The 72,089-nt window shown below is 44.5% G+C and overlaps 1 protein-coding gene across 1 annotated transcript; it reads left to right on the plus strand.

The window, feature by feature from the left end:
• Positions 1-6,543: 6,543 nt before the first annotated feature.
• On the plus strand, positions 6,544-31,199 carry FAM89A (family with sequence similarity 89 member A). The gene is made up of 3 exons (XM_056567363.1): positions 6,544-6,805; positions 15,955-16,247; positions 29,689-31,199. Exons 2-3 carry the CDS (start codon positions 15,999-16,001, stop codon positions 29,950-29,952), a joined length of 513 nt encoding a protein of 170 aa, XP_056423338.1. The 5' UTR covers positions 6,544-6,805; positions 15,955-15,998; the 3' UTR covers positions 29,953-31,199.
• The last annotated feature ends 40,890 nt before the right edge of the window (positions 31,200-72,089 follow it).

Here is a 72,089-nt window from a genome sequence, read left to right on the forward strand (position 1 = left end):
AGTTCCCCCACATTAGGTGTAGTATAGTTCCCCCACATTAGGTGCAGTATAGTTCCCCATATTAGGTGCAGTACAGTTCCCCCACATTAGGTGCAGTATAGTTCCCCACATTAGGTGCAGTATAGTTCCCCACATTAGGTGCAGTATAGTTCCCCCACATTAGGTGTAGTATAGTTCCCCCACATTAGGTGCAGTATAGTTCCTCACATTAGGTGCAGTATAGTTCCCCACATTAGGTGTAGTATAGTTCCCCCACATTAGGTGTAGTATAGTTCCCCACATTAGGTGCAGTATAGTTCCCCATATTAGGTGCAGTACAGTTCCCCCACATTAGGCGCAGTATAGTTCCCCACATTAGGTGCAGTATAGTTCCCCACATTAGGTGCAGTATAGTTCCCCCACATTAGGTGTAGTATAGTTCCCCCACATTAGGTGCAGTATAGTTCCTCACATTAGGTGTAGTATAGTTCCCCCACATTAGGTGCAGTATAGTTCCCCACATTAGGTGCAGTATAGTTCCCCACATTAGGTGCAGTATAGTTCCCCACATTAGATGCAGTACAGTTCCCCCACAGACATACAGCCTCCAGCCATATACAGTGTATGGCTGGAGGCTGTATGTCTGTGTACTGCCCCACTTCAGTGTTCCGACCACCTCCCCTCCGATCCGGGGACGGGGGTCACGATCTACTGCAATGGCCTATGGGCCATAGCAGTAGGTCCCGGGAGCGGAGGTCGGAACACTGAAGATAACATGCCGCTGGTAACTTACCATGCGCGCGCGTCCTCCTCGATGCTCCGCTCTGCTTTTCTCCTATGGGCGCACGCACCCAGTGACGTCCCTGCGTGCGCTACCTCCCGGAGGCCCCTGCGTTTTTAAAATTAACGCGGGGGCCGCCGGGACATCCTTGTGTCCTGAAAAGATTTTTTGAGACACAGGGATGTCCCGAGTGTGACGGGGGCCCTGTGCGGGCACGGAGCCCGGAGCAGGCGCTCCATAGCGCCAATGATGATCTGGCCCTGGCGGGGCCGCCTCTGCCCCCTTTATATTAATTTCCTATGTATGTGCTGGGAAAGAGATCTCTATATGAAGGGGGTGTTTACAAGGAACAAGCGGGCCATCAGTACCAGTGCACCTAAGGGCTATGGAACGTACCAAGTACCCTAAACCAACTAATTTACATTTATACATTTTTGTCCATATCTCAGGAAACAAGACAGAGGTGTGGAAAAAAAAGGTTAGACTATATTCACACAATAGAATGTCCACACAGAGAATCTCCGTGTGGACATTCCTCAAACCATGGGCGTCGGCATAACATGCTGGCGCTAACACCGTACAGGAATGCGTCATCTCATAGACGACTATGCAGTCCGTGCAGACTCCGCACAAACAATGAATGCGGACACAGAAAATGGAATGACCGTGCCGGAAACATCTTGCATGAGAATTCCGTCTTGTGCACAGTGCAGGGTCACATAGAATTCAACAGGGCTCCCACTATTAACCTGTACCGGCAGGTTAGTGCAGGTGATGCTGATGTTAGTTTCTCTTTAATTTCTCTTTAACTTACATAAACTACAGTATAACAATAATTTTATATAAACAATTAATTCTTACTTAATTAATTCTTATAAACCATCATAGAAATCCAAATAAGAATTGTTACAGCTAAACAAGTATTAATAAACAAACAACACTAAATACTGAGCCTGGATGTGTAATGTGATAAATACCAGGCATTTGTTTATTTGCTCTACAGAGGGATCTTCTGTTTTTCAGGCTGTTTCTAGCAGGCAGAAGCTGTAGGCAATCCCCTGTGGAGATTATTTAGCAAACTGGTCATTTAGCCTTCTTGTCACACAGGGCTAGAAGCTACAAACCAGCATGCCAAGTGATACCAGCGGAGGACCGCCTCCAGTAGAAGATTACATCTGATGTACGGTGTATCCCAGATTTTTCACCTTTGTCCCTTTTCTTTAAAGAAGAAGTCCAGTGAAAAAAAATGAACCCCTACCCTCAGGATAGGGGATAAGTGTCTGATCGCAGGGGGGTCCGACTGCTTGGACCCCCAGTGATCTCCCATACAGGGCCTTGTCTCTCCTAATGCACACTCCGTACCCAGCACGTCAGCTGTTCGAAACACGTCCCCTCCATTTATCTCTATGGGAGAGGTGGAGACAAATGACGTGCTGGGTGCGAAACGTCATTTGCTTTCTTCCAAAAACAGCACGACTCTTGTCCTCAGTTTGCTTGGTATTGTAGCTCAGTTCCATTTAAGTGAATTAAGTTGAGTTTTCTAACTCTGAATAACCCATTTAAGGTGGCCATACACATTAGATGAATGTCACAGTACACAGATAATGCACACAGTGATGTCACTGCTCAGGGATACACAATGATGTCATAGTGAAGTGATAATGAGCACACTGTTGTGACAATACAGTCATAATGTACACCTTGATTTCGCAGTACAGAGATAATACATGCAGTAATAGTACAGGGATAATGTATACAATGATGTCACAGTACAGGAATAATGCACATGGTGATGCCAAAGTACAGGGATAATGCACATGGTGATGCCACAGAACAGGGATAATGCACATGGTGATGCCACAGTACAGGGATAATGCACATGGTGATGTCACAGTACAGGGATAATGCACATGGTGATGTCACAGTACAGGGATAATGTACACAGTGATGTCACAGTACAGGAATAATGCACATTGGAATGCCACAGTACAGGAATAATGCACATGGTGATGTCACAGTACAGGGATAATGCACATGGTGATATCACAGCACAGGGATAATGCACATGGTGATGTCACAGTACAGGGATAATGTACACAGTGATATCACAGTACAGGAATAGTGCACATTGGGATGCCACAGTACAGGGTTAATGCAAATGGTGATGTCACAGTACAGGGATAATGCACATGGTGATGTCACAGTACAGGGATAATGTACACAGTGATGTCACAGTACAGGGATAATGCACATGGTGATGTCACAGTACAGGGATAATGTACACAGTGATGTCACAGTACAGGAATAATGCACATTGGGATGTCACAGTACAGCAATTATGCACATGGGGATGTCACAGTACAGGGATAATGTACATGGTGATGTCACAGCACAGGGATAATGCACATGGTGATGTCACAGTACAGGGATAATGTACACAGTGATGTCACAGTACAGGAATAATGCACATGGTGATGCCACAGTACAGGGTTTATGCAAATGGTGATGTCACAGTACAGGGATAATGAACATGGTGATGTCACAGTACAGGGATAATGCACATGGTGATGTCACAGTACAGGGATAATGTACACAGTGATGTCACAGTACAGGAATAATGCACATTGGGATGCCACCTTACAGGAATAATGCACATGGTGATGTCACAGTACAGGGATAATGCACATGGTGATGTCACAGCACAGGGATAATGTACATGGTGATGTCACAGTACAGGGATAATGTACACAGTGATATCACAGTACAGGAATAGTGCACATTGGGATGCCACAGTACAGGGTTAATGCAAATGGTGATGTCACAGTACAGGGATAATGCACATGGTGATGTCACAGTACAGGGATAATGTACACAGTGATGTCACAGTACAGGAATAATGCACATTGGAATGCCACAGTACAGGAATAATGCACATGGTGATGTCACAGTACAGGGATAATGCACATGGTGATATCACAGCACAGGGATAATGCACATGGTGATGTCACAGTACAGGGATAATGTACACAGTGATATCACAGTACAGGAATAGTGCACATTGGGATGCCACAGTACAGGGTTAATGCAAATGGTGATGTCACAGTACAGGGATAATGCACATGGTGATGTCACAGTACAGGGATAATGTACACAGTGATGTCACAGTACAGGGATAATGCACATGGTGATGTCACAGTACAGGGATAATGTACATGGTGATGTCACAGTACAGGGATAATGTACATGGTGATGTCACAGCACAGGGATAATGCACATGGTGATGTCACAGTACAGGGATAATGTACACAGTGATGTCACAGTACAGGAATAATGCCCATTGGGATGCCACAGTACAGGGATAATGCACATGGTGATGTCACAGTACAGGGATAATGCACATTGGGCTGCCACAGTACAGGGATAATGCACATGGTGATGTCACAGTACAGGGATAATGCACATTGGGTTGCCACAGTACAGGGATAATGTACATGGTGATGTCACAGTATAGGGATAATGCACATGGTGATGTCACAGTACAGGGATAATACACATGGTGATGTCACAGTACAGGGATAATGCACATTGGGTTGCCACAGTACAGGGATAATGTACATGGTGATGTCACAGTATAGGGATAATGCACATGGTGATGTCACAGTACAGGGATAATGCACATTGGATTGCCACAGTACAGAGATAATACATACAGTGATGTCACAGAACACTGATAACATGCAGAGTGATGACACAGTACAGTGGTCCCTCAAGTTACAATATTAATCGGTTCCAGGACGACCATTGTATGTTGAAACCATTGTATGTTGAGATCAAAACTCTATGGAAAACTGGTAATTGGTTCTGAAGCCACCAAAATGTCATCCAAAATAGGAAAAAGTGAGGATTAAACAAAAATAAGTAGATAACTAATATAGATAAAGCAAGTTCTTACATATAAAAGTAAGAAAGAGCTGCTGGGAGCTGTAAATCACTGTTTATGTTAGTGTTTCCCAACCAGGGTGCCTCCAGCTGTTGCAAAACTACAACTTACAGCATGCCTGGACAGCCATTGGCTGTCCGGGCATGCTAGGAGTTGTAGTTTTGCAACAGCTGGAGGCACCCTGGTTGGGAAACAATGGTTTATGTAGAGGACAGGAGCTTCTTCAGGGTTCTATACAGTACACACAGTGTCCCAAATGGAGCCGCCCTTACTTGTTGTCCAAAGGAGCAGCTAACCCTGGCACAGGTAAAGAGTAGTACAGAACTTGTAGTTCCTCCCTGTACTGTAGGGGGTGCTAACAGACACCAGTCAGTGCATGCACTTCAGTAATACAGGTAAGGAGTAGTGCAGAACTTGTAGCTCCTCCCTGTACTGTAGGGGGCGCTACCAGACACCAGTCAGTGCATGCACTTCAGTAATACAGGTAAGGAGTAGTACAGAACTTGTAGCTCCTCCCTGTACTGTAGGGGGCGCTACCAGACACCAGTCAGTACATGCACTTCAGTAATACAGGTAAGGAGTAGTACAGAACTTGTAGCTCCTCCCTGTACTGTAGGGGGGGCTACCAAACAGACGGTCAGTGCATGCACTTCAGTAATACAGGTGATTTACCAGTAAAATGCCCATTCTGATTGGTCAGTTCCTCCAGTTGTGACATGTCTCACAGATCTGGTCTGTCCATAACATTGTATGTTTAGTCTGGTTTCAAGTTACCGATGGTCCAGAAAAAAACATTGTATGTTGAGGCCATTGTAAGTTGAGGGATCACTGTATAGGCATATGGACCAAGTGAAGTTACAGCCCAGGAATATACAGCCCATATATGTCATAGAATAGGGATAATGGACATAGAAGTATCACTGTTGTGGACATAATCTAGAGTGAGGTCTCAGCAGTGGGATCATTATAATCAGCCAAAAATATCTAATATACGCTGGAACTGAAGATCTGGTCTGGATAAAGTGGTCGTCTTCTCAACGAGGTGGTCTTTTGGTAAGATAGATAGATAGGAGATAGATAATAGATAGATAGATAGATAGATAGATATGATATAGATAGATAGATAGATATGATATAGATAGATAGATAGGAGATAGATAATAGATAGATAGATAGATAGATAGATAGATAGATAGATAGATATGAGATAGATAGATGATAGAAAATAGATAGATAGAGGATAGATATGAGATAGATAATAGATAGATAGATAGATAGATATGAGATAGATAGATGATAGATATGAGATAGATAGAGGATAGATATGAGATAGATAGATATGAGATAGATAGATAGAATAGATATGAGATAGATAGAATAGATAGATAGATAGATAGATAGAGGATAGATAGATGTGAGATAGATAGATGATAGATAGATATGAGATAAATAGATGATAGAAAATAGATAGATAGAGGATAGATAGATATGAGATAGATAGATGATAGATAGATAGATAGATAGATGATAGATAGATAGATAATAGATTGATAGATAGATGATAGAAAATAGATAGATATGAGATAGATAGAGGATAGATAGATAGATATGAGATAGATAGAGGATAGATAGATAGATATGAGATAGATAGATAGATGTGAGAAGATAGATAGATTATAGATTGATAGGATAGAGAGATAGATTTCTACACATTAGGGGGTGTGGCCTATAGTGAAGAGGCGTGGTTGGTGCCCCGGTCCTGATCCATGTGACACTGTTATATTCCCTATGATGACTATGGCTTCTTGTCCTCCGTACAGCTCTATAGACCGCGCTGTGTACGTCCACTGTCCCCTGTGAGTCCTCAGGCGGCCGGGCGGGGGCTCCACAGTGTCCTCCCTCCTCCTCCGCCTCCTCCCTGCAGCATCACTACACCCTCCACCCACCCAGCCGGCCATAGGCGAGGAGCACGCCGCCCTCCCCCATCACACATCAGCGGCTCCCGCACACACAGCCCGGCCGGGAGGAGAGCGCAGGACGTGACTACGGGAACCGCACAGACACCCAGGAGCTGACCCAAAGCCGCACCGTGTGCAGGAGGAGCTGTGAGTGCCGCTATCATGTCAGGGCATGGTGCCCGCCTGCTGCCTATTGTGTGGGGATCCGGATAGTGGGCAGCCTGTCCTCCAGGTCACCCCCGGGACAGAGAGTGGGGCTTATACACATGGTGGCTGACACCTCCTGGGGGCACTATAGTGGTAGGACATTGGCCATAGCTGGAATACATTTTGTAGGACATGACCCATAGTAACATTTCCTAATAGTAACCATGAGATGTATTGGACCAGAACCATCTGTTTGGCAGATAGATTACACATATGGTTTGGGGTCTAGTTGGGAGTCGGTGCCATGAGCAGTATATAAATGGGGTCTTATAGACTGGTAAGAAAACAACTTCATACTGGGCATATCTTGTCTGCCCTGGAGCCATCCTAGTGACATCACATGACATCACTACCTACCAAACCTTTTCCATGGCTGCTTTAGATTGTCTATGGTGGTCACATGACATCACTTAGGAAGAAACTGCTGCACCCGTCCATGGGGGTCACAGGACATCACTACAGACGAAGCCAATACACATATCCATTGTTGTTACATGACATCACTACAGATAAAACCATTACACTCATCCATGGCGGTCACATGACATCACTACAGATGAAGCCAATACACACATCCATTGTGGTTACATGACATCACTACAGATAAAACCATTACACTCATCCATGGGGGTCACATGACATCACTACAGACGAAGCCAATACACACATCCATTGTGGTTACATGACATCACTACAGATAAAACCATTACACTCATCCATGGGGGTCACATGACATCACTACAGACGAAGCCAATACACACATCCATTGTGGTTACATGACATCACTACAGATAAAACCATTACACTCGTCCATGGCGGTCACATGACATCACTACAGACGAAGCCAATACACACATCCATTGTGGTTACATAACATCACTACGGATAAAACCATTACACTCGTCCATGGCGGTCACATGACATCACTACAGATAAAACCATTACACTTATTCATGGCGGTCACATAACATCACTACGGATAAAACCATTACACTCGTCCATGGCGGTCACATGACATCACTACAGATAAAACCATTACACTCGTCCATGGCGGTCACATGACATCACTATGGATAAAACCATTACACTCATCCATGGCGGTCACATGACATCTACAGATAAAACCATTACACTCGTCCATGGCGGTCACATGACATCACTATGGATAAAACCATTACACTCATCCATGGCGGTCACATGACATCTACAGATAAAACCATTACACTCGTCCATGGCGGTCACAGGACATTACTGTGGATAAAGATACATGATTGTGTCAGATGTAGTAGTTTTATCTGTAGTGATGCTACACAGCCACCATGAACAGTCTGATGTCATGTGACCGTCATGGGCAACCTGAATAAACTCTATGGGGGAGATTTATCAAAACCTGTGCAGAGGAAGGGTGGTGCAGTTGCCCATAGCAACCAATCAGATTGCTTCTTTCATTTTCCACAGGCCTCTTTAGACACCTCTGCTGACACCTCTGTCCGTGTCAGGAACTGTCAAGAGCAGGAGAGGTTTTCTATGGGGATTTGCTTCTAATCTGGACAGTTCCTGACACGGACAGAGGTGTCAGCAGAGAGCACTGTGCTCAGACTGGGAAGAACTTCACAATTTTCTCTGTAGTATACAGCTGATAAGTACTGGAAGGATTAAGATGTTTTAATAGAAGTAATTTACAAATCTGTTTAACTTTCTGGCACCAGCTGATTTGAAAACATTTGTTTTCCACCGGAGTACCCCTTTAACAATGTGATACCAATGTGGCTGATAAGTCTGTTGTCTCCTGCCCCGCTTGAGAATGGTTGTACGCTCCTCAGTAGTAGTGATATTCGACAGATGTTCCTCACCCTTGAGGTTAGTGCTCTTATATTAACCTTACGTGACTCAGATTCCTTAAAGGAAGCAGTCGCCTGGCTGCCTGTCTGGATTTCTGCGGTTAACCCCTGATTTGAGAAATGGCCGTTTTAGCGTCCGTACATTGAGAAATATCCTGTCCCAGACACCATTAATCAAAACCTGTCCTGAGGAAAAGTTGCTGAGTTGCCCATAGCAACCAATCAGATCGCTTCTTTCATTTTCCAGAGGCCTTTTCAAAAATGAAAGTGATCTCATTGGTTGCTATGGCAACTCGGCAACTTTTCCTCTGGACAGGTTTTGCTAAATCTCCCCCCCCCCCCCCCCCATGACTGCACTGGGATGTGCTGGGCACACGGAGCATTCATTATTAATGGGGCTATCGTTCTGTCGGCCATGCAGCAGAATATATACTTATATATTCTTACATAACCCTTATTGAGATGCATGTAAATCCCTGAAGAAAGGCAGTGCATACATATATATATATATATATATATATATATATATATATATATATTCTACATATATCATACACCATCAAGTCACCCTATATCGTGGTCCCTTGCAAACATCAGTGGTCTCCAAACTGTGTACCACCAGATGTTGCAAAACTCTGGGCATGTTGGGAGTTGTAGTTTTGCAACATCTGGAGGTCCACAATTTGGAGACCACTAGCATAAATCATCATAGGCAGAATAGTTCTATCACACCTGGCAGTGTTTGCTTAAAGGGGTACTCCGCCCCTAGACATCTTATCCCCTATCCAAAGGATAGGGGATAAGATGTTAGATCGCTGCGGTCCCGCTGCTCGGGACCTCGGGGATCGCCGCTGCGGCACCCCGCAATCATTACTGTGCATAGCGAGTTCGCTCTGTGCATAATGACGGGCGATACAGGGGCCGGAGCAGCGTGACGTCATGGCTCAGACCCTCATGACATCACGGCCCTTCCCCTTAATGCAAGTCTATGGCAGGGGGCGTGACGGCCGCCACGCCCCCTCCCATAGACTTGTATTGACGGGGGCGGGCCGTGACGTCGTGAGGGGCGGAGCCGTGACGTAACGATGCTCCATCCCCTGTATCCCCCGTCATTACGTGCAGAGCGATCTCGCTCTGCGCAGTAATGATAGAGGGGTGCTGCAGCAGCGATCCCCGGTGTCCCCAGCAGCGGGACCCCGGCGATCTGACTGATCCTTTGGATAGGGGATAAGATGTCTGGGGGCGGAGTACCCCTTTTAAAGGGGTACTTTTGGTGGAAAACATATTTTTTTTTTAAATCAACTGGTGCCAGAAAGTTAAACAGATTTGTAAATGACTACTATTAAAATAAATCTTTACCCTTCCAGTACTTTTTAGCAGCTGTATACTACAGAGGAAATTCTTTTCTATTTGAATTTCTTTTTCTGTCCACAGTGCTCTCTGCTGACACCTGATGCCCGTATCAGGAACTGTCCAGAGCAGGATAAAATCCCCATGGCAAACCTATGCGGCTCTGGACAGTTCCTGACACGGACCGAGGTGTCAGCAGAGAGCACTGTGGACAAGACAAAAAAATAAATTCAAAAAGAAAAGAATTTCCTCTGTAGCATACAGCTGCTAAAAGGTACTGGAAGGGTAAGGCTAAGTTTCCACTTGGTTTTTTTCTCTGGCAGTTTTTGGATATCTGCCACTGCAGTTTTTTGAGCCAAAGCCAGAAGTGGATCCATAAGGAATGGGAAATATAAAGGAAAGACTTACATTTCTCCTCCCTCATGGATCCACTTCTGACTTTGGCTCAAAAACTGCAGTGGCAGATATCCAAAAACTGCCAGAAAAAAAAAAAAAGTGGAAACTTAGCCTAAAGATTTTTTAATAGAAGTCCTGTACAAATCTGTTTAACTTTCTGGCACCAGTTGATAAAAAAAAAAAAAAAAAAAAAAATGTTTTCCAACGGAGTACCCCTTTGTTTGCACTACAAGTTAACAAGTGATGAGCACAATAGTAGTAGTTGTGCTAGGCTATATGCACACTGCCGTTGTTCTCGTAATCGTTCAGGGTCCTTTTGGTGTGTTTTTATTTATTTTTTATTTGCACTGAACGGGTCAGAGCACAATGGACACCACCAGGTACCATTGACTTTCAATGGGGTCCAACGGGTTTCTGCCTGGAGTCTGTTGTTTCACAGTAATTGAGCGGAGAAAAAAATTAGGACATGCAGGTTTTTTTTTTTTTTTTTTTTTTTTCATCACACCACAATTTGGCAATACAGTTCCCGTATACATTTCAATTTAAAAACCGTATGGAACTGTTTTGAAAACAATATGCATTGACTCTCCATTGAAAACCGTATGCCAAACGATGCATCCGGTTGCGTCCGTTTTGCATCTTGTATCCGGTTTTGCCATTTTTTTGCCTGTACCCAAAACTGTAGCCTACCACGGTTTTTGGTCCAGGTGAAAAACCGTATGGAAACCGTATGTTTTTTTTTTAATTTTTTTTACATGGGAGTCAATGAGAACCGTGCAGAACTGTATGTGCATACGGTTCCATCCGGTTTTCACCATACAGTTTTTTTTCTTGGAATTTCAGTCAAACAAGTTTTTTTTTCTTAAAAACGGATGCAACCGGACATCATTTTTCAAACCTTATATGGGTTAAAATTTGTCCATACATTTTGATACAGTTTAGTACAGTTTTAAGGAATCCGTTTTTCAGCAAAAACCTAATACGGGAACTGTATTGCAAAAACGTGGTGTGAATGCACTTTTACTCCCGGAATTTGAGAAGACTTCCTTAGAGCAGAACTTGACGCTAATGTGAACTCAGCCTTAGATGTGGCCATGACTTCACGCTACTGGAAGCCATAGGCTAATACCGAGCCAACATATAATCCTAAGCTGTTCCTCTAAGGAGCGGACGGGCAGAGATGGTAATGTCGCTCATCTGCCAATGTCTTCTACTGGAACAAGAATACTTTATGATTTGGGGTCTGGCAGCTGCTTATCGTCCTCTCCTTACTGTAATAACATGCATATTCGGCCAGTGTTTACGAAGGGGGGAGTGGGACGCAGCATATGGTACTCCTGTCTTACTGGAATGCATACATAAACATACTCCTACAGTTTATCTCTGTCTGCAAGTGTGACCACAGATGTTCTCAACTCTGCAAGATGCATAGTCAGACAGGATGGCTCTAGAGATAGCGTCCATGTGTCAAGACAACATTCGGATATAGATAGGAGATAACTGTCCCCTATCTCTTCCTTATCGTAGAGGTGTGTCCCCTGAAGAAGCATGTCATGTCCCTGGTGGGCCGTCAAATTCTGCCGCTAGATACCTCTGGTGAAATAATATCAGATGTGGTGAAACACAACCTTTCCGATCTTCTTTTCCTGTGATGAGTAGTCTTTTTGGTCAACAATGATCCTGCAAAGATCAGAGGTCCACCAACACAATGACTTTCCTAAAGTCTCGCAGTATAGGAAATATAGGGTGCTCAGCTAGGGTCCCAAACCATCTTAGTACCTATGCAAAACAATGGCCCTCATTTACTAAGAGTGTTGTGTAGGTTTCTTTGTGGGTTTTAATTCCCTACAATTAATTTTCCACGGTATTTACTAAGGTTTCCCTACATTTTCCACTTTCCCTACACTTTGCTTTTTTTTACACATGCTCTGATCTGTCTGGTTTTCCTCAGCTGAAATCCACCACATTTTATGTGGAAATCTTAGTAAATATGTTGGGTTTTTGTGAAAATGTCGGGAACATGGCCCTTTTCGGAGACCACGCCCCCTTTTCCCGGCAGCCACGCCCTTTTTCGGGTTTTCTTAGCAAAATGGAGAGTTAGTCGGGGTTTCTTCAAATCTGGCGCAAATTCTGGCGCAACTTCTGGAGCAGACAGAATTTGTGGCGCAGATTCTGGCGCAGACAGAATTTCTGGCGCAATGCGACAGAATCTGGCACACAACTCAACAAAACATGTCGGGTTTGCAATAGTAAATGAGGGCCAATGTGGCACTCCACTTGCAGTGAAATAATGGAAGAATTTTATTTATGCAATCCAACATACAAAGTGACGTTTCAGTCAATTAAAGGGGTAATCCAGGAAAAAACTTTATTTATATATAATATATACATATATAAATAAACTGGCTTCAGAAAGTTAAACAGATTTGTAAATTACTTCTATTAAAAAATATTAATCCTTCCAGTAGTTAGCAGCTCTCTGCTGACATCTCTGCTTGTCTCAGGAACTGTACGAAGCATTAGAGGTTTGCTATGGGGATTTGATCATATTCTAGACAGTTCCTGAGACAAGCAGAGGTGTCAGCAGAGAGCACTGTTGTCGGACAGAAAAGAACAACTCAACTTCAGCAGCTGATAACTACTGGAAGGATTAAGATTTTTAAATAGAAGTCATTTACAAATCTGTTTAACTTCCTGGAGCCAGTTGATAAAAAAAAATTAAAAAAATAAAAAGATAAAAAAATAAAATAAGAAATAAAATAAAAAGGCAGTCAAGGACAAGTAACGGTCAGGTACCGTGCTGTAAGATAAGTATAGTGACCACAGTCGCAAGGTGGAAATGCAACTGTGGTCGCTATACTTCTTACCTTACAGCACGGTACCCGACTGTTACTTGTCCTTGACTTCTCTCCTTCCTAGCAATCCGGTCTGATGAAGGTCTTAATTGACCTAAACATCACTTTGTATGTTGGATTGTATAAATAAAATTCCATTATTTTACTGCAAGTGGAGTGCCACATTATTCTGCATATTTCCTAAAGTCTCTCTACAGTACTGATCACAGCTGGTCTGGTGTAAGGAATCCCCAGAAGGCAGCTTACTGTCAGGGGAAGTTGTAGTGAGTCATACATGACATAATTACATGTGACCTAGGTGAGGAATCCCCTTTTAGGATTTTGATATATGTCCTTAAGGGCCCTATGTATGGGAAGAACTTCTGTTATAGGGGATAAGGGGATAAGATGTCTGATCGCAGAGGTCCCTCCGCTGGGGACCCTTGCGATCTCGGCTGCGGCATCCCAGACATCTGGTGCTTGGAGCGAAATTCGGAGGCTCGTGTCGTCACAGTTACACCCCACTCGTGACATCACGCCCCCTCAATGCAAGTCTATGGCACGTGACGTCACAAGCGGGCGTGGCCATGACATCAGGAGCCTCCGGCGCTGCACCCGATGCTCTAAACGAATTCCGGGTGCAGCAGGGATATTGCAGGGGTCCCTTGTGGCGGGACGCCTGCGATCAGACATCTTATCCCCTATCCTTTTGGATAGGGGATAAGATGTCTAGTGGCGAAGTACCCCTTTAAGCTGACCATACTACTGAAGAGCTAGTTGGTGTTGCCCTGTGAAGGGTAATTTTGATATTTTCCCTTGTCCTGATGGAATTCAGATCTGTCATTTAGTATGACCCACTCTGAGATCTACATCATACCACAGCCAAAATATACCTCAAAAAAATTAAGGGAACACTAAGATAACACATCCTAGTTCTGAATGAATGAACTAATCGTATGAAATACTTTCGTCTTTACATAGTTGAATGTGCTGACAACAAAGTCGCACACAAATTATCAATGGAAATCAAATTTATCAACCCATGGAGGTCTGGATATGGAGCCACACTCAAAATCAAAGTGGAAAACCACACTACATGCTGATCCAACTTTGATGTAATGTCCTTAAAACAAGTCAAAAGGAGGCTCAGTAGTGTGTGTGGCCTCCACGTGCCTGGATGACCTCCCTACAATGCCTGGGCATGCTCCTGATGAGGTGGTGTTGGTGGATGGAGTGAGTGGTGATGTGCTCAATCAGATTCGGACCTGGAGAACGGACGGGCCAGTCCATAGCATCAATGCCTTCCTCTTGCAGGAACTGCTGACACACTCCAGCCACATGAGGTCTAGCATTGTCTTGCATTAGGAGGAACCCAGGGCCAACCGCACCAGCATATGGTCTCACAAGGGGTCTGAGGATCTCATCTCGGTACCTAATGGCAGTCAGGCTACCTCTGGCAAGCACATGAAGGGCTGTGCGGCCCCACCAAAGAAATGCAACCCCACACCATTACTGACCCAAACCAAGCCAAACCGGTCATGCTGGAGGATGTTGCAGGCAACAGAACGTTTTCCATGGCGTCTCCAGACTCTGTCACGTCTGTCACCTGTGGGCATCAGGCCCTCATACCACCCTCATGGAGTCTGTTTCTGACCGTTTAGTGGACACATGCACATTTGTGGCCTGCTGGAGGTCATTTTGCAGGGCTCTGGCAGTGCTCCTCCTACTCCTCCTTGCACAAAGGCGGAGGTAGTGGTCCTGCTGCTGGGTTGTTGCCCTCCTACGGCCTCCTCCATGTCTCATGATGTACTGGCCTGTCTCCTGGTAGCGCCTCCATGCTCTGGACACTACGCTGACAGACACAGCCAACCTTCTTGCCACAGCTCGCATTGATGTACCACCCTGGATGAGCTCCACTACCTGAGCCACTTGTGTGGGTTGTAGACTCCGTCTCATGCTACCACTAGAGTGAAAGCACCGCCATCATTCAAAAGTGACCAAAACATCAGCCAGGAAGCATAGGAACTGAGAAGTGGTCTGTGGTAACCACCTCCAGAACCACTCCTTTATTGGAGGTGTCTTGCTAATTGCCTATAATTTCCAGCTGTTGTCTGTTCCATTTGCACAACAGCATGTGACATTGATTGTCAATCAGTGTTTCTTCCTGAGTGGACAGTGTGATTTCACAGAAGTGTGATTGACTTGGAGTTACATTGTGTGGTTTAAGTGTTCCCTTTATTTGAGCATTGTAAATTCTGTACCAAAGGTCAACTTCTCCACAAATATTCTTTATACCACAGAATAACACCAAATAAATAATAATATAAAAAACATTTTATTCGAGGTCATCTGACTCCAGCAGTCCATAGAAAATGGTTTAGTTGTCCGTCTATAAAAAATCTGCAGTGTATCTCGCACCAGAGTCTACAACAGCTGAGAAACACAGTGGTCTAGATGCTTGTCCTGTCCGGTGCATATACCATAACAGAGCGGCCATGGAAACTCCATACAGTCTCCTTGTACTTCTGAAGAGGTTCTCCGAGCCCCTCGGGCTTTTCTAGCCACAGGGTGTTTAATTGTTTGGTCACTACAGGGACCACGATGTAGCACATTGTCATGATAATGCTGTAATGCTGGTCGGATTTGTAAAATGTTTGTCATTCTTTAGGAAGAACATTTGGCTCAGTTCCCTCTGTCATCCCAGTCCAAGTGATGAGTGGGTCGCACTCAGCTGTTACTCCGCTGACCCCATGCATGGAGGGGTTGCCTCCACTGCCAAAAAGCCTTAGTGGTCTGCTGAACTCCAGCGGAGGGTCGGGCTGGCGAGACCTGGAGAGAGTCTACGCGCAGAAGTCTCGTATTCAAGATGACCTGAGCCGTGGGGGTTCAAGTGGCAGCGCACAAGCTCACCCAAAGCCCCCAAATTTAGACGCAGCCCTGGCTTTACTTAGGAAAGAAATGGTAAGTTAACTCTTTACTGATCATATGCAGATAAACGGGTGTCCTCTGTGATAACTGGAAATAACATAGTATCATGCCGAGGTTCCATATGCAGTGTTCTTCAGTGCAGCAGTCTATTTGGCCACAACTGCTCTGTAAGTAGAAGACCGTAGCATTAAATAGAAGACACCACAGCTTTTTTCAGTACCAAATGCTGCTGTCATCAGTATCTTCCTCCGGTGCGGTCTTTGTCCTTCTTTTGGGACCTGATACATAGTGCTGGGCAGTATACCGGTTCATACCGAATACCAAATTTTTTTTCCTGCACAATATACATTTTTCCCATGCCGCAATACCGGTTGGCTCCTTACATGACAGTGGCTCAGCCTATCACCGGCCGAGGCGGGACATCGATGCGGCCGGTGATAGGCTGACGGCTCTGACGTTCCCATCCCCAGGACTGCAGAGGAGGGACCGAGAGGCCGGTAACGGGGAATGTCGGCAGGTGAGGTTAAGTTTATTTTGTTTAATTTTGCAGCCCGGGCACAGGATAGTACAGTACAGCGCAGCGGCTAATAATTATTGGGGGGGTGGGGGGGGGAGGAGAAGCAGCGCTCGCGGGTGACATATGATTAGTTCCCGATGTGGGGGACAGCGCAGTGCTGGGCTGATAAACTGGGGGGGGGATGGGTGTGATGCAGTGCCCACGGGTCACATGATTTGGGGGGGGGGGGGGGATACCGTTAAATACTGTGGAACCGCCATAACTTACAAAAATACCGTGATACACATTTTTGATTATACCGCCCAGCTCTACTGACACCTCACACTGCAGTTCAGCTCATTGCTGGCCGCAGCGATGTCCCGTCTCGGCCAATGATAGTATGAGCGGCAGTGTGATATATTGGGCCCAGGCCCGGTTTTCTTCCTGGTGCCCGGGCCTGATAATTCACACTGCCACACAGCCTAGCACCGGCTATGTTTATTTTATTTACTTATTTTTTTGCAGCCTGGGCATAATGGGAGGATAAAGTATTAATTATCTAGCTACCTATGTCTGGTCTGGACATATTAAAAGTCTCCAGCTTAGGTTGCATTTTAACATGCTTATGGCATGTACTTTTTTTTAAAGAATATTGCAAGATTAAAAAAAATAATAATTCATATGTTGCTGGGGAGCTGCTTAAAGAGAGAACATTTGCCCCCCCAGTCAGTCCACCCCCCCCCCCCCCCCACTGCGGGAAATACTGCAGCAGAATTACAGCAGAGGGAAACACACTGTGGATACACTATGTGTGACCCTACCCTTAAATGGTATCTATAGTGCTATTTGTCCTTTTGACCCCCTATTAGGCTGGTATATGTTTGTGTACCTGGTTTCTTGATGTTTAGAATACTGTAGTTTGCTTCTCATGCATACAGGGGCATCATCAGTGTAAAATAATATATATAGATATATAGTAAGTAGAGATGAGTGAACTTACAGTAAATTTGATTCGTCACAAACTTCTCGGCTCGGCAGTTGATGACTTATCCTGCATAAATTAGTTCAGCTTTCAGGTGCTCCGGTGGGCTGGGAAAGAGTCTCCTAGGACTGTATCCACCTTTTCCAGCCCACGGGACCACCTGAAAGCTGAACTCATTTATGCAGGATAAGTCATCAACTGCCGAGCTGAGAAGTTCACGACGAATCGAATTTACTGTAAGTTCTCTCATCTCTAATAGTAAGTTTGAGTAGCCGTATTAGTCCGGTGATGCAGATGCAAATCAAAAAAAATTTCCGAATCTTGTAATACCTTTTTTATTGGACTAACAGAATTTTGTAGAGACAAGCTTTCGGGATTCTTCCCTTTATCAAGTCCAGAGCAAAGCGGATAAAGGGAGGAATCACAAAAGCTTGTCTCTACAAAATTCTGTTAGTCCAATAAAATATGTATAGTAAATGTGAGTAGCTGTATTAGTCCAGTGATGCAGATGCAAATCAAAAATGTTTTGCATATATATATATGGGGGGACACATTTTGATCAAAAAGTGCGCTGAGAGCCTCCATTTTTTGACCTAGAGTGCTGTTGCAACTTTCTTGTTTGTACACATATATATATATATATATATATATATATATATATATATACATACATACATACATACATACACACACACACACACACACACACACACACACACACACATAGATATATATATATAGATATATATATATATATATACACACACACACTGCATTGTATAGGTCTGCAAGCACAGCAGCACGTCCACTTTTTGATGGTTTTTTATTGGTCGCCCCAAACAAGTTTGTTTAGCAAAAGTGTCCAGGCCTGGGGATTGACATAATTCCCTTTTCCCACTGTGGTAACTCTACTCTGCAGTGTCTTCCCCTCAGGCCTGAGCTGTTGGGGACAGGAAAGAGTTTGCAGCCCTGGGTTTGTTGCAGAATGTTCTGCAACTGTTCCATTCACCTGCATAGGGCTTGTGAAAATTCCTGTGCATACTGCATTAAAGGGGTACTCCACTGGCCAGCGTTCAGAATTAAATGTTCCGAACGCTGTTTTCGCTCTGCGGGAGTTGGACACGCCCCTTGTGACATCACGGCCACGCCCCCTCAATGCAAGTCTACGGGAGGGGGCGTGACGGCAGTCACGCCCCCTCCCGTTGACTTGCATTGAGGGGCGTGGCCGTGATGTCACAAGGCGCGTGGTCGACCCCCGCAGAGCGAAAACAGCGTTCGGAACATTTAATTCTGAACGCTGGCCAGTGGAGTACCCCTTTAATATCCATATTTGTATGAAGCAGATTTTTCATTTCTGCAACCAATCTGCTGTGTGTGAACATGCCCTGAGGGGAAATTTAAGTTAAACTCTTCCTAAGATAGTCATGGAGACATCACACTGTAGCCATCTTGGAGGAGGGGCAGCAGGTTCTTGGTGTGTCCTGAAGTTTCCCTATACTTCTCATATGCATCTGTGGCAGTCCATGAAATCTAGAACAGTTTCTTTGTGGGATATAGAAGCTGCATTCTTATACTTTTGTGTCTCCTCCTCAGTATACAGACAAGTAATTTAGTGGGATAAAGGTCTTAAGCCTTTAAATAGGAAGTCCTATAAGGTCTGGTCCCTTGTATTAAGGATCACGAGGACGCCTGAATCATTTCATTAAAGGTAAGGTAGGTCTATTGTTCACAGGCTGCTGTCAAGCCCAGGGCCAGAGACTTAGGTACGGTAAGAAGATTGAGAAACAGGATCTGCTATTTTTATACATGGGCTCCTATTATGAAATTACCGACATATGTGCCAGGTCTTAAACGGCTCAAGATAGTAATGTGCCGCCCATCTAATGGGAAGATGAGAATGATGCATCATGGCACATTAGCATCAGCATAGTTGATTAAGATCATAATTAACAATCTGTTTATATCTGGTATCATACAGCAGGGTAGACGCTGTTACGTGTGGCTCATAGGGTGCGGAAACCTTTCACATTCCTGTGTATTTCATTGAGAGAGGTTGCATATTTCTCCCCAGAGTCCCTGCACAGAGGCGGCTTTCAGTAAATCTATAGGATGTCCGTAGAATACACGACCTAATTATTTTCCCATTCGCCTGGATTACTTGTAGCATATGTCCTGCTATTGTCCATTTTTCTTTTTCCAAGCCTTTAGTATATTGTGTAGAGACAATGTGTGGGACTGCCCATGTCCTGCATTAGTGAACCAAAGATGTTTGCAGAACAGATTTATAATATACTAGATTCCATTCTATAAAATGTTTAACCCCTTAACGACGCAGGACGTAAATGTACGTCCTGGTGATGTGGTACTTAACGCACCAGGACGTACATTTACGTCCTGAGCATAATCGCGGGCATCGGAGCGATGCCGGCATCATGCGCGGCAGGTCCCGGCTGTGGATCGCAGCCAGGGACCCGCCGGTAATCGCGGACACCCGCGATCCCGCGGATGTCCGCCATTAACTTATCATATGCTGTGATCAATACAGATCATGGCATCTGCAGCATCACGGTCACTTAACAGGATGATCGAATCGCCCGCAGTGCTGCCGCGGCAATCCGATCATCCTGCACGGCAGACGGAGGTCCCTTCCCCTGGCTCCGCTGCCTTCCGGCAGTCTTCTGCTCTGATCTGCCTTCCCGCAGACCAGAGCAGAAGATCACCGATAACCCTGATCAGTGCTGTGTCCTATACATAGCACTGAACAGGATTAGCAATTGAATGGTTGCTATAAATAATCCCCTATGGGGACTATAAGAGTGTAAAAATAAAAGTAAAAAAAGAAAAAAAATAAAGTAAAAAAAAAAATGTGAAAAACCCCCTCCCCCAATAAAAACGTAAATTGTCCCATTTTCCCTATTTTACCCCCAAAAAGTGTACAAAAATGATTGTATATACATATTTGTTATCACCGCATGCGTAAATATCCGAACTATTAAAATAAAATGTAAGTGATCCCGTACGGTGAACGGCGTGAACGTAAAAAAAAAAAAGTCCAAAATAGCTGCTTTTTTATAACCTTTTATTCCAAATTTTTTTTATTAAAAATGTAATAAAAGTTTTGTATAAGCAAATATGGTATTAATAAAAAGTACAGATCACGGCACAAAAAATGAGCCCTCATACCGCCGCTTATACGGAAAAATGAAAAAGTTATAGGTCTTCAAAATAGGGGGATTTTAAACGTACTAATTTGGTTAAAAAGTTTGCGATTTTTTTTTTTTTTTTTTTTTTTAAGCGCAACAGTAATAGAAAAGTGTATAATCATGGGTATCATTTTAATCATATTGACCCAGAGAATAAAAAACACATGTCACTTTTACCATAAATTGTACGGCATGAAAACAAAACCTTCCAAAATTTGCAAAATTGCGGTTTTCTTTTTAATTTCCCCACACAAATAGTATTTTTTGGTTGCGCCATACATTTTATGGTAAAGTGAGGGATGGTGTTACAACGGACAACTGATCGCGCAAAGAACAAGCCCTCATACTAGTCGGTGAATGAAAATATAAAAGAGTTATGATTTTTTGAAGGGGAGAAGGAAAAAACAAAAACGTAAAAATAAAATTGTCTAAGTCCTTAAGGTCCAAATGGGCTGAGTCCTTAAGGGGTTAAAGGGGTATTCCAGGAAAAAAAACTTTTATTTTTTTAATATCAACTGGCTCCAGAAAGTTAACCAGTTTTGTAAATTACTTCTATTAAAAAAAAATCTTAATCCTTCCAGTAGTTATGAGCTGCTGACGTTGAGTTGTTCTTTTCTGTCTGACAACAGTGCTCTCTGCTGACACCTCTGCTTGTCTCAGGAACTGTAGAGGTTTGCTATGAGGATTTGCTCCTACTCTGGGCAGTTCCTAAGACACGCAGAGGTGTCAGCAGAGAGCACTGTTGTCAGACAGAAAAGAACAACTCAACTTCAGCAGCTGATAACTACTGGAAGGATTAAGATTTTTTAATAGAAGTAATTTACAAAACTGGTTCACTTTCTGTAGCCAGTTGATATAAAAAAAAAAAAAATTTCCCGGAATACCCCTTTAATAATTTACTTTATAAGGGTAGGGTCACACGTTCCTTATTTTACTGTGTATTTGCTGCTGCATATTTTCCTACCCATTGAACTCAATATGTAGCATAATCAGCTGTGCATTTTGCTACCCATTGACTTCAATCCGTAGGAAAATAACAGAGCAATTACGTAGCAAAATAAGGCACGTGTGACTCTACCTTTAGATGACATTCTTAGGCTAGTTTCAGACTACAGAATCTCCGCCCGCAGATTCCGAGTGCGGCCAACGCTGACTGAATCAGTCTGCGCTAGGACCTTGCGGACACTGCAGTGTCTCCAGTAGACTGCAATGTGTTCTGCGGATTTCCACCTGAAGAAAGAGCAACCTCATTCTGTAGGCGGAAATTTCCAAGTGGATTTTCTGTGCGGAATTTGTGAAGTGTGAATTTGTGAACGGAAACCCATTCACTATACAGTACATTTTAGCAAGCGGGATTTCCGCCTGCAATTTCAAAGAGGAATTGCAGGTGGAAATTCCATAGTCTGAACCTAGCCTTAAACTTTCTACCACTTATGGTTGTGTTCACATCCTATCCGTTTTTTTTTTTTTTGTTTTTTTCTGGGTTCACATCAGTGATTTCATTTTTGTTCTGCAGATCCATTGAGGAGTCTAAGAAACTGAAATGAACAGATCTCATTGATTTTAAATTGGTGATTTTTAATCTGTACTTGCATTAGTTGTGCTTACTGTATATACTCGAGTATAAGCTGAGTTTTTCAGCACAATTTTTCGTGCTGAAAATGCCACCCTCTGCTTATACTCAAGTAAAAAAAAATACCGTTGGGGGGGTTGGCCGGGCCATCCATCTTCGCTGCAGGGACCATCCGACTAGTAACGCTGCATTGACGCCTCCGCACAGGGATTTCCGTACGCAGCAGACGTCCCAGCGTGGTGGTGTCAATGCAGCATCACTAGTCTGGGGCCGGCCCGGAGCGGAGAAGAGCGCCTCCTGGTGAAGATGGACGGCCCAGACCGGCTCACCCTCCTCACCGGAATGCGGACGGTCCCTGCAGCTACTAAGCAACAGGACCGAGAGAACTGGGGAGTAGACAACGAGGGGGGCCTATATGATGACGGAGGGGGCGGTCTGGATGATGGCAGGGGGGGATATAGATTGGGGGTGATGATGACGGGGGGAGGGTCTGGATGATGACAGGGGATGATGTATTTTCTCCCCTAGGCTTATACTTGAGTCAAAAAGTTTTCCCAGGTTTAAGAGGTGAAAGTAGGGGCCTCGGCTTATATTCGGGTTGGCTAATACTCGAGTATATACGGTAATTGGAGAGATTCATCAAAACCTGTGCCAAGGAAAAGTTGACCAGTTGCCCAAAGCAAACAATCAGATCGCTTTTTTTTTTTTTTTTTTTTTTTTTTTTTTTATTAAAAAAAAAAGCTATCTGGTTGCTATGGATAACTGTGTATAATAAATTTTCACCTTTTTTCTGTGCTTTTTCTTTTCATTTGGTTTGTATGCATCCTATTGAGTGCAGTGACAAAATGTTTCCAAATTTTTCAAAAGTTCAAAAACTCAGTACATAGAAGCTATGCCCCTTTTTTATACCCTTTGTCGAATGAAGCGTAGAAGCATCTAGAACACAGAAAAATGAGGCGTGCACAAAAATGGGCTACTTCTTATGTCCAAAAACGGTCATATGAGCCTTCATAATTTCCCCCCTTAGTATCGTGGCCAGTATTTATAGCTAAAACACAGAGTGCAAAACGAGGTGCAAATCTTTTCCATTAGGGTAGGGTCAAACGTGCCGTTTCCCTTATAAATAGTTGGTTCCGCTACTGCTTTTGGCTAAAAATACAGACTACATGTGAACCCAACCTTTAAGTGACAGATGTGACTGAGTAAAGAAAGCTTACTGATCACACATCCTACTATTATAGTGACACATGGTAACCCTATATACCCTGAGCCTTTATTTTGGCTTTTAAAGGGGTTATCCAGGAAAAAACTTTATATATATATATATATATATATATATATATATATTCAACTGGATCCAGAAAGTTAAACAGATTTGTAAATTACTTCTATTAAAATATCTTAATCCTTCCAATAATTATCAGCTGCTGAAGTTGAGTTGTTTGTTTATAGTGCTCTCTTCTGACATCTGCTTGTCTCGGGAACTGCACAGAGTAGAAGAGGTTTGCTATGGGGATTTGCTTCTACTTCGGACAGTTCCCGAGACAGGTGTCATCAGAGAGCACTTAGACAGAAAAGAACAACTGAACTTCAGCAGCTAAAAAGTGCTGAAAGGATTAAGATTTTTTAATAGAAGTAATTTACAAATCTGTTTAATTTTCTGGAGCCAGTTGAGATAGAGATATATAAAAAAAAATTCCTGGCCATGTGTATCGTTGAGAATTGCATAAGCGATTTTGTAATACCTAGCTCATTATTTTCATAACAGTTTGCCTCCAGCTGTTGCAAACCTACAACTCCCAGTATGCCCAAAGGTTGTCCGGGCATGCTGGGAGTTGTAGTTTTGCAACAGCTAGAGACACACTGTTCTTAAAACACTGGTCCATCTGTAGACCTGCATACAGTAGCCTGCATTTGTTGGGAGGTTGAGTTCTGTACAGAACTTCTATTAACAAAATGGACTATATTAGCGGAACTTGCTGTGATATGTACAGGAATTGCGCCATGACCGATTCTCCCATGAGCCGTTGACAGGATGAATGTTTGCCGTGCAGCTGGCCCTGTATTCTCACTTGCAGAGGTCCGCTGTGACATTGTGCAGCAAAATAAAGGAACGCCCCTCCAAAGAAAATATTTTAACAGTCCTGGCTTCCTCTAATGTAGTCATGCTGAACACAGACTCTTTAAGAATATGACCTCTCACCCAGCTAGCTGTGCCACTAGAACATAAAGTATAGGAATCTATCATCTAGACTGCTGGCGCTTTACGTGATCCTCTTAAGATACAGGGATTTTTATGACTAAAGCCTAAGTGTTTGTTGAGGTTATTCTCATGTACAAGGTTGCTACACAAGTCCCTATCTCCGCAGATGACTTTAAGTTACTTTATTTCTTAAAGAGTACCTGTCATCAAACCATGTTTTCCAAACTAACTCAGATTATATTCCCTCACTACTCTTAATACCCCTCCTGCCCTTTAAAAAATTATTCCGAGTTTTAAAAAGCTCTGTATCATACCTTTCCCCTTGCTCATGTTGTGTGAGCTCCCGGCAGGAGAATGTGGGTGTTCCCCAGCAGGGGCGATGTCACTGAAGAGAGCTGGGCCTCGCCATGCCCTGAACGCGCTTACTGAGTTTGGTCTTCTGCCAGGCCGTGAGGAGACTGATTGACTTGTGGCAGGGAACAGAACAGAGCCACCTAGTGGCTGTTTTTTTAATCACATTAAAAACATAAAGTTTGAGAATTTTAACAGCAAGTAAATTGCAAAGTGTCTTATAATTACATAAGTAACAATATATGAAGTTTAGTTTGGTGACAAGTACTCTAACTATTATATTCCAAACATATAGGTTCGGATTTATGAAGCTTTTTAGTCCTCTTTTTGCTCTGTTTGTCGCATAACCTGTTGCAAGTGGTGGTTTTGCGTAAACTTTTAGTGCAACTTTTTGCAAACCTTTTTGGATTTTTCACTTTGCAATGGTTACTGATTTATGAAATAGGCCTATTTTGGCACAAAGCTCTCAATTGCACCACAAACAGATACCAGCCCAGACCTGGCTTAGGCCCCCTTTACATATGTCTGGCATGAGTTGTCAGTTCGCTCCTGTGCTGCAAAAGCTGCGCCAAAGGGAGCATGAAGCCAGAACCGATCCCATTCATTAGAATAAGACATTTCACAATCATCCAGCATCTCAGTTTAGATGCCAGATGATTGAACTCGCCAGACCGGCACAGACAGCAATGCATCATGCTGCGTCCCCTCTCCGACGATCACAATTGATGCCATCTCATGCACTTCTGGCATCAGTTGGTGCATCAGTTGGGGAAATTTTCATCTAGTTTTGCCAGATATATGTAAACCTAGCCTTAAAAATGTGGCCGTTTACAGCATTAGTAAATAGTTGCACATTTTTTTTCTCGCAACGTGCTAAAAAGAGAAGACATATATAAAGATTTTTGTTTTGTTTTTTAATGTGTACTAGCACCATCTTTATCACATGTCCTGCACCATTTACTTATGTGAATGTACTCATCTCATATGTACCACACAAAATAAAGGTGTAAAAAAATAAAATAAAAATAATAATATATATATATATATATATATATATATATATATTTTTTTTTTATTGGTGCTGAAACCCCACCACTACCGATCAAGAGAGTGAGCTGAAAGAAGCACATGGCAGTGTGCTTCATTCCCTGGCTCATAGCGATCTCTGTCCTGTGGCCTCATTATAAGTTTATGATGCAATGTGGCGAGTAAAGTACGCTTCTCCCAACTTATTCACCTGATCAGTGGGGGTGTCAAAAAAAAAAATTTTTTAAATGAAAGCGGTGTCAAAAGTTCTGATTGGTTGGGACCTGAAAATTGAGACCCCCCAGTGAGCACTAGAACAAGTGGGAATTCATCACTTTCATGCTGCCCGAACCAGCCATCAGGGTGCTCCCTGGCAGAATCTCCCCAACGCACCAGCCTAGATTCATAAGCCAAAGGGGGAGAGTTCTGTAGGGCTGAAGGGCTGTAAACACTGAAGACCCTCTGTAGATGTGAACAGGGTTGTATTAAGATATCGAGACCATAGGTAAGCAATAGAGGTTGTATGAAGGACTTTTTTGGAAGTGGAGAATGGTAGTTTATAGATGCATTTAGACAGATGCATTCGTAAGGGATCTGTCACAATGAATTAGACTTTTTCATAGGAGGCTTTTATTTTAATCTTTAGTATTTAATGAGACAAAACCAGACGAAAAATGACTAAAGGTGAATAATTGATGCTATTGTCTGCTAGGCAGTTGTGGTTGCTTGTGGGCGAGGGCTATAAAAGCTATTGAGATAGATACCAGGGCAAAACTGGCCTACAGCCTAGAGATCAATTGAGATTTATTCTTTGTGGGTGCTTTGCATAAAATACTAGCGGATGTCATAAGCAACGTTCCTGTAATATATGATATTGATAGCAGTAGGAGTTCTCTAAAGACAGTGATTGTGCACTTCGCAGAAATTGGAATTTTTCCTCTACTGCTTCATGTTAAAGCATCCTTTAACCCCCTTAACGACGGAGGACGTAAATGTACGTCCTGGTGATGCGGTACTTCACTCACTAGGACGTACATTTATGTCCTAAGCATAACTGCGGACATCGGAGCGATGCCCGGATCGTGTGCGGCAGGTCCCGGCTGTTGATCGCAGCCAGGGACCTGCCGGTAATGGCGGACATCTGCGATCCCGCGGATGTCCACCATTAACCCCTCAGATGCCGTGATCAATACCGATCACGGCATCTGCAGTGTCGGGGTCACTTAATTGGATGATCGGATTGCCTGCAGTGCTGCCGCGGCGATCCGATCATCCAGCACGGCAGCCGGAGGTCCCCTCACCTGCCTCCGCTGTCTTCCGGGAGTCTTCTGCTCTGATCTGCCTTCCCGCAGACCAGGGCAGAAGATGACCCATAACCCTGATCAGTGCTATGTCCTATACATAGCACTGAACAGGATTAGCAATCGAGTGATTGCTTTAAATAGTCCCCTATGGGGACTATAAGAGTGTAAAAAAAAAATAAAGTTAAAAAAAATTTGAAAAACCCCCTCCCCCAATAAAAACATAAATTGACCCATTTTCCCTATTTTGCCCCCAAAAAGTGTTAAAAAAATATTTTATATACATATTTGGTATCGCCGCGTGCGTAAATATCTGAACTATTAAAATAAAATGTTAATGATACTTTAAGGTGAACAGCGTGAACGTTAAAAAAAAAAAAAAAAAAAAAGTCGAAAATGTGAAAAGCGCAACAGTAGTAGAAAAGTATGTTATCATAGGTATCATTTTAATCGTATTGATCCAAAGGATAAAGAACACATGTCCCTTTTACCATAAGTTGTACGGCATGAAAACGAAACCTTCCAAAATTAGCAAAATTGCAGTTTTCTTTTTAATTTCCCCACACAAATAGTATTTTTTTGGTTGCGCCATACATTTTATGGTAAAGTGAGTGATGGCATTACCACGGACAACTGGTCACGCAAAAAACAAGCCCTCATACTAGTCTGTGGATGAAAATATGAAAGTTATGATTTTTGAAGGCGAAACATATTTTAAGTTAAACATACCGTATTTATCGGTATATAACACGCACTTTTTAGGCTAAAATTTTTAGCCTAAAGCCTATGTGCGTGTTATACGCCGATACACCCCCAGGAAAGGCAGGGGGAGAGAGGCCGTCGCTGCCCGCTTCTCTCCCCCTGCCTTTCCTGGGGTCTAGAGCCCTGCTGCCGGCCCTTCTCTCCCCCTGGCTATCCGCGCCGCTGCCCGTTCTGTCCCCCTGACTATCGGTGCCCCTTTGCCGGCACCGATAGCCAGGGGGAGAGAAGCGGCGCCGACAGCCAGGGGGAGAGAAGGGGCAGCGGCACCCATTGCCGGCGCCGCTGCCCCGTTGCCTCCCCCCATCCCCGGTTGCATAATTACCTGTTTCCGGGGTCGGGTCCGCGCTGCTTCAGGCCTCCGGTGTGCGTCCCCTGCGTCGTTGCTATGCGCTGCGCGGTGCAGTGCATAGCAAGGGGGAGAGAAGGGCCGGCAGCAGGGCTCTAGACCCCAGGAAAGGCAGGGGGAGAGAAGCCGGCAGCGACGGCCTCTCTCCCCCTGCTTTTCCTGGGGGTGTATGGGGGTATACACGCGTACACACGCACCCTCATTTTACCATGGATATTTGGGTAAAAAACTTTTTTTACCCAAATATCCTTGGTAAAATGAGGGTGCGTGTTATAGGCCGGTGCGTGGTATACCCCGATAAATACGGTATTTATTTTTTAAGATTTTTGATGTTTGTTCAAATTTTCCAATTTACTACATATATTTAGAAAAAAATTCTACCACTTGGTCTAAAACGTAGCTGACTTTTTGTATCTCTCTACTTTTTGCACATAAGACAATAGATGATGTTCACAGCTCGGCTTCCCCCTCCCTTTGGAATGACCTCTGCCAAGGTCACAAAGCATGCCCAAAAACTTTTTCCATTAATGTAAATGGGCAGCTCCAGACTATTGTTGCCCTATGTCCATGGGGCTTGCTATGAAGCATATCTCTAAAAGCTGTTAAAAAATAGCTCAGGCATGATGGCTGCCCAAAAAAATAAAAAAAATTACAATCGCAAAAAAGAGTGGAAAAAAGTTTCAATATCTGTCTCTAATCAGGAAAAAAAAAACTGTTGTGCCCTCCTTGACATGTTTCGCCATTACAACGGCGTTACCAAGACGTATAGGATGGCAATGGCTGCCAAAGATGGGAGGTGGGGGTTATTTATAGTCTATCCCCATGATGTTATCCATGCATGTCCGGCTCAGTAGCCCATAAGGTTCCTTCTAACATGTTATCTTATAGTAGCCCACAATGTATAACCTACAGAGGGGAATAACTACATTACTCGCCAATCTCTGTTGAAAAGTGTGACCACATGACTTACAGCTGCCCTGCTCTCTTCTATGTCATCCCCTTACGCTGACCCAAGAAGACTTTATTACATTGTATAGAAATTATTATTAAATTGCATCAAATAACAGAAATGACACAGAACAATGCCACTAATTCTGTTTATCATCTTTATTATACAAAAAAAGTGTTTGAAGTGAGAGAAGTGATGTTTTGTGTATGCCCGGCTTGTAATACTTGTATCTTATTGCATCACTCTGTGTATTGTATTAATCGCTTTGTTCTGTATTCTCAGGTCGGGCTGAGACAACTTGACATGTCTCTCCTTTGTCAGCTGTACTCGCTGTATGAGTCCATCCAGGAATATAAAGGTGCTTGCCAGGCTGCCTCCAGTGCAGAATGTACCTACGCCATGGAAAACGGGTTTTTTGATGAAGAGGAGGAGTATTATCAAGAAGCCGGAGCCCTCCATAAAGGGGTCAGGGAGGACTCTGAAGGAAACCTCACTCTATCAGTACCTCCTATTTCTAATGAAGACTGGATACTGGAGAATATATAATCTGCCATATGTCAGGAAGGTGTCTCCTGAATTTTTCTAACCAAGCTTTCCAGGAATTTTTATTCTTTGGAGGAAAGTGAATTTTTATCATGTAAACATTTTCTGCCATGTTTCTAAGGACTGTTCTGTTCCTGCTCACCATTGTTGGGGAGGATTGTGCTGGAAGCAATGTGGAACATTGTTCAAGTGCCTTTAACATCCAAAAGCACTTATACGAAAGGAAAGAATTTTTCTAAAGTCTTATCCAATGAGAAGCGCTGGAGACTCGTAGTACTAGGACTGCTAAACAGGCTTCCTTCATCTGCCTTAAACCGTTCATAGAGCAATGGCTTATATTATCCGTTCTAAGCAAATGGCAAGGAGTAGCTCACACGTTTCTTAGAATTGAATGCTGAGCTCTTTCAGTGTCTGACCGTGCCTCAGTAAAGGAATTACAGATTGATAGGAATCGGTCACTTTTTATTTCTCATAGGATGCACAGTGCATTGAGTGTATGAAATTTCTAGTATGCAGCGACCGAATTAGAGACAGGTTTTGACCTTAATCCATGTTGGTGAGAAATCGGGATAGAACATAAACTCCACAAGGTAGATTTGGTTGATCATACGATGTCCACAATGATAGGGCCAAACTGGGCATATTTTATTCTTTACTTTATAGTTGGAAGCCTTTTCTGTATTTCAGACTGCTTTTTGTTAACAAGAATAGTAACAAAAACCTGGTCTTAAAGAGAACCTGTTGTCACTTTCATGCTGCCTGAACTGCAAGTCATCGGCACTCCAAGGTGGTTTCACCCCCCCCCACTAACCTTGATTGACACATTTCTCCCTGTTTGGGTATAAACAGACACCTATTAATTAAAGCCAGCAGAGCGGGGACCAGGGAGCCCCCTGGGGACTGCCCCAATAACTCAGTTCAAGCAGCATGAACGTGATGACAGGTTCTCTTTAAAGGGGGGCTCCCCAGGAAAACATTTTGTTAAATCAACTGGTGCCCGAAAGTAAAATAGATTTGTAAATTACTTTTATTAACAAATCTTAATTCTTCCAGTACTTATCAACTATTGTATGCTACAGAGGAAGTTCATTTCTTTTTGAATTTCCTTTCTGTCTGACCACAGTGCTCTCTGCAGACACCTCTGTCCATTTTAGGAACTGTCTGGAGCAGGAGAGGTTTGCTATGAGGATTTGCTTTTACTCTGGACTGCTCTTAAAATGGACAGAGGTGTCAGCAAAGAGCACTGTGGTCAGACAGAAAGGAAATTCAAAAAGAAAAGAACTTCCCTGGAACATACAGCAGCTGATAAGTACTGGAAGGGTTAAGACTTTTAAATATAAGTAATTTACAAATCTGTTTAACTTATGGTATCAGTTGATTTAAAAAAAATGAAATGTTTTCCATGTTCTGATCAAAGGATTTTTCCCTTTTCCACTGGATTAGTGATAAATGCTAGAAAGGTGGGGTCCCTTCTAATCGCTGGAATATGGTGCTGAAGCACGTCTCCTGCCATTCCATACTCATCCTAGCTGCACTTATTCAGTTGGGGATGGGGTAGGAAAAGGGGAGTTGCTTTAGACTGGAATACCCCTATAAGGTCTAAATTCAGGTGACTGCATATGGATGTTTTACTTACCAAAAACGGTCTAGCTTATGCTTATTTATTGGCAACCAAAAATGAACACGATTTTAGTGATAAACTTCTGCTCACAGTCACATTCCTAGTGATCTGCCGTTCCTGCTTGTCTCAGATTGTTGGTCCCGGCTACAGAATGGCTTTCTTCACTGTTATGCTTTAATTCACATTAAGGAGGAATTCACCTGGGATTTCCCAGAACATATATATATAGTTGGATCTCAAAGAAGGGATCTTTATGTATATAGAATAGGAAGCTATTTTGAAGCTGAATACAATAATAGCTGCATCCAAGACATTCTTTGGGCATCTGTCCCAGAAATGTCTCATTTTATTGCCTTTTGAAGTGAACTATCAAGTGCACACACATCTAACAGGGTCTTTTCACATTTATTGAATCACATCTGAAATTTGTATTTTTAGTGTATTTGTGTTCCGATTCTGCGTCCCATCATATGTTTTACGCATCGTTAGCAACTAGGTCGGGACTGAGTACTAAACGCTTTAAACTTTGGAGTAGGCATAGAAACCAGTGGAGATAAATATAGGAGAATTTACATTTAATGGCTTTACTGCGTTATCCGCTGTGGAAAGTAATAGCTGGAATTTTAGGAACTGATGTGGATAACTGCTCCACTTTTTGTCCTCTCTAATACATATAATGGCCCACCCGTCGTCTTCTTGTGTGTTTTCCATACTATTGTGAGTTTAAGCAGTGTTTAATGTTCTGTTGTCTGACACTAACTCCTATGCTGCTTGCTGTACTTTTGTGTTTTGTAATATTTTCTCTCCTATGCACTTTCGTGTAACATGTGCTGGTTCCATTATGTTCACGTTCTGCACACGTCCATATCACAGTGATCCACTCCATATCTATTACAGACAACTATCCACATGATTGCACAAAAGAGCACGCATTGAGCCTGACTCATAGAAATATCTCTTATGGTTTTAGGACCTCAACATTTCTTTGCAATCAGCTGAGCAAAAACATTTTGGGGAGATTTATCAAAACCTGTCCAGAGGAAGAGTTGCTGAGTTGCCCATGGCAACCAATCAGATCGCTTCTTTAATTTTTGAAAAGGTCTCTGAAAAATTAAAGAAGTGATTTGATTGGTTGCTATGGGCAACTTAGCAACTTTTCTTCTGGCCACGTTTTGATAAATCTCCCCGTTTGTGTTTTATGTTTATTTTTTGTATATTTATTTAGAAATGTTAGTCTTACATTTTATCTAATAAAATAAAGTCATAGTTCATGTTTGGTATACTTTGTGTTTCAAGGTGAAGTCATTACTGGTTGTTCTACACTATCCTGATGAAGGGCTCCTGTGCGCCTTATATCTGTGTATTCTTTATAGCCTTTCACATGTTTTACATACCTGCTCGGCATTGATCCTGCAATCCCCTATCATCTTCTTTAAAGGGGTACTCCAATGCCCCAGCATTCAGAACAAAATGCGGACGGGCTGCGGGGGTCGTGATTTTACGGCCACGCTCCCTCAATGCAAGTCTATGGGAGGGGGGTTGTGGCTACCCCAGCGTTCGGAAAATTTTGTTCCGATGCTGAGTGCGGGCGGCGGGGGTTGTGAGGTCCCGGCCATGCCCCCTCAATGCAAGTCTACAGGAGGGGGCGTGTTGGCTGCCCCAGTGTCCGGAACATTTTGTTCTGAATGTTGGGTGCAGGCTGCAGGGGTTGTGATGTCAAGGCCACGCCCCCTCAATGCAAGTCTATGGGAGGGGGCGTGGTGGCTCTCATTGACTTGCATTGAAAGGGCGTGGCGGGACGTCACGAGGAGCGTTGCCGTGACATCACGACCCCCGCACCCAGCGTTTGGAGCAAAATGTTCTTTTAAGGTCTGTAATAAAAACTGCAGCATCAGTTCATTCCCACGTTATCCTTGAAAGAAAATGTGGGAGAGTTTCAGATAGACATGGGCCAGGTAAGTTCATCTTTTTGTATAGACACATGGGGGGAGATTTATCAAAGGAGTTAGGCTATGTTTCCACTTGTTTTATTTTTATTTATTTTTTCTGGCAGTTTTTAGAAAACTGCCACTGCAGTTTTTGAGCCAAAGCCAAAAATGTATTCAAAAGTAATAGGACATATAAAGGAAGGACTTACACTTATCCTCCCTTATGGATCCACTTCTGACTTTGGCTCAAAAACTGCAGTGGTAGTTTTCCAAAAACTGCCAGAAAAAAAAAACAAGTGGAAGATTAGCCTTAAACTGTTTTTTCCCGTCTAAAATTTTTCCCGTCGAAAGTCGCTGTCTAAACGCGAGCAACTTTTTCGTGACTTTTGTTTTAGAGGATTTTTAGAACGTGATGCATTCTAGTCTATTTTAGACTGAAAAATGCATTGGTGCTGAATTTAAAGTACGATGAAATGTCAGACCATACTGGAGCTGGTTTAAATACAGTCTTAACTGTAGATCCCGAAGTCTGTGCGCAGAATTTATCAAGAGCCGTGCGACTTTTGATAAATTAGGCGCATAATAGACCGGCCTAACCCTCTGTAGGTTGGTCTATATTGATGCGGGAAATAGACAACTTTGACAAATCCCAACCCATGGTGTTCAGACAAAGCAACCTCAGCTGCCAGAAGTTACACAATGAATGTAGCATTTATAATTTACATATAATATTATATAAGAGTAGTCCAGTGCAGACTCGATACAATATTCTTTATTTACAGGATGCAGACGTGTACAAAAGGGACGCATTTCGGCTGCAGTACACAGCTGTAGTTATGCGTTTCGGCTGCAGTACGCAGCCTTAGTCATACCGTACCATAACGTATGACTAAGGCTGTACTGCAGCCGAAACATCACCCTTGTACATGTCCGTATCCTGTAAATAATGCATTATTCTTTTGTACATGTCCGTATCCTGTAAATAAAGTGCATTTCAGCTGCAGTACACAGCCTTAGTCATACCGTACCATAACGTATGACTACGATTGTGTACTGCAGCCGATACGCGTCACTTTTGTACACGTCCGTATCCTGTAAATAAAGAATATTGCATAGAGTCCTGTGACAGAGACTGACTACCAGTGAAAGTTTATGGGATTGTTTTGGTCGTGTGCCCAGAGCAGGGAGAGAAGGATTCAGCTACACACTTCTCTTCCTGCTTGTTCTATCTGTGTTCAGACCTTGACATTTGAAAAAAAGATATATATTTGACAGCTGTTATCTCATGAAAATCTGGTTCAGATTAGAGCTGCTGCCAGTCAGACATTTACCATGGACTTCCAGGCCCTTCTTGTTCTTTGAATCAACATCATAACATTATGAGTTACATAGTCTCACTGCTCATTCAGTAAAGAATCCCCGTCTGGTTATAATAGTGAATCTCTCTTTTCTGTAAATGTAGAGGTTGCTTCCTTGTGGTGGATAAAGGGAATCTGTTGGTTCTATACCATGCTCAGAGATTAAGTGTCAAGGAGGTGCTACTGAGCCACAGCATCCACAGCTTGTTCTTGCCCTGCAGGATTGATGTACAAAAATGTCTCACTTGCCCACAGCACAGCATGCAATTCTTGTTTTTAAGCTTGATTTATTAATTTTTAAGAATGGTAACAAAACAATACAGCTAGGAACCCACAGAAGCGACCACAAAGCCAGGATAGCAAGTTCCATGAACAAGTGATTGGGAACAGACAAGCAAAGTCCATGTAATGGAATAGTCCCATATTGTTCTTACAATGCCCCTCAGGAATAGTCCCAGCCCATGTAGTTCCCAGCAAGAACAAGCACAGCATGCAATACACTAACACAACACCGGGGCCTCCACCCTTCACTACTCTATGACAATTTACAAGAATGAGCCCTCTAATTATGTGACCCAGACCTAACTGAAGGATGAGCCGCAACCAAGGTGACCATACCTTATCAAACTTTTGTGGACAACCTCAACTAATGCACAATACAAGGAGACATACTTATTAACCAAGGCCACTGAACGGAGGAGTAACGTTATCTTTCCAGGCCATGATGATCCTTTTATGAGCATAGAAAAGAAGAAAATTGACTAAGGCGCCTATGCTTACCAGACTCCAACCCATTAATAACACCCAACAGACACACCTCCGGGGCATAAACATACGGAAACTCGAGGTGATCTGCCATGAATTGCAATACCTCCCTCCAGAAGGGAACCATACACGGGCATTCCCACACAGCATGTAAAAGCGAGCAACCATCAGAAGTCGAAACCCCCATACGAAGCGAGTGGACGGGCGTATAATACAGGCAGAGAAGGAGACTAAACTGTATAAGGAGATCACGGGCACTAACTACAGTAGGACAGTACCACCTCCTTCTACTGTTCCTCCGACAGGCCCGGTACATACTCCACCCATTTTGGATAAGCAAAAGGATCTGGTTCCACAGTTTTAAGCAACTCATATGGCTGCGTAAGCGGCTTGGCAAGATTGGCAGTACCCAGCAGCAGTTCAACATCAGAGAAAGCAGGAGCTACCTCCAAGGAGCCAAATTGTGCATGAATCGCATTTCTAAGTTGAAGATACCTAAAATAGGCATTCCTAGGGATATTAAATTGAGTCAGCATATCAGAAAAGGAAGGAAATATGCCCTCCTCAAATAGGTGCATAGCAAACTTGACTCCCTGTGAGCTCCAGAATCCGGCCAACTCCAACCCGTGAAGGTGTGCCAAATGTGGGTTACCCCATAGGGGTGCTCGGGGAGACACCACCGGCAGTGGAAAGCGAACTGAGACAAACGACCAGACCAACGCCACCGTTTTGATAGGACCCAACAGGGAGGAGACGGAGGAATACCTGTATAGCGTATTAGTCAAGGAATCATAGGACCCCATGAGTGCCCCTGCCAGAGCGGTTGCTGCATCCAGGTTGATCCACCATGTCGCATACACCAGCTGTGAAGCAAGAAAATAACCATACATATTAAGAACTGCAAGACCACCTTGTTGCTTTGGTGCCTGGAGAAGAGCCTGACTCCCTGACTCGGGGGTCTATCCTGCCAGTAGAAGGATCTCAGAGTAGCATTTAGTTGTTTAAAAAAACATTTAGGAGGAACAATAGGAGACAGATGAAAGAGATTGAGAAACTTAGGAAGATAGATCATTTAAAATATATTCACAGCCTTCTAACGATTCGGGCAGAGAGGACAAACCCTGCAGTCTGGTGGCAGTAAGTGTCAACAAGGGCTAGATTAAGGTCCATAAAAGAACCCTGTTAGACAGATACCTCCACCCCCAAATAACGAAAACCATCCACCAACCGGAGGCCCTGAGGAAGAGAAGGTGGGAGAACCACACTCCTAGATAAAGGCATCAAAGAGGATTTGGCCCAATTAACACGTAACCCCAAAAAGGAGCCAATGGTGTCAAGAAGGTCAAACAAAGCCACTAATGAGGCATCAGCATCCGTTAGGTAGACTAAGGTATCATCAGCATACACAGAGACCTTCTCCTCCAAGGACCCCCTCTGAATACCATGAATAGACCCCGAGACCCGGTTCACCGCCGCTAATGGCTCCTCCGGCAGAGCGAAGAGGAATGGTGACAAGGGGCAGCCCTGCCTAGTACCCCTGCCTAGAGGGAAAGAGTCAGACATGTCAAGATTAGTGCGGATGAGGGCCCTAGGCTGATCAAACAACATCCAAATCCAATTCCCAGAGCGAGGTTCAAATGGAAAGGCATGCAGCAGATGCCAAAGATAACTGCATACCAGAGCTTTTGGCCTAACACAAAGTCTTGCCTCAATTCATCAACCCTGGAAAGCATTAACGTTTGGCAGGTTGTAATGTCCGCCAGTACTTCGGCAAATTCCTGGTCAATATCTGAGGCAGTATAGAAAGAATGGCCCGGAGAGTGGGGCCGTGGGGGGCTTTCAGAACCCTCAAACAGCATGAGGGATGGATCAGGAGAAGCACGGCCCGCGAGGTCCTGGGCCCTGGAATATTGGATGAGCGTTTTAGCCGCATGAGCCGACACTTTAGAGGTTACAGGAGTAGGTACACATGAGTCCCTGTGGGATGGTCCACCGGACTGCTGAGAGCCTTCATCAGAGGAGTTGTCATCTTCATAGGACTGCCGGTGTAGTGAAGAAACCTGTTCCTTGTAGAGAAATGTTGATGATAAATGCTGAGTCAGCAAAGCCACTGTGATTGGCTGAGATGCGCACACCCGCCCCATACTATTGGTTGTTTGGGGGTGTGTATCCTCGCTCAGCTCAGTATTTGGCACCAGCTCCCTGGACACATTTCACTACACCCCGATCTCTGCGCTCTCACATGAGAGTGCTATGAGAGCAGAGAGATCGGGACAGAAGCGGAGAACAGGGAAGTTGAAAACTGTGTCCCCACTGCTGCAGCTCACTCTCTCCACTGCTGTAAAACTGTGAACCCGATCCCCACGGCTTTCATCAGCCTGGGGGATGTAGAAATGTGTGTCCCTGCTCCTCTCCATTCCGATCCCTGCGGTGAGGATGTAGGAATGTGTGTCCTAGTGCAGAAGCAGGGGAGACCGCAATCCATCACCGCTCTCCCTTCCTCTGATTACTGCTTCTTCAAATCAGTGTACCCGTGCCTCACTGCTTCCCCATGACAGTGTCCCTCCGCGCAGAGGAAGGGGAGAGCGCGATCACTGCTCTCCCCTGCCTCCAGTATATAGAAAATCTGTGGGGAAGCAGTGAGGCACGGGTACACTGATTTGAAGAAGCAGTAATCAGAGGCAGGGGAGAGCGGTGATGGATAGCGCCCTGCCTACATTTCTACATCCCCACCGCAGGGATTGGGGATGGAGAGACCCAGCAGTGAGAACACAGATTTCTACATCCCCCAGACTGAAGAGAGCCTTCGGGATCGGGTTCACAGTTTTACAGCAGCAGCGAGAGCGAGCTGCAGCAGCAGCTGGGACATAGTTTTCAACTTCCCTGTTCTCCACTTCTGTCCCGATCTCTCATAACGTGGATACAGTTTGCTTTATCCTGCAGTGACAGTGCGGAGATTGGGGTGTAGTGAAATGTGTCCAGGGAGCTGGTGCCAAATACTGAGCTGAACGAGGATGCACACCCCACAACAACTAATAGTATGGGGTGGGTGTGCAAGTCTCAGCCAATCACAGTGGCATTGCTGACTCAGCATTAATCATCAGCTGCTTAGGAACATTTCTCTTCAGGGAACAGTTTTTTTCACCACACCAGGCCGCCTCTGTAGTAACCTTTGACTTTTTAGCTTTGTTGCGGGAGCCCACCATAGCCCACCGTAGGTAGTGATAAATAGAGAGTATACCCAAGGGGAGCAGACCAGAAGGTATTCCACAGGCAGCACTCCAGCACCAAGGTAAAGAACCAAAAGTTCAGCAGACTCAGCAGCAGCACAAGACACTGGCAGACAGGCACAGCAGAGTAGGTTCCACCTCACTAGCAGGAGAGGATGAGCTGAGGCCACGACCGGGAGGTTAGGGCTCCCCCACCGCCAGCAGCAATCCAGAGGATTGCCCTTGCAGCCCTCAGCAGCGGAGAGATGTGCGCACTGCACCTGCAGCCGGAAGTCAGCAGAGTCGGGAGGAAGTCAATCGCAGCGCGCCACTCAGTCCCGCCGGCGGGAATCTCCTAGGAGACCAACTGGGCCCGCCCACAGGCCTCCAGCAATCCGCCCGAAGCTCCCGGACATCAGCACACCGGCGGCACCTCTGGACCTCAGGACCTCACAGGAGATGTCCGCAGAGAAGCATTAGGCTAGGTTCAGACTACGAAATCTCCGGGCAGAAAATTTCCGAGATTCTGAGTTCCGCCTGCGCCGACTGAATAAGTCAGCGCTAGGACCGCGCGGACACTGCCTTTCTTCAGGCAGAAATTTCTAAGCGGATTTCCTAAGCGGATTTTCCGCTTCACAAATTCCAAAGTGTGAATTTGTGAACGGTAAAACCATTCACTACACTAGACATTTTAGCCAGTGGAATTTCTGACGGAAATTTTACGACTGAATCTCTGTCGGAAATTCCGTAGTTTGAACCTAGCCTTAGACATCACTCAGCTCCCAGCGCCTCCCGACAGCTACAGCCCTCAGCTCCAGACCAAAGGACTCCCTGGCAGGAGAAGTGAGCATTTTACCACAGGCAGGGCAGCAGTAGGTATGCACCCCAGCAAGGCCAGGTGAGTTGCGGACCCTCAGGATAGGTATTTCAGGGTTTTAGAGGCTGAGGGAGCTCCGGCTCACATGTCCTCTCAGTCCAGCATACAGACCACGCCCCCCCCCCCCCCCCCCCCCCAGCATTCAATTCCTAAATTGCTAAAAAAAAAAAAACATGAGCTGTGATTGGTTGCTATCAGCAAAGCAGACCCATTTATCAATCTTGGCCAATATTCCATGTGTCAGCTGACTAGTGATTTGTATAAACTGTCTTGGCAGCAGCTGCCTGACACTAGTCGCTAACATTTACTACCCACCAACATCCCCATGGTTTTTTTTTTCCTATGGCAGCTTTACTAATTTTTATAACATTGCAAAATGCTTGGCCAAAACATACAGCCTCAGGTTGATACGTTCATTTACCATTTCTCTGCTTCAACTCTTTTCTTCCTCAACGCTGGAAAAAATAACAGGCCCCAGTATGTCATGTTGTAACATTTAGGTGGTTGGATTTTTTCCTCTACAACTTTATTGCTTTCCCCAGGGAAACTAAACTAGGGCCAGAATTCAGCTAGCGTTTTTGTGGTGGAGCCAATTACAGATCTTTTCCTGGGGACGGTGGAGTCAGTGGTTGCTATAGTTCTAGCTGGAATTACAGCTAAAACAGTCATAGTGGTATTACTACACATATAGGGGGGTTTAAAATTTGGTACTTCGTGAAAGTAGTGTGACAGTTCCTCAAACATAGTCATCTGGTGGCTTAGTTTAAGCCATTTCCTCTGCATATACATGTACTTTGTGGGACTAAAAAGTACTTTAGGTTACAATATACAGGTGGCAAATTATCCCAAACATAGGTACTAGTTGACTATGGAGGGGCTGCTGCCTGTACACTACTGAACATGTCTGCATGCCGAATGTATAGGGAAAACTTGATATAAACAGTCCCTCAGAAATGATACTTTGGTTGTGTACTTTGGAATGCCATCTATATTCCATGACAACAGGCTTTTTTTAAAAGAGCAAATGTAGTCTATGTGTGACCATTTTTTACGTGTTTTTTTTGCTTGTATTCATTTTATTCAGTATCCCACAAATAAATATGTACTGTAAAACAAACATAGATACAGGTAAACTACGTTTGGTCTATTCCTATGGCCATGCTACAGTATATATATATAAAGATTTTAAAGCCATTCCAGTGTATACCTACAGCATACAGACATAACATGATCTGGCTGACCATGTTAGATGGAATCGTTTGTATGACTATTTTAGTTTTACAGCTAAAATTTTATAAATTAATAATGTCTAAAATTATGTTTTGGTAGACTTCCAATACTTTGCGGGCACCATTTGGATGTTTTTAGCTCATTATATATATTTTTAAAGTCCCCATATTTGTATATAAATGTAATATGGAAAACACTTAGAAGAAAGTCCAGCTCACTCCCAAAGCCCGTAGCGCTTGGACTGGCATGGGCAACGCCAACTGACACGTGTATGCAAACAAACAGGATGTCCAGCGCAGGTATCGGAAAAACTCTTTATTGTATAAAAGCTTCAATACATGGAGGACATGACAACGTGACGCGTTTCGGTCCTAGGCACGGACCTTAGTCAATGTAATATATCAATATTATTGTCATGTTCTTTAAAAGGGGAAGGGGGCCCACATAAGTGATTGATGTCACTACATCCTGATCATAGTGATCTGACTGCCAGGACCACCACCAATCTGTAGAGTTGAGGGGCCACAGTGCTCGCTGTTCACTGCAGAGTAGATGGCTAGGATCATCACTGTACAAAGAAAAGTGCAACACAGTGGCCTTATTCCCCGAATTGTTATAGTGATGATGCTGACTGTGTAATGAAGTAAATAAAGATTGCTCAGGCTGACTGTGGCCATTGACTATATCTCAAGCTTTGTACACATTGATATAAAAAAGGGTCTATCAAGCAAATCTGACTTGTGGAAAGCTCCTCAGAATGCATGGGAGGAACTTTCTTCAAATCATCTCAAATTTACTAGAATAGATCTGCTAGACTAGAATTAATGCAAACGGAGGATTCTTTGATGAAAAGCAGTTTTAAGCACAGTTACTTATTTTCCATGTGAAATCACTAGAGTAGATTTTCTAATTCTGTCTAATACGTAAACTTTGTAAACCTAGACCAGGCACTCTGAAGATACGCCAGATTTATTACAATGGAGGTAGATGTATAATAAATTTAATGCAAGTTTTAGACACTGTTGCCACTGTTTTCCATTAAATGAGTAGTCCGGCGCGCACTTTTCTTATTTTATCCAGTCCAGGCTGCAAAAAAATAGAAAACAAACTTTCTCTTGCCTGCCTACACCCCCCCCCCGGAGCTCCGGTACAGGTGTTCGGTCGCCGGGCTGTTTGCTTCTTACTTCCTGTTAGCCCGACACGTCACATGGAGCTTCAGCCTATCACCGGCTGAAGCGGGAAATCGCTGCGGCCGGTGATAGGCTGAAGCTCCGTGTGATGTGCCGGGCTAACAGGAAGTAAGAAGCAAACAGCCCGGCGACCAAACACTTGTACCGGAGCTCCGGGGGCACGTAGGCAGGCAAGAGAAAGTTTGTTTTCTTTTTTTTTTTTGCAGCCCGGACCGGATAAAATAAGAAAAGTGCGCGCCGGACTACTCATTTAAGGCCTCGTCCACACTACGGATATTTACCTGGCTGAAGTAATGTCTACTTGCAGCAGATGATGGCTTTGGCGGTAGGAGCACGGGTGTTGTCGTCCCCAGGCCTGGGTTATAAAGCAGGGGTTGAGGAGGGCAAGCTGTGTTTTTCATCCAATGTGCTACCAGCTGTTGCAAGATTTAAACTCCCAGCATGTCTGGACAGCCTATGGCACACACAGTGACACTGAATGAAGCCTGTGCTGTGTGTCAGTGTCAGTGTTTCTCTGCACTGAGCTTGATTGTCAGCTGCACAGAAAGTGAAAGCTCCACAGATTCTCACAGAAAACTGCACAGACTGAAACCTGCAGGAGAGCCTCACTGATAGCAACACAGACTGAAACATGCACAGAGCCTAAGGACTTCTATTGATCACAGCGCTGCAACCATGTGAGGGCGGAAGTGGTCCCCCAGCAGGCTTCAGTGATGTCATGCCTGCTGGGAAACGCCCACTCTCTCCTGCTGGGAGATTTCACTATGTGAGCAAGAATAAAGGTATGATACACAGCTTTTTGGCAACCACCAACAGCTCCACAAATGGAACAGTTTGCTTTTATATCCTAATAGCTTTCCAACAGTGTCTGCAGCTTTGACAAGTTCTAAAACAAGTTATGTAAGCCAATTATTTGGGCACAAATTAAGCCTGAATCCTGTCACATTTTCAATAGTAAATCTGTCCCTTAATTTCTGGCTTTTTCATTCCCTTGCTTAGATACGATTTTCTATTGAATGTATCTCTGCTTTAAATAATTAAATGTCTTCTTAAAGGAGTTCTCCAACTGAAATCTTTTATCCCCCGCTGTGCCCGGGCTGTAAAACTATACATAATAAACTTTCACTTACCTGCCTACGATCCCCCGTTGTTCCGATATCGCCGCCCGTGCTCCGGTCCCGGTCAGCTTTCACTTCCTGCGGGTCGGTGACTTCACTCTGTGCTCAGCCTATCAGCGGCCGCGACGGGATATTTCTGCGGCCGCTGATAGGCTGAGCGCAGAGTGAAGTCACCGACCCGCAGGAAGTGAAAGCTGACCGGGACCGGAGCACGGGCGGCGATATCGGAACAACGGGGGATCGTAGGCAGGTAAGTGAAAGTTTATTATGAATTCAGGTAGAAGACAGACATGGTGCACATCTACAATCTTGCACAATGATCTAATTGCTTCTCAGCATAATTTCAAAAACTAACAGGTTGTTAGTATATACGTTTTGATCAAAAAGTACAAATCCCACTCGCCACGTCAAGGCCACCTATTTAGAGTGGGTCCCTAACGTCCCTAGCATAAAATGGCGTAGCACTGGGCGGCGACCACCACCGCCGCGACACCAGTGCCCACAGGGGGAACGACCCACTGGCAGAGCGGCCCCAATGCCACTCAAACCAGTCCATGGGTCGCACTTCCCCGCAGACATGGCGCCACGGCAGCAACAGACACCGCATAGCACCACACCAGTGTGAACAGGGTGCTATAGCTCACTTACCATGCTCTCCCAGTCAGACTGGGAGGCTGCTAGGAAAGAAATGGCCCATGTGTAACTAGCTACTACTTATATAGGGTTGGGCTGAGGGGGGTGGGGAAGAGTGCAGACACATGTTAATAAAAAAAAAAAAAAAAAAAAAAAAAAGAGGGGATAGAAAACACACTCTTTGTGTTTTCTATCCCCTCCTTTTTTTTTTCCTGTTTGAACAAGTGTCTGCTCTCTTCCCCACCTCCTCAGCCCAACCCTATATAAGTAGTAGTTAGCTACACGAGGGCCATTTCTTTCCTAGCAGCCTCCCAGTCTGACTGGGAGAGCATGGTAAGTGTGCTGTTACACCTTGTTCACACTGGTGTGGTGCTGTGCGGCGTCTGTTGCTGCTGTGGCGCCGTGTCTGTGGGGAGGTGCGACCCATAGACTGGTTTGAGTGGCATTGGGGCCGCTCTGCCAGTGGGTCATTTCTCCCCCGTGGGCACTGGTGTCGCGGCGATGGTGGTCGCCGCCCAGTGCTACGCCATTTTATGCTAGGGACGTTAGGGACCCACTCTAATTAGGTGGCCTTGATGTGGCGAGTGGGCTTGTACTTTTTTGATCAAAAATGTATACTAACAACCTGTTAGTTTCTGATATTATGCTGAGAAGCAATTAGATCATTATAAAAGATTGTAGATGTGCGACCATGTCTGTTTCTTCTACCTGAATTGACATGAAAGTTTATTATGTATAGTTTTACAGCCCAGGCTCAGCGGGGGTTAAAAGTTTTAGCTTAGAGAACTCCTTTAAGGAGAATAGTAAAATGTTTTTAGAATTATTCCAAAGTTGTTTTTTTTAAGCCAAACAATGTGTGTGTAGATTTAATGATATGACCTGTGTTGTGTTTGAACATTTACTGTACAATCCCTTTAATATTTGTGTACTGTAGATATGATTATATATTGTATGTAATATAACCATAGCTGTACTTTATGTTATGAATGCAAACTGCATGTGTTAAGGAAAGGGAACAGGGCCATTCCTAACCAGGAACCTTTTAATGTGGTACAGTACTGACTACTCCCAAGGTTAGTTAGTGCTTTATGGAATTACATTCATTTGTTCCATCATTTGATGACTCAGAATCAGTCTGGCACATTTTAATTGGATAATGAATGAAAGTGAACCTTCCTTACATGCATAATTTAGGCAGCATCGTACCCATGAGTAATGAATGGCAAACAAATGTATGGCCATGTATTAGTAAATGCAGTTGTGTTGGCTAGCAGCTGTAAAGACTCACACTATGGCTATGTTCACATTCTATAGTAGCCTATATTCTGAGTATACATGGGCATACCGGCAAATTTAGTCCATTTTGTACTGCACAGAGGCCCACAAAAAACTATGGTACACTATGGTCTATGTAGGCATATCATTCTGATATTATATGTTCACCAAGAGACAGAAAGATATAGCCAGCACTGCCATTAATAATCAAAACCAGCAACAAAGTCCCGCACTTCACAGGTTTAACTAAGCTCTGGGTAGGTGAAAACACCTGGGTGGCGCTACAACACTGCACACATATAGTCTTCAATACAGTTTCGCATAGAAAGACAAATAGCGGAGCGCTCACCGTTTCAACTGAAGGGCGATTTACTTCGGACACATTCGTCCACGGAACCTGGTCGGTCCTGGCAGGGAGGTGGCGGATGGCTTCAGGGGGAGCTCAGACGTCAGGCCACGGACCGTCTCACGCCGATAGACGCTTCATCAATGCAGTGTCACTAGTCCAGGGTCAGCCCGTACCAAAGAAGAGGGCCTCCCGGTGAAGATGGATGGCTTGGACCGGCTTGGCCTACCCACCAGAATGAAGACAGTCCCTGCAGCAAGAATGAAAGATGGGTGAAGATGGACAGCCCGGCCCACCTCCCACTGGTATGCCTGAAGGTTTTGTTTGTTTGTTTTTTGTTTACTCTAGTATATATGGATAGAGATGACAGAATTTTTGAAAAATTTGATTTGTTCGAATCGCCGAATTTAGCGAAAAAATTTGGTTCGGTCTCAATTTATTTGCAGCAAATCACTATTAAAAACGGTTATTTCTGGGTTGCAGAGAGCCGCAATAGGGGTGTAGATCACTTTGCCTTGTCGTAACACTCATAGGCAGTGTTCTGTGTTAGTCAAATAATACTGTAAGGCTGGGTCCACACTACGTTTTGTCCCATACGGGAGCGCATACGGCAGGGGGGAGCTAAAAGCTCGCGCTCCCGTATGTTACCGTATGCGCTCCCGTATGTCATTCATTTCAATGAGCCGACCGGAGTGAAACGTTCGGTCCGGTCGGCTCATTTTTGCGCCGTATGCGCTTTTACAACCGGACCTAAAACCGTGGTTGACCACAGTTTTAGGTCCGGTTGTAAAAGCGCATACGGCGCAAAAATGAGCCGACCGGACCGAACGTTTCACTCCGGTCGGCTCATTGAAATGAATGACATACGGGAGCGCATACGGTAACATACGGGAGCGCGAGCTTTTAGCTCCCTCCTGCCGTATGCGCTCCCGTATGGGACAAAACGTAGTGTGGACCCAGCCTTATTCAGTATGACATGCAGATTACAGGCATCACTATTAGAATCACTGTTGCAGAGCAGCACAATGACAGAGCCTGGAGGTGGCATCAGTATGAGGAAACCATATAGTGGCAGAATGACACAGCCTGGAGGTGGCGGCAGCATGAGGAGACATATGGTGGCTGAATGACACAGCCTGGAGGTGGTGGAAGCATGAGGAGACCATATAGTGGCTGAATGACACAGCGTGGAGGTAGTGGCAGCATGAGAAGACCGTACAGTGCATGAATGACACAGGGTGGAGGTGGTGGCAGCATGAGGAGACCATTCAGTGCCTGAATGACACAGGGTGGAGGTGGCGGCAGCATAAGGAGACCATATAGTGGCTGAATGACCCAGCAAGACCATAGGGCCTCACAATTGAAAAGATAAAATATATTTTTTTACATTTAAATTGAAGATTTCAAATAGATGAACCTAAAAAGTTTTATATAATGTGCCAGCAGAATGAGGAGACCACATGGCGGCACAGTGACACAGCCTGAATGTGGCAGCAGCATGAGGAGTTCCAAGGTATAAGCGGATATCCGGCTCCCAATTGAAGATAAAATCCAAACTTTAATAAAAAGCATAAAGGTGGAGAAATTAAGAAAAAACAACAAAGGATAAAAGCATAAACGAAACGCCAACGCCATTGAGAATCTTACTAGTGTACTTACAGATTTTATGCTGTATACTAGGGGAGTCTATCCATGGATCCTCCTTGTGTTCTCCACCCATAGGTATGACATCACTAGATGGCGTGTCACGTGTCTAGTGCCGGTATATTTAAACTGAATGCTGTGCCCAAGTAATGTGCCATGAGTAAGACTTTTTGACAAGTCGAAACACATTGGCGTTTCGTTTGTGCTTTTTTCCTTTGTTGGTTTTTCTTCATTTCTCCACATGTATGCTTTTAAGGATTTTTCATTAAAGTTTGGATTTTATCTTCAATTGGGAGCCGGATATCCACTTTTTTTCCTTGGAATTGCTGCACCTGGAGATCCTCCGTGCTTCCAACATAAGATGTGTGCTGCTGCTGATCTAACTGACCCATGCTGCAGGGATGAGTGGATTTTTTTTCTACTTTTCTTTGTGAGCAGCATGAGGAGATCATAATCAGGCAGAATAACACAGCCTGGAGTTTGCAACAGCCTGACGAGACCAAATAGTGGCTGAATGACACAGCTTGGAGTTGGCAACAGCCTGACGAGACCATAGGACCTCACAATTGAAAAGATTGAAGATATTTTTTAACATTTAAATTGAAGATTTCAAACAGATGAACCTAAAAGTTTTATTTAATGTGCCAGCAGCATGAGGAGACCACAAGGGGGCACAGTGACACATCCTGGAGGTGGCAACAGCCTGATCTGACCATATAGTGGCTGAATGACACAGCCTGGAGGTGGCAACAGCATGAGGAGACCATAAAGTGGCTGAATGACACAGCCTGGAGGTGGCAGCATCATGAGGGGACCATATAGTGGCTAAATTACACAGCCTGGAGGTAGTGGCAGCATGATGAGACCATATAGTGGCTGAATGACACAGTCTGAAGGTGGCAGAAGCATGAGAACATACGGTGGCAGAATGAGACAGCTTGGAGCTGATATCAGCATGAGGAGAACATATGGTGGCAGAATGAGACAGCCTGGAGGTGGCATCAGCAGCATCAGGAGTCCAGAAAGTGACCCAGTGACAGAGTGGGGCGGTGGGTGGCAATACCAGTACCCGGTGATGAAAGTGGGTGAGTGAAGGAGAACTTGGCATCAGATGTATGGCATCAGGCGGGTGGCAGGATCAGAATAGTAGCTGAGGCAGGTAGGCAGAAGAAAACAGTCTCTTTTGTAAAAGTGTTAGTGTGCACATGTAAGTATTGAGGATATGCATTACGTAAAACTTAATTTTTAATAATATTCTTGGGATAAAATATATGTACCCAAATTTTTTTATATTTCACAAAAGGAAAGGTGTGCAAAAAATACCATGTGCCTTCTACACCTCAAGTATTGATGTGATGCAAAGACCTCTAAAAGGTGGAAGGAAACAACGTATGGTCCATTGTAACTGGTGGGGGAAAAAACTTCCCCTGTAAGGCCCTACTCTCAGACTATTAATTCCCTTCTTGGCAAGTGTAACTCGCCCTAAAAAGGGCGGCCCCACACAGCAACCTCTCCCTATTTCCAAGTACAAACACTGCCATTTCCCAGGCTTTTTATTTGGGAATAGGGAGAGGTTCCTGTATGGGGCCATCCTTTTTAGTACAAGTAACACTTGCCTGCAAAAGGTGGAAGGGAACAACTTATTGTCTATTGTGGCAGTTGGGGGTAAAAACTTCCCCTGTAAGGCCCTACTCTCCCCTTAATTAAAAGGGCGGCCCCACATAGGAACCTCTTCCTATTTACAACTAAAAACCCTGGGAAATGGCAGTGTTTTTAGGCACCTGATGCATCAGGCATTGGTGGGTGTAAATCCTGGCTGATCCATGCCTGATTCATTTTCACAAAGGTCAGTGTCTCCACATTTTTTGTGGACAGACGAGTTCTTCTTAGGATGACTATGGCCCCCGCCACAGTAAACACCCGCTTTGATAGCAAACTACAGGCTGGGCATAACATCTTTTCCAAGGCAAAGTTGATAGTTACGGCCACAAATCAAGTTTGGCTGCCCAGAAGTCCAGCGGATCTTCAAAGTGTGTTGGCAGGGTCAAGTCAAGGTTTGCCACCACCTGCTGGTTCAGGTCCTGCTTAAAGTCTACCTGCTGCTGATGAGTTGCTTCACTATGCGGGTGACGAAAGCTGCTAATCAGTGACTGTAGACTCAGGCTGCTGCTGCTACTGATGGAGCTGGTACTGCTCCTGCCACCCCACCCCTCTCCAGCAGTCATGGCAGTGGAAGGTGAGCGCAGAGGCCCCCCCCCCCCCCCCCGCCCCGAGTCAGACCTGCGAGAGGATGGATGATGGCGCAGATAGTTATCGCCAACTGACTACCTAGGATGTCTCTGTAGTAGGTCAGTTTGTCCTCCCTCTCAGTGGGTGTAAAAATGGCCCCCATTTTGTGCCGGTAGCGAGTTTCCAATAAGATGGAGAGCCAGAAGTCATCCCGCTGCATCCTGCCATTTGTGCAAGTGACTCGGAGGGACTCCCTGCCTTCATCTCCATTGCATACTGCCACAGTGTGTCTGGGTCCTCTGTCTCGTCTTCCTCATACCCCTCTAGCTTCTCTGGCTGCTCCTGCTACTCCTCTCCTGTCAAATGACTATAAAAACTGCCCATTTCACAAAACCTAAACTGTGCACCACTGTCCCCTTCCCCTCCTCCTCTTCTTCCAGTTCAGCCCCCACAGGGCTCATGTGGCCGTGAGATGTAGGCGCCATGTCTCCAGCGCCATGACCAGCCATCGTTTCCAACACATGTTGTAGTAAATGAAGCAGTGGAATGACATTGTTAATCCCGTAATCCTGGCGACTGACTAATAATGTGGCTTCCTCAAAGGGCCTGAGAAAATGGCAGGTATAACGTATGAGCTGCCACTGGTTCACATTGAAGTTACACAGGGGAGTACCCCTATCTGCTTGGATCATCAAGAAATCTGTGATGGCTTTTCTCTGTTCGTATAGTCCGTCCAACATATGGAGGGTGGAATTCCAACATGTGGAAACATCGTAAATCAGACTATGTTTGGGGATACCGTTCTGACGCTGCAGCTCAAGGAGGGTGTGCTTTGCGGTGTACGAGTGGCTGAAGTGCATGAAAAGTTTCCTTCCCATTGTTAGGAAGTCTTGCAGATGGGGGAGAGCACTTCAGGAACCGCTTGACAACCACATTGAACACGTGTGGCATGCAGGGCGTATGGCTCAGGCTTCTTTGTCACAGCACAGACAAGATGTTGTCGGTCACCATGGTTCCCATTTTCAGTTAAGCCATTATTCGATTTCTTGATGAATGACTTTTGGCAGTTCCTCCCCTGTGTGATTCCGTTCGCCAAGGCAAACCATGTGAAGAACAGCGTGACACCGCCGTGCCCTGCACACATGGTATGCTGGAGGGGCACTGAGACTTGTCCGTGCAGTGGAGGCTGAGGACACCGTGTAGGGCTGATACTGTCTTTTTCGCAAATAAATGATGGCTTGGGACTTTCCACCTCGGCTCTGCCAACACATCTTGCATGTGGCCAGGTTACATTGAAAAGTACATAGAAAAAACTTTTTTGGGAGCGGTCCCGGAGTTCTTCCAAAAATTTGCACTTTTTAGTTTGTTACATAAAGAAAAGCACAAACACTTGGTGAGTGGGTTTTTTCATACCACTCACACACTTGAAAGGCCCATATTGAAAAAAAATTCCAATATCTCGTGTCGGTCCTAATCCTCTTCAATCCATTTCGGTCAGTAACACGTTACTCCAGGATCGATAATAAAGTGCAACCAATGCATGCAGTGATATAAATTCCCACTTACTTCAGCGAGAGGGGTTTCTCTGTCCTTAAACCCCCCTCAATCCAGCAAGCCTTTACCTGTGGCCAGGTTAACATCCTCCAGATGCTTGATGAAAAACTGCCACACCGCCAAGTAGCTGATTTTCCCCCCAACAGTCTGCACTGATTGACTGCTACTGCCGCTGACTCCAGGAACCCCTGTTCCACTACCTCCCGGGAATGTAGGAAGCAGGTGGTCTATCCTGGACAGGTTTGGCTCCAGACTTCCCACTTCTTCCACCATGCTGACTCCCAACCATGCTACCACCTTGCTGGCTCAGCTGCTGCCTCACGGACAACCTGCAACCCTCTTCTCCTGATGATGATGAAGCCCCTTCTGCACCCAGCTCCCAAGTGCGATCAGCTTCATCATCATCAAGTTGTGTCTGCACATCACTGATGTCCTCCTCAGGTTCCTCAACAGTGTCTGCTTAAGGAGCCTGAATGCTCGCAACACCACCTACCACGCCACTCTCCTCATCACTACTTGCCCGCCTAGCGGAGGAAGCGACGAATGTCTCCTCCCCTTCTTCGCTGGGTAGTAGCTGCTGACTGTACTAAAAAGTGGAGCTGAACCCACAGCATACGATACTTCTGTGGGGGAGGGAACAGCATAGAACAGAGGCAATGGGAGGTCAGGGACTGTTCCCAAGCCATGCCAACTGAGGGTTGTGTCTGTGGAACCCATCGACTGTTGACTGGGGGTGTCAGATGTCACTTGTGATGAAGTGGATAACCGAGTTAACCAATCGATGACGGGTTTGCTGGTTGAGACACGACCGCTAGCTGATACCGGGAGCTTAGGCCTCTCGCTGTGACTCCTGCTGCCACTCGCCCCTAGTCTGCTGCGACCTCTGCCTGATGAATTTTGACCTCTGCCACTCCTCTGTGTATGTCCTGGCACTTCCCTGGATGACATACTTATACACCAGCTGAGTGCATATATGTTACACTTATGAGAGGAGGACAATACGCTCCACTACCCTTAACCCCTTCCCTCTTTGGGTATTTTTAATTTTTGCACTTTAGTTTTTTCCTACTCACCTTCTAAAAATCATAACACTTTCAATTTTCCATATTTCGGTAAAAATTACACCTTATATTTATTCTGTAGGACCATATGGTCGCAAGGATACCCAATGTATATAGGTTTGATTTTACTTTACTACTAAATAAAAATTATAACTACATGCACCAAAATTAATACGTTGAAAATTGTCCTCTTCTGACCGCTATAACTTTTTTATTTTTCCGTATAAGGGGCGGTATGAGGGCTCATTTTTTGTAGAGTGATCTGAAGTTTTTATCGGTACCATTTTTGTTTTGATCTGACTTTTTGATCACTTTTTATAAATTTTTTTATGGTCTAAAAAGTGAACAAAAATACGCTATTTTGGACTTTGGAATTTTTTTTACGTGTACGCTATTGACCGTGCGGTTTAATTAACAATATATTTTTATAGTTCCTACATTTACGCACGCGCCGATACCACATGTTTATTTTCATTTACAGTTTTTTGTTTTAAATGGCAAAAGGGGGGTGATTCAAACTTTTATTAGGGAAGGGGTTAAATCACATTTATTAACACTTTGTTTTAACTTTTTTTTTTTTTGCAATGTTATAGATCCCATAGGGGACTATAACATTGAACACACTGATTTCCTACACTGATCACTGCCATGCAATAGCATGGCATTGATCAGTGTTATCGCCGCTTGACTGCTCCTGCCTGGATCTCAGGCAAGGAGCAGTCATTTGGTGATCGGACAGCGAGGAGGCAGATAGGGATCCTCCTTGTGTCCTGCAAGCTGTTTGGGATGCTGCGTTTTCACCATGGATGTCCCGAACAGCACCACTGAGCTAACCGTCAATGTTTACTTTATTTTTAGACTATTAGTCTATAGAATTAAGACTAATAGACTATTAGTCTATAGAATTAATGCCGGACATCATCCCGATGGGCGATGTCATGGGTCCTGGTTGCCTATAGCAACCGAGACTCACCGGGTATGATGCACGCTCACCTGCTGAGCGCGTGACATACCTCGGGAGCCGCAGATGGACAAAACTGTATTAGACTACAGAAACAAGTGTGTAGCTTTGGCTGGCCTTTCACAGTAATTAGGGCCAAATTAGTTTAACAGGAAAATATATAAAGGACACCACGTAGGTGTACGGACAGTTTACACTTATGACAGGAGTGACTATGCGCTCCACTACAAACTGTATAAGGCCATAAAAACAAGTGTGTAGCTTTGACTGGTCTTACACAGTAACTAGGCCCAAATTAATTTAACAGGGAAATATATTAAGGACACCACGTAGGTGTCCATACAGTTTAAACTTATGAGAGGAGGGACTATGCGCTCCACTACAAACTGTATAAGGCTACAGAAACAAGTGGGTATCTTTGGCTGACCTTTCACAGTAACTAGGCCAAAATCAGTTTTTCAGGAAAAAAAAGTACAACACGTACAGTAGGTGTACCTACAGTTCACACTTATGAGAGGAGGACTATGCATTCCACTACAAACTGTATAAGGCTACAAGGGTGTAGAAACAAGGGTGTAGCTTTGGCTGTCCTTTCACAGTAACTAGGCCAAAATTAGTTTTTCAGGGAAAAAAAAAAGATACACCACCTATGTACGCACAGGTTACAGTTATGAGAGGACAATAAGTTCCGCTACGCAACCTTTATTAGGCACAGTAATTAGGTGACTATGGCTTTTCGTGCTCACCCTAACTGGCCCATGTTATCTTAGAGTTGTTGTTCAACCAACTGCAGCAGTACAGAATCACTGTGTAGTAGAGCCCAGTACAGTATTATTAGGCACTGATAGCAGGTGACAATGGCTTTTACTGTTCTGCCTGACTGACTCCTTTAAGCTTTAGAGTTGCTGTACAACCCACTGCAACAGTGGAGACGCTGTGTATTACACCCAAAAGTATTCTTTTTCTCTCTATGTCAGTGCTTTTATGCAGTGATTTGGGCTTCCTTGCCCCATGTCCTCACATGTGGATCCACCATTTTAGATGCCCTGGAGCCTGGACCGCGCTAAATGAAGTTTAATGAAGTGATTCATGCGATCGAATCACGGTGATATTTGGATAAGTTGCAAAGCAAATTTTTCCTGAAATTCGTAACAAATTCGTATTCGTCAGATTTGATTTGCTCATCCCTATACACGGTATTGGAGGGGCAAGCTGTGCATAACTAGCTTTCCCCCTGACTGGTGAGCAGTAAGGGGTTAAGAAATATACAGGCAAGGTTTTAGCCCCCTACCCCGCCTGTAAAACTTGTCAGTGGCTATAGTGGTATGTCCCATGGGTGAGGGGGAAGGGGTGCACCAATCAGGGGTTCAATAGTTTCCCGGGCTTTCAGAGGCCCTCCCCTGGGTATTTATAGCTGTGGTACCTCCCTTCCCCCCTCAATCTGCCCAGGGCCCGGAGTTTTGCTGTTGGTTGGTGAGTGTCTGCCCCTTATTCATGGCCCGGATGGAGCAGGAGGGTGAGGGCGGGCATACTCGCTTGTGGCTGAGCTGGCCTCCCCTACTGTTGCGCCGGCGTTGGGTTCGGGAGGCTGGCGGACCTCTCCTCAGTCCCACTCTCCTTTCCCCTGTAGTCCCTGTGCGGCCTGTCCCACCCGTTCCTTTTGCCCTCTTCCCTGCCCCGAGCCCTCTCCCCTGCCTGTACCTTGATCCCTCTCACCGGGCGTGCTCCTTATGAGCATGCTCTGGTTTTCCTTCTTGTCCCCCCTTTTTGCGCAAATGGACGTTTATTAACGTCCATTTGCGCGTCCCCAGCTGTAATGCGCGCTCACAAGGCGAGCATGCATCATAGCCGCGGGTCCCGGTTGCTATTAGCAACCAGGACCCATGCTAATGCCGGACATCGCCGATCCGGCAGATGTCCGGCATTACCTCTTTAGACGACGCGGCGATCAAGTTTGATCGCCGCGTCTGAAAGTGAAATTGCAAGCATCCCAGCTGCTCAGTCGGGCTGATCGGGACCATCACGATAAAATCGTGATGTCCCGATCATCTGGGACGCAGCAGGAGGGTCACTCACCTGCCTCCTGCACGTCCGCTCATTGATTGATTGCTCCAAGCCTGAAATTCAGGCTTGAGCAATCGATCGTTGATAGCACTGATCGTTGCCATGTTAATACATGGCAAGTGATCAGTGTCAGGTTCAGTGAGTGCAGTCTCATAGCCCCCTGCGGGAGCTATGTCAGTGCAAAGAAAAAAAAGTTAAAGGATTTCAACAGTTAAGTTCATTTAACCCTTTCAATAAACGTTTGGATCACCCCCCCCCCCCTTTTCCCCATACATAACAAAAAGTGTGTGTGTATATGTATATATATATATATATATGTATATGTGTGTGTATATGCACATAAATTGAGTACTGTATATTATAACAAACACACACATATGTGGTATGGCCACGTGCGTACATGTCCAAAATATACAAATATATCATCAATTGAAGCGCTCCTTCTATGGCGTATGCGCAAATGAAAAAATAAAAAATAATAATAATTATTAAATAAATAAATACAATACATAAATAGAGGAAAATATTAATAATTGAATAAATATATTTCACAGTCCTAATTATCGTGTTTTTGATCGCTTTTTGTACCGTAAATATGTATAAACACTGATATCATCATCTGATCAAAATGACGCTGGTACCACGGACGACTTCAGATCAGGGCGCAAACTGTATGAGCCCTCATATCGTCCCCACTCATTTACCCAGCTCCTCACCACACTAGCGCCCCTCATCTCCCCCTGCTGCTGTGGCTGCTGTTGCCCCCCTTTTTCCTCATGCTTTTCCAGTGCTCCCCATGTTCTTGCAGCCACGGCTAGATTAGCATGGCTTCCGCATGCCGCGTTGGTGTTGGTCTGCTGCTTTCCTGTGGTCAGGGAGTGATTGCGTTTTCTCTGTTTTGGTTTCCTCGGGGCTCGCTAGGTGCCCTGGTTCCAGTCCTTGCTAGTTTACTGAATGTTCCACGGGGAATATGGTTCTGGGCGGAGTTTTTCATGCAGGTTGTCTCTGGCTGCCGAGGGTGTGTGGTGTCTGTGCCCCCGCATATGTGCCCCGGGTGCGCTAAGGGCTGACGTTTCAGTTGCTTGGGGTTTTTCATGAGTCGTGCAGTGAACAGGCCTGCTTTCAGTTCCCCATTGCGGCTCACAGGGAGCCTGCTCTGTTCTCAGATGTGGCTGGTTTGGTTGGTTGTTGGTGTGGTGTTTGGTTTTTCCAGTGGTGCTGCGGGGTGGTTTACCCCTGGGTCTTAGTAGTCGGGGGGTTTCTGCCATACTTGGGTTTTGTTTGCGCTTTTCCCTTGGTGTTGGTTGTGGGACTTTGGGTGCTTGCTTCGGCAGCTCATGTTCTAGAATTGTAACGGTACTGTGTGGGTTGGCGTGGCCCCTGCGCTTGGTTGCGCTCTTATTTGGTGATTCTTTTCTAGGGTGTGATTTGAGTGATCGTGGTGTGTTGTCGGTCTGACATTTGGGGCGTTGTCACTGCTATTATATCTTTTTTGGCTTTCTTCCTGTGCTCGGCTTGTTGCACCCAGTTCTTCGCTGTTTGGAGTTACGATTTATTTTGGGGCTATGCTCCTTGGGGTCGGTACTGGGTGTTGATGCTTTGTCCTGTTTTCTCTGGCAGTGGTTCCGGAGGTTGCTCCCTTGGGTGGAGTTGGAAGGTTTGCTCGTGTGGCTGGCCCATGGGTCATCGTGCAGAGTGGTGTATTTCTTGGTCCGCTTTGGTGGGTCCTGCGACTCACGGTAAGGCGCTTGCGAGTGGTTGGTGTTGGTGTGGAGGCCGGGATGTCTACAGTCGGTCCCAGAGGTTCCAAATGGTCTGTAGATGGGGATTTGTTTTTCATACCTGGAATGCCCCTTGTGATAACCTTACGAGGCTCTGATGTTTGATTTCCTATTTCGTTTTAATAGGATGTGATAACGGAAGTTAACTGCAGTGTCACCTCTCCAAGGAGGTTCGAGATTTGGGCTGTGTTCTCCGTGCATCCAAATAACATTCTTAGTAGGTGACGCTGGGTATCTTCACCTGTTCATGTGAATCACCTGCTAATCAAAATTAAAAAAATAAAAAAAATAAAAAAATAAAAAGTTGGGCGGCTTTCCCGCTGTGCTGCGATCCAATGGGGTGCGGTTGCCGCACGGCACATGGCAGCGGGTGATTTTCTTTTCTGATTTGCGGTTGGTGTATACCTAGGGGCTGGGCCCGCAAGTGGGTGGCCTTGCTGTCGACGACCGTTTTTTCCTATCAGTTTTTCGGTCGCTTGTTGGCGGCTGCGGGTCGGGTTTTCGGTTGTCGCTTTTGTGTCGTTTTTTCTGATCCGAGGTTTTGCACTAGCTTTTTTCGGGGCTATGTGGATGGGGCACATCCTTTCTCCTCATCTCCTTCCATTGGACTTGGGTGTCTGTGTTTTTGGGTGCCTATTTTGTGGTTTCACAAAAAAAGTAAAAAAAAAAAAAAAAAGGCCCGTCGGTCCGAGACTGCTTAGGCGAACCGGGTCACACAGCTTGTGCTGCATGAGGGTCCGCGAATGACTGTTTTTTCTGTTGTCATCCTATTGTTGACTGGGCGGCGGTGGAACCCCCCCTCCCCCTTTTTTTTCTTTTTGCCCCCCGCCCCCGATTATTCAGTTTCAGGTTTTTTGTTTAATTTGGGTTTTGGATTTTCTTTGATAGGATGGGGTTTTGTGAGTTCGGGATTTGCTCTCTTTTTGTATCGGGGCCGGCGGAGGTGGCTGGGTTTCCGGAGAAGGTAGCGCTGCGCGTGGGGCGCGGGCGATCTGCATGTTGTGTTGCTATTTTCACCAGTTTGATGTTTCCCATATGTGTTTTTGTTTTGAGAGCGGCTTTCTGCAAGGTGGTGTGAGTGCTGCGGCACTCTTCGGTGTATGGGCGAATCTGAGAGTGGAGTTCACACGAGTTATTTGAAAAAAAAAATGGTCCTGGCGGCAGGTACCTCGGATTTCCTGGAGAGGAGAAGTGTTGGTAGGATTTCCTGGAGAGGAAAAGTGTTGGGAGGATTTCCTGGAGAGGACATGTGTCCGACGGATTTCCTGGAGAGGAAATGTGTTGGGTGTGTCCGGGGGGCTGAGGTGGCCCCAGGTGTTGGCTATCCAGTATCTCTTGGGTGGGGGTCGGAGCCCAGTGTAGGGCTAACTGGTCTCCTCCGTGGCGGTAAGAAGACAGTGAAAGCGGGGTCAACCCGGGGTATACCTCCACACAGGACGGTGTGGCAGCACCTCTCGGGTTCGTAAGAAGCCAATCGGTGTCTTTGTTACAGTTAAATTGTTATTTATATAAGTAAATTTATAAAGAAAGCTGTGGCCGATTCCCACCCACGGAAAAGTTAAATTGTTGTTGCGTCAGTTATTATTTAATTATTTATTAAGGGGGAGGGGTAGTTATAGCCTGCTAGAAGCTAATTGGGTCTCAACAGTCTGGAGGGGCAAGCTGTGCATAACTAGCTTGCCCCCTGACTGGTGAGCAGTAAGGGGTTAAGAAATTTACAGGCAAGGTTTAAGCCCCCTCCCCCGCCTGTAAAACTTGCCAGTGGCTATAGTGGTATGTCCCATGGGTGGGGGGGAAGCAGTGCACCAATCAGGGGTTCAATAGTTTCCCGGGCTTTCAGGGGCCCTCCCCTGGGTATTTATAGCTGTGGTGCCTCCCTTCCCCCCTCAATCTGCCCAAGACCCAGAGTTTTACCCTCCCTCCCATTTTTGTATCTCTGTTTATTGTAAGTCACAGCTTGGCGGTAAGAAGACGGTGAAAGCGGGGTCAACCCGGGGTAGACCTCCATACAGGACAGTGTGGCAGCACCTCTCGGGTTGGTAAGAAGCCAATCGGTGTCTTTGTTACAGTTTAATTGTTATTTATATAAGTAATTTTATAAATAAAACTGTGGCCGATTCCCACCCACGGAAAAGTTACATTGTTGTTGTGTCAGTTATTATTTAATTATTTATTGTAGTAAGGAGGAGGGGCAGTTATAGCCTGCTAGGAGCTAATTGGGTCTCAACAGTCATATGAATCTGCTTAGCTCCGTATATTCTATAACATGCTGCCTAGGGTTGGACTGCATTTTCAATGTGACAGGTTCAGTATAACTTTCAGATGACATTCATTGGTCTAGATATTGTATAGTTTTTTCCTATTTGGTGATCTGTCACCACAGCTGCACATGACCGAGTGCTGCCTTGCATTGGTGCAGACACATCACCAATCTCACAATCACAAGGGTCTAGCTTAGTTATTGAACAGAGTCAGAATACCAGTCCATTGTAGTCATTTGATCAGTTTTGACTTTCTCTCTAGGCATAATAGCTTGCAGTGTATAATAGGATTTGTTGCTTATAGAGCATGTACTGGAACTGTAAGACTCCATTCACAATAAGGAAATATTGCCATGGATTTTCCATGGAGAAACTCTGTACAGATTCCACTAACAGCAGCCTCCCCCAGAATTGGCGTCCGCCAACAGTAAGCACATCCCATTCACTACAGCGCAGTGCTGGGACATGGTCAGAATCTGCATCAAAAGATCTACTTCACAACTTTCATAGTGTGCACTAAGCAGCAGACTTCAATTCAATGGGAGAATTCCATAGTTTAAAGGGGTACTCCGCTGCTAGATATTTTAACCCTATGCAAAGGATAGGGGATAAGATGTCTGATCGCGGGGGTCCGGCTGCTGGCCCGCAACACCAGGCGTTCTCAACAAAGGCCAGGTTCCTGCAGCAGTGGTCATGCCATCACGCCACGCCCCTAGTGATGTCATGCCACACCCCTCCATTCATGTCTATGGGAGGGGTCGTGTTGGGTGACATGCCCCCTCCCAAGAGGGAAAACCTATACCGAGGATACTGCGTTGCACATACCCATGTGCCAAAAAAGAATACTAATAGTATAAAAAGGGAGGCAGTCCTGCTAGGCTAGGTAAGAGTAAAAGATATATGGTATTAGAAGAGAAAGAGAAAACATGTCTAAAATAGCATAAAATAATGACATTTATGTAGAAAATGATGTGAGGTCTGCGGCAGGGCCCTTGTAGCAGACTGGTCACTAGATAAACCTGCACATCATCTGAGACAATCGTTACCGCATTGCCGGTCCTCACCTACCCTCTCACCTGCTCCCCGTGCCGTCGGGGTAGAGAGGATACCTCCAACTCTGCCATATGCTGCTACGATCGCTAGGCTTCTTAGCGCTGCCACACGCTGCTTCCCAGTCATCATCTCTGACCCCCAGCACCGGCAGTGGCGGATCCAGGGGGGGGGCAACGGGGCAATTGCCCCCCCCCCCCCGAGATTGCTGTCCCCCGCCCCCTAGAATGGTGGAGCCGAAGCTGTAAGCTTCCGCTCCACCATTCACTAACCTAGGCAGTCTCACACGCTGTGAGTACACAGCATGTGAGCTGCGGGGACGCGATCCTCTGCAGGCCGGCGCGATGACGTCACATCATTGCGCCGGCGCCCGGAAATCCCGTCCCCGCGGCCAGCATACAGTAAGAAGAGTATGCTCAGGGCCCAGTGGATTTGGGATTTGGAATATGTGCCACTGTTAAGGGCACTGTATCGGAGGGGGAGGGGGATTTAAAAACTTAGGGGGGGGGAGAGAAAGGGGAATTTTTAATGTGAGGTGCTGCAGGGCAAAGCACTGGGGGCACTATATGTTAAGAGCACATGACAGGGGGGGGGCCCTGTGCTGTGCCCCTCACATATAATGCCCCCTGTGCTGTGCCCACACATATAAATTATATGTGTGGGGGGCACAGCACAGGGGGCATTATATGTGTGGGGCACAGCACAGGGGGTATTATATGTGTGGGGCACAGCACAGGGGGCATTATATGATATATTGCCCCCCGTGCTGTGCCCCACACATATAATACCCCCTGTGCTGTGCCCCACACATATAATGCCCCCTGTGCTGTGCCCCCCACACATATAATTTAAATGTGTGGGCACAGCACAGGGGGCATTATATGTGAGGGGCACAGCACAGGGGGCATTATATGTGTGGGGCACAGCACAGGGGGCATTATGTGTGGGGCACAGCACAGGGGGCATTATATCATATAATGCCCCCTGTGCTGTGCCCCACACATAATGCCCCCTGTGCTGTGCCCCACACATATAATGCCCCCTGTGCTGTGCCCCACACACACATATAAAGCCCCCTGTGCTGTGCCCCACTCATAATGTCCCCTGTGCTGATCCCCTCACATATAATGCCCGTGCTGTGCCCCACACATATAATGCCCCCTGTGCTGTGCCCCTCACAAATAATGCCCCCATCATGCGCCCCTCATATATAATGCCCCCATCCTGTGCCCCTCATATATAATGCGCCATCATGCGCCCCTCACATATAATGCCCCCTGTCCTGTGCCCCTCACATATAATGCTTCTGTCATGTGCCCCAAACATATAATGCCCCCTGTGCTGTGCCCCTCACATATAATGCCCCCTGACTGGACAGGACAGGAGGCATTATATGTGAGGGGCGCATGATGAGGGCATTATATGTGAGGGGCAAAGAACGGGGGCATTATATGTGAAGGGCACAGCACGGGGCATTATATGGGAGGGGTGCATGATGGGGGCATTATATGTGAGGGGCAAAGAACGGGGTCATTATATGTGAAGGGCACAGCACAGGGGGCATTATATGTGTGGGGCATATGACAGGAGCATTATATGTGAGGGGCACAGCATGGGGGGCATTATATGTGAGGGGCACAGCACAGGGGACATTATATGTGAGGGGCACAGCACGGGGGGCATTATATGTGAGGGGCACAGCACAGGGGGCATTATATGTGAGGGACGCATGATGGGGGCATTATATGTGAGGGGCAAAGAACGGGGAATTATATGTGAAGGGCACAGCACAGGGGGCAATATATGTTAGGGGCACAGGGCATTATTATGTGGGGGGAACAGGACGGGTCATAATTATTATACGTAGGGGCACAAGATGGGGCATTATTACTATATGTGAAGGCACAGAGTGTTTTGCATTTCAGAAGTATATTGTAGATTATGAGGAATTTCTGGGGTGGTACATTTTTTTATGGGCCACAATACATTTGGGTATTTTATTGAGAGGGTGCACTGCACAGCAAGTTATATTCAGAGAGTGCAGTGTGTGGTAGTATTACATTTAGAGGGTACAGTGTGTGGTAGTATTATATTCAGAGAGTGCAGTGTGTGGTAGTATTATATACAGAGGGTACAGTGTGTGGTAGTATTCTATTCAGAGAGTGCAGTGTGTGGTAGTATTAAATTTAGAGGGCACAGTGTGTGGTAGTATTATATCCAGAGAGTGCAGTGTGTGGTAGTATTCTATTCAGAGAGTGCAGTGTGTGGTAGTATTAAATTTAGAGGGCACAGTGTGGTAGTATTATATTCAGAGAGTGCAGTGTGTGGTAGTATTATATTCAGAGAGTGCAGTGTTTGTTAGTATTAAATTTAGAGGGCACAATGTGTGGTAGTGTTATATTCAGAGGGCACAGTGTGTGGTAGTATTATATTTAGATGGCGCAGTGTGTGGTAGTATTATATTCAGAGGGTACGGTGTGTGATAGTATTATATTCAGAGGGTACAGTGTATGGCGGTATTATATTCAGAGGGTACAGTGTGTTGTATATTCAGGAGGTACAGTGTGTCAGAATTATATTCAGAAGGTATGTGCCAGTATTATATTCGAAGAATACAGTGTTTGGCAGTATTATAATAATACTTGTTTTCATATAGAGGATCAGAATCCGCTGACATAGTGAGGAGACATCTGGGCATCAAGTTCTGCAGGGAGAACATTTAACTGAAACAAGTCCCGGTGGTATGTACATCTGAATTAGATAAGGAAAGACTATAGAGAAGATGTCACCTGTAGTCACTGATGTCATTCTGTATCCTCCTGTGTGTGTCCCATCAGAGCTGGAGTCACTGAAGAAGTTCTGCAGTAATGATGGGTGAAACAACAACTCCCAGCATCCCCTTACCACTACTTAGGTCATACTGCAAGCTGTAGTTTTAAATGGTAAAAACTTCTTTAGCACTTTCCCATTTTGTGGCAATTGGTATATTTGATAATTATTCTGACATATGAGCACGGCCTAAGAGTCTTAAACAAGGTTAGGACTGTATGATACATTTAATAATATTGTAAGTTCCGTAAGCAACATCTTATTTTCTGTCTGCCAACACAAAATACTCTAATAGTGCCCCTCCCGAGACTCCACTCTGGATCCGCCCCTGAGCACCGCAACATATCACCCCCTCCTACATTTCTCTGCCACCGGGACAGAGGGACGTGCATTCGGATCGCAAGCACAGCTACACTCACCTGACTGTGCACACTGTAGCGGGTAAGAGGCACTAAGTGCCTGAACTATATAGCGATTGCCCTCTTGCATTCAGTCCCCGTGCCATCGGGGTAGAGGGGGCATTGCCTGTATCTCTGCACCTAAAAACGTTTATAGTGGGCCCCAATCTGGGAGGCTCCAGAGCTACTGAAAATTGCCCTGTTGGCTTATTAACTTTTTTGCCATGCACTTTCATCTGGATTATTCCTGGCTCCTATAATATGACTTTACAGTATAACTAAACAGATAATGAAAGTGGGGCAATGGGACAGTGCAAACAGTGTCTCATTGTCCAATTGTTGAAGTGCAATATCACTGTTTATATTTTATATGTTTAGTATTTTATACCATTGTAAACATTTTATCTAGTGACCAGTCTGCGACAAGGGCCCTGCCGCAGACCTCACATCATTTTCTAAATAAATGTAATTATTTTATGCTATTTTAGACAAGTTTTCTCTTTCTCTTCTTTCTAATTTTTTACCATATATCTTTTACTCTTACCTAGCCTAGCAGGACTGCCTCCCTTTTTATACTATTAGTATTCTTTTTTGGCACATGGGTATGTGCAACGCAGTATCCTCGGTATAGGTTTTCCCTCTTCTTTACGTTGAGCTCCCACATTTTTTGGATAATAAAAAGGCCTAGTTTTTATTTTGTGAACACTTGACGCTGGTCTAGATGCACACGCCTGTTTTCATTTGCAACATCCTTGTTAAATAATTCGAATGGTTCCCTTTATTTCCATCCCTGCTGACACGATGGGTCATTGTTTATTATAGTTTTATTTTCCAAGGTGTGGTGTTGATATATTTACAGCGATGATGATGAACGCTATGTGCTATTTCATTACATTTTTAATTGCACATCCTGTTTTCTAATCAGCCGCTCGGCGTGTCCATCAGCACACATTGTCACATGCTAGACATACTACCAAGAGCGCAGCAGAGGGCAAAATGAGAAGGTCACATGACTACATGCAGCAAAAATGATGGTCATGTTAATCTTGAGTTCATTTCATAAACACCTCTGGTTTGAAACTGTTGATACTAAAAGTAAAAACTCCCAGAAGCATCTAGGAGTGGAACATTAACCCCTTAACGACGCAGGACGTATATTTACGTCCTGCGCCTGCTCCCGCGATATGAAGCGGGATCGCGCCGCGGCGCTCATCAACAGCCGGGACCCGCGGCTAATACCACACAACGCCGATCGCGGCGATGTGCGGTATTAACCCTTTAGAAGCGGCGGTCAAAGCTGACCGCCGCTTCTAAAGTGAAAGTGAAAGTGACGCGGTGAAATCGCGGCGTCCCGAACAGCTGACCGGACACCGGGAGGGCCCTTACCTGCCTCCTCGGTGTCCGATCGACGAATGACTGCTCCGTGCCTGAGATCCAGGCAGGAGCAGTCAAGCGCCGATAACACTGATCACAGGCGTGTTAATACACGCCTGTGATCTGTGTAGAAGATCAGTGTGTGCAGTGTTATAGGTCCCTATGGGAGCTATAACACTGCAAAAAAAATGTTAAAAAAAAGTGTTAATGAAGGTCATTTAACCCCTTTCCCATAAAAAAAATAAAACAGTGTAAAAAAATAAATAAATAAACATATGTGGTATCGCCGCGTGCGTAAATGTCCGAACTATAAAAATATATCATTAATTAAACCGCACGGTCAATGGCGTACGCGCAAAAAAATTCCAAAGTCCAAAAAAGCGTATTTTGGTCACTTTTTATACCATTAAAAAATGAATAAAAAGTGATTAAAAAGTCAGATCAAAACAACAATCATACCGATAAAAACTTCAGATCACGGCGCAAAAAATGAGTCCTCATACCGCCTTGTACGTGAAAAATTAAAAAAGTTATAGGGGTCAGAAGATTACATTTTTAAACGTATACATTTTCCTGCATGTAGTTATGATTTTTCCCAGAAGTGCGACAAAATCAAACCTATATAAGTAGGGTATCATTTTAACCGTATGGACCTACAGAATAATGATAAGGTGTAATTTTTACCGAAATATGCACTGCGTAGAAACGGAAGCCCCCAAAATTTACAAAATGGCGTTTTTTCCCGATTTTGTCGCACAATGATTTTTTTTTCCGTTTTGCCGCGCATTTTTTGGGTAAAATGACTAATGTCACTGCAAAGAAGAATTGGCGACGCAAAAAATAAGCCATAATATGGATTTTTAGGTGGAAAATTGAAAGGGTTATGATTTTTAAAAGGTGAGGAGGAAAAAACGAAAGTGCAAAAACGGAAAAACCCTGAGTCCTTAAGGGGTTAAATCTGTTGACCTAGTCACATACACAATAATGCTCCGTATGGTTGTGGCCTGTGAAATGAATTCTCCAAGTGACAAGGATAATCCGAGCACAGTGCAGGTTACAAGAAGTTGGTTGACAGGTTTTGCAAAGTATAAACTCTATATTGGCCCAGATTTATCAAACTATGTGAATGAAAATGTGGATTTTCCCAGAACAACCAATCACAGCTTAGGTTTCACTTTACCTCAGCTCGTTATCTGAGCTGTGATTGGTTGCAGTGGGAAAATCACTCTATTTTTTCTCTCACACAGTTTGATAAATCTGGGCCATTGTTTTGCAGGGTGGACTGTGAACATATAAACAAAGTAGGCCACCAAAGAGGTCTCCTTCTCGATGAATTTTGGTTGCACCTGCTGAGGAATTAAATTGGCACATAAAACAAGGATTGGCATTTTCTTCCTCAGGGAACATCGGAGTCATACAGATTAAGAGAAACATGACTGCTTCCTTTCAATAACTCACCTTTCTACAGGTTGTGTGGTATAATGGGCCTGACACACTTATTTCAGTGGACATAAGCCACAATACGAGATATTTAGTAGTAGTTAGGTCGGCACTGCCGTGTGTGGAGGTGGTGCACGCGGTGGGAGCAAACCATTATATAGAATAGATACCCAGCACTCACCGGTAATGCTAAATCATGTTGTTTTATTAATCCATAGCAGGAATAGTTACAAGAAGGACGCCTTTCGGCATATTGCCTTCCTCCGCTTGCTGCCTAGGCAACAAGCTGAGGAAGGCAATATGCCGAAACGCATCCTTCATGTAACTATTCCTGCTATGGATTAATAAAATGACGTGATTTATCATTACCAATGAGTACTGGGTATCTATTCACAATACCAGATATAACCTGTGGACAGTCATATTCTTGAAACAGGAATTCATATCTAAAATAGTTACTCCCTATGCACCGAATAGTTCATTCCAGGGTGCTTTTTGACTTTGTTCTTGGGGGTCTTAGCAGTAGGACCTCCACTAACTAGCATGTTATACATTATCCCGTGGATAGGGGATATCTATCTGAGGTGAAAATACCCCCTTTAATCCTGTATACCTCTTAAGTACCAGAGTTTTCTAACAGAAAGAAGAATTGTTCTATATAAAATGCACACTGAATCCATAAATTAACAATTTGATATCTAAAATATTTATATTGGACATCCAACAAATACAGTGTCATCTCAAGCCATCATAATCTAATCTCTGACATAGATTATGTATTTGATATATAAGTTATTATATTGCCTTCTTTATATCTTTTTTATTCATGGATGGCTTCATAAATTAGTTCATAGTTAGCCAAACCTGATAAGGAATGACTCCCAAAAGCAGATATTTGTGATGTGGAAGATGAGAAAAAGACCTCTAAAGGTGCTGCAGACTCCAATGGAATTAAACCAAAGCCAGAGATGTAGCAATAGAACAAAACACTGGGAGGTTTATTGCAATAGATAAAACAATAAAGTAGATTACGCATTTCGGGGGAGCCACCCCCTTCTTCAGATCAGAATACATGCAGTGAGATATGCAGAGTTTAACCTCTTAAGGACCCATGACGTATGCATACGTCATGGGTCCCGGTCCTGCGATATAACGCAGGGTCGCACGGTGACCCCGCATCATATCGCAGCGGGCCCGGCGTCATAGTGAAGCCGGGACCCGCCTCTAATAGCGTGCGGCACTGATCGCTGTGCCGCGCGCTATTAACCCTTTAGCCGCGCGCTCAAAACTGAGCCGCGCGGCTAAAAACGAAAGTAAAAGTGCCCGGCTAGCTCAGGGAGCTGTTCGGGATCGCCGCGGTATAATCGCGGCATCCCGAACAGCTGTAGCACAGGAGGAGGTCTTCTTACCTTCTCCTGTGCTGTCCGATCGCCGAATGAATGCTTCAAGCCTGAGATCCAGGCTTGAGTATTCAATCGCCGAAAACACTGATTGATCCATTCCTATGGAGATGGATCAATCAGTGTAAAAGATCAGTACATGCAATGTTATAGCCCCCTATAGGAGCTATAATGTTGCATAAGAAAAGTGTAAAAAAATCATTAACCCTTTCAATTATCCCTTCCCCTAATAAAAGTTTAAATCAACCGGCATTTCCAAAAATAAAAAAAACATTATGTAAATAATAATAAAAATAAACATATGTGGTATCGCCGCGTGCGGAAATGTCCGATTTATAAAAATATACCACTTTTTAAACCGCTCGTTCAATGGCACACGCGCAAAAAAATTCCAAAGTCCAAAATAGCGCATTTTTGATCACTTTTTATACCACAAAAAAGTGAATAAAAAGTGATCAAAAAGTCTGATCAGAACAAAAATGGTACTGATAAAAACTTCAGATGACGGTGCAAAAAATGAGTCCTCAAAGCGCCCTGAACACAGAAAAATAAAAAAGTTATAGGGGTCAAAAGATGACCATTTTAAACATATAAATTTTCCTGCATGTATTCATGATTTTTTTCGGAAGTGATACAAATTCAAACCTATACAAGTAGGGTATCATTTTAACCGTATGGACCTACAGAATAAAGATAAGGTATCATTTTTGACAAAAAATGTACTGCGTTAAAATAGAAGCCCCCAAAACTTACAAAATAGTGTTTTTTCATCAATTTTGTCGCACATTGATTTTTTTTCCCGTTTCACCGTAGATTTTTGGGTAAAATGACTAATGTCATTACAAAGTAGAATTAGTGACGCAAAAATTAAGCCATTATATATAATTTTAGGTGAAAATTTTTAAGAGTTATGATTTTTTAAAGTTAAGGAGGAAAAATTGAAAATGAAAAAACGGAAAAAGCCCGGGTCCTTAAGGGGTTAAATATGTACAAAATGGGCGCCAACCACTTTGTACATTTTGTACATATTTAAACTCTACATATTTAAACTCTGCATATCTCACTGCATGTATTCTGATCTGAAGAAGGGGGTGGCTCCCCCGAAACGCGTAATCTACTTTATTGTTTTATCTATTGCAATAAACCTCCCAGTGTTTTGTACTATTGCTACATCTCTGGCTTTGGTTTAATTCCATTGGAGTCTGCAGCGCCTTTAGAGGTCCTTTTCTCATCTTCCACATCACAATTCCTATCAGGATTGGTCTTACTCCTTTTCCTGTGACCTCCGGCTTAGCAGCGGTTCCAGTACTCCGCAAATTTTTGTAACCCCACTGTGGGTTGATATGCAAGTTCTGACTTGCTCTCAGGTGAGCAGCCACTACCTAGGGGTAATTTATTTTGACCACAAACTGCTGTAAGATTCCTCTCCCATACGGTATCACACGAGGCGCCTCCCTCTGGTCTCTCCTTTTTTCTTTCTACAGGTCAAAAGCAGATATTGGACGCTAAAAGTTATGTTGATGTCTTTATTAAAGAAATAAATGGAAATAAATTATCTGTCCCCCAATGCAATAAACACATTAGCTCGCTGGCGTAAGGAGAGATTGATGTCGGCTGAGCTGCTCATGCACATGTAGTTTAATGACTGATCTGTGGTTATCTCAAAGGTTCCAATTAATATAAGGTAAAAGTAATCCAAACCCTCCAACTTCAGCGGGACAAGACAAATGTCTAATGTGTATGGAGGCTTCCCACTCTCCCCAATGGATGATGATGATGGGTGGAAGGAAGGATTGGGCATAATGGATTTCAACAGCACAGCCTTTTTATTCTCAGAGAGATGAGCCATAGCCGGAGGAATCTTGCACCGGCTTACCCCTCATCTCTTCATTGAGAACTCATGAATGTTCGGCTGAGCCTGGATTGGTATACACTGATGACCTGTGCATAACATGGGAAGTGGTTACACATATAATTGTCATACAATCAGTTTGCATAGAACCAATTGATCTACATATATGTTCATCCAATATTAGCATTTCTTATTCACATTTCTGTTAAAGAGAACCTGTAGTCAACACCCCCCCCCCCCCCCCCCCCCCAAAATGAGATTTTACTATCAGTTAATAGCTTAGGGTAATCAGATTTCCTGATAGCACCTACCGCCCCCGAGATATGTGAGTCTATAATTTGTCTTACAATTCAGGAAATCAGTCAGATGGGCGTGAACTTAATTTACGGTAATAATGGGAGTGACTATCAGGTGTGATGTGTGATCAGGGCACCCTAACCTTTATTTTTATGATAATGCAATCTCATTTATTCAGGGTTATTTACAGGTCCTTTTTAATTGTCCAGAAAAAAAAACATTATGAAAAAAAATTTCAACTTTGCAGGATGTAAAATTGTTAGAAGGATTATGGTATATACATATTATATGACATCATAGCCCAAGTTTGGAACAGCTATGAACAGTAAAACAACCCAAAACAACAGAGCTGTAATATATATAGTATGACTCAGGTGTTAAATGGAGAGAAAACCATTAAAATATTAGTCATAAATAATTTACGCATTGTAAATACAGCCAAATGCAAAGGGATAATTACATCAAGGGAGATCCCATATTATTAATAATAGATTATATGAGCCGCAGAGAAATGTCATTTTGGCAGCGCAGCAAATTTTTTCCACATTACCAAATCTTCAGACAACAATCCTGTACTACAACTTCCTACAGGAAAGAAACAGCTTCCTCAGATAAAGCAATTTCCTTTCATTTTAGATCTCAAAGATGCCATATATTTTATGTTGCTTTCACCTTTACTAAAAGTGTTATATCATTATGTGGTGACACGGGGGTGCACGCTATACTTGTCAGGTTGTGACGCCAGGACACCGTTAGCCTATAAATGGTCCGAGGTGGAGACAGCTTCTCCTGGGCCAGGAACGGAGGCAATGAACACACCGAAGCCGGGTTACGGATAACTGTATTTTACTGAGGCAGGAGCAGATAGTACAACACTTTCAGTATGGAGCAGAGTAGAAGGGATGCAGTGTAACCCTTAAGAGCCCTGTTACCTTGCTGAGACTTATGGTGCTTTTCACCCACTTGAATTAGATAGACTGGAGACTTGAGTCTTAAAGATTAAAAGATATCCCATGCTGACAAGGGTTCCGCTAAGGTCCAATTTCTGACACTTCCAGGGTATGCCTCACCAACTCCTGTGTGGGGAATACTTGCAGAATGGCTGGGCTGATTTGATGAGACATTTTCTTCAGGCTTCCCTCTGGATCACCTCACACTTCTTCCACCTCCTTTCCACACTGCAACTCACATGGAGCTCTGCTCAGAACCGGGTCTTAACTGAACTGAACTAGGAACTGAACTCAGGCAACTCTTCCTCCCCTACACCATATACAGGGCATATTGGGGGTTCCCATTGGATAACAGGGTCACCTGATTACTCGGCATCTCTCTTCTTATGGGTACAGTACACATATAATAACAGAATACAGTCAATACAGCAAGGTGCACAGCAAACGATAGAACAGTGGGCCCAACACAGGAGCAGCAGGCATGCCCGAGGAGATCCGCAGCCCACAGGACAGCTTTTGGTGCTGGGACACCAAAATTATTGATTGTAACTCACTATTTTCAAAACAATGACATGTCAAACTGCTTTGACATCATCACTAAAATGGTGAAAAGGGCCTTTTAGGATCTATTCACACATACAGTATCCTGAGCAGATTTGATGCGCAGGATTTGATATGCAGGACTTTATGCTGCAGAGTTTAATGTAGATGACTGAACATAGCTTCAAATCCTGTGCATCAAATATGCTCAGGATACTGTACGTGTGAATAGACCGTTAGGGTACGTTCCCACCTGGCGTATGCGCAGCTTATTTCATGCTGCGCAAAATCTGCAGCAGCAGCGGGAAATACACTGCGTATCCCTCCCATACGCACAAGGCTTTCCGGCAGCAGCCCTACGTGTGTAGTGAGTTTTGAAGGTGGAGCTGTGCGTCACAGTCATGCCAGCACACATAGGGCTACCACCGGAAAGCCTTGTGTGTATGGTGAGCGAGGGTACGCAGCGTATTTCTTGCTGCTGCTGCTGCAGTGTGAAATACGCTGCATGTACGCCAGGTAGGAACATACCCTTAAGGAGTATAGAGTATTCTGTAAAAGTCTGCAAACTGTATGCTCCTTGCACAGCTTACTAGCCAGACAACTTTATGGTATGTTGAGAATTGCAGTTTAAGGGTAGGGTCACACATGTTGTATGTTTCTGCATATTTACTGCTGCTTATTTCCCTACCTATTGAAGTCAATAAGTAGCAAAATATGCAACTGAGTTCGCTATCCATTGACTTAAATGGGTAAGAAAATATGCAGCAGCAAAAACACAGAAAAATTCGGCACATGTGACCCTACCCTAAAGGAGTAGTCCAGATTATGAAAACTTACCTCCTATCCGCAGGATACGTTTTCATAAACTGGACTACTCCTTTAAAAAGAGCTGCAGCTCCATACAT

Source organism: Hyla sarda, chromosome 3 (genome assembly GCF_029499605.1).
Source record: "Hyla sarda isolate aHylSar1 chromosome 3, aHylSar1.hap1, whole genome shotgun sequence".
In the NCBI taxonomy this organism is placed as follows: Eukaryota; Metazoa; Chordata; class Amphibia; order Anura; family Hylidae; genus Hyla; species Hyla sarda.

Coding starts and splice junctions, on each gene's coding strand:
- FAM89A (XM_056567363.1), top strand. CDS start 15,999: ATGAGTGGGTCGCACTCAGCTGTTACTCCGCTGACCCCATGCATGGAG. Junction 16,248..29,688: donor CTTTACTTAGGAAAGAAATG/GTAAGTTAACTC, acceptor CTGTATTCTCAG/GTCGGGCTGAGACAACTTGA.